Source organism: Schistocerca nitens, chromosome 7 (assembly GCF_023898315.1).
Source record: "Schistocerca nitens isolate TAMUIC-IGC-003100 chromosome 7, iqSchNite1.1, whole genome shotgun sequence".
Taxonomy (NCBI): domain Eukaryota; kingdom Metazoa; phylum Arthropoda; class Insecta; order Orthoptera; family Acrididae; genus Schistocerca; species Schistocerca nitens.
In genome coordinates this window covers 19,757,587-19,829,675 of record NC_064620.1, presented here as the reverse complement: position 1 = coordinate 19,829,675, position 72,089 = coordinate 19,757,587, and the positions used below count along the sequence as shown (strand labels likewise).

The 72,089-nt window shown below is 39.8% G+C and overlaps 1 protein-coding gene and 1 non-coding gene across 2 annotated transcripts; both read left to right on the top strand.

Moving 5' to 3' along the window:
- Positions 1 to 14,134: 14,134 nt before the first annotated feature.
- Positions 14,135 to 56,165, top strand: LOC126195455 (leucine-rich repeat-containing protein 9-like). Its single transcript, XM_049934082.1, has 3 exons — positions 14,135 to 14,251; positions 31,615 to 31,808; positions 55,872 to 56,165. The coding sequence occupies exons 1-3, from the start codon at positions 14,233 to 14,235 to the stop codon at positions 56,037 to 56,039; spliced, it is 381 nt and encodes a 126-aa protein (XP_049790039.1). The 5' UTR covers positions 14,135 to 14,232; the 3' UTR covers positions 56,040 to 56,165.
- Positions 56,166 to 58,552: 2,387 nt separating this feature from the next.
- Trnas-aga (transfer RNA serine (anticodon AGA)) lies at positions 58,553 to 58,627 on the top strand. The gene has a single exon. It is a non-coding gene; the product is annotated as a tRNA-Ser (tRNA).
- The last annotated feature ends 13,462 nt before the right edge of the window (positions 58,628 to 72,089 follow it).

Sequence of the window (72,089 nt, the reverse complement as noted above, 5' to 3'; positions counted from 1 at the left end):
ACGCAAGACTGAATACACCGCCAGAACATTGTATAATGTCTTTGGAATACTCGATATATTATATATATGGAAATGGTGTACAATCGATATCCAGATTATATTACCATAACTCCAATCGAATTTCCACAGTTAAGTTCAAATGACGAGATTTTGCAAAGTTTCCTCAATTATTTTGCGATTTGGCTTAAAAGTAAATAGCTTCGCATTTTCACCAAAATGAGTAAAATTTCCTGAAAATTTCACAATTTTGCACTTTGCGAAAAACAGGTGTCTGTAGTGATAGGTGAAATGACACCTTGATGGAGCCATGTGCTGGAATAGGAGAATGATTAGCAGCGATCAAAGCGAGGTTAGCAGGTGAAATTATGTTGCCTGCATGCATGACCGGGATAACGCTGATGTCGGCACTGGTGTTGACAAGAAAGCGAGTGCCCGATGACAAGTCAGCTGTGTAGAGGCATCGCGCCACTGAAGCGAGTGGTGCGGCATCAGACGATAGGCATCGTGAAGGAATGAGGTGGGATGTGGTGCCTAAACATGCCTGCCGGAATCGTTTTGGTAGGTACAAAGCACCAGACAGTCACGTGCGATGTCCCTGTAAGTAGCATGGTACCAGCACAATGGGTAGGCTGGGAGGCGAGGCGGTGTGGAGAGGGAGGGGGCCGCAGCTGGCTGTGTCAGAGCTGGTAGCCACTCAGACTGCTGCTCGGGCAAGGTCGGCTGCTGTCGGGAGGCTGCAGGCAGTACCTCCTGTGGGCCGCTAGGTGGCAGCTCCTGACTGGCAGCTCAGGTGCCGAGGTGAGCAGGCTGGCAGGGCACAGAACCAAAGGTACAGGCATGCCAACTGAGGGAGATGGAGATGATGTCCATGACAGGCAGTGTCAGTGACAAATGATATTGTAAGCCTGATCTGCCATGCGTAAACAAACGTCGAGTGGGTCGGCAACATGAGACAGTAGATGAAGTTGTAGATCCAAAGGCATTTTGACCATCCACAGTGTCCAAAGTGCCATGTCAGGTAATGCTTGATCATCAATTAATGCACGTAGGTGCTGCCAAAGCTGCGAAGATGTGCAGTCGTTGAGATGTTCATTGTGAATAATGTGGTGGATAGCCTCTGCCGGGGGTCGAGAAAGGTGCTCAATGAGCAGTGCTTTCACCATCGAATACTTGTGTGAGGTGGGTGGTGAGAGAAGCAGATCACTGATGAGCTCCAGATGAACATGGAGGTGACTCACCAGGCAGACAAAACGTGAGTCGTAGTACAAAATCCTGTGGCTGTTGAGTAGGTGATCCACTAATGTGAACCAAATCTTTGGGTTATCTTTTTGCAAATCAGGTAGGTTGGGAAACCTGCCTGGTAACACATATTGAGGCAGCACTGGTAGATGAAGATCTGTGCGAGCATGGCAAGATGCCTTCGACATCGGTAGTGCAGTAGCGGTGAATGGTGCATTGCCCGAGGTCTGTGTGTGTGTGTGTGTGTGGGGGGGGGGGGGGGGGGGGGCAGCTGCATGTAGCACACAGTGTGGAGTGTGCAGGTGCAAGAGACGGCATGGTGTGTCCAAACTGTATGCCTGACAAAGGACATAGTGCAGGTGTAACGGCTGGAGCTGTTGCCGTTGCAACAGCAAGCAGAAGGCGGTCGAGGCGGAGCCATGGGGGGGCTGACTCAGAAACCGGCATGGGCGGAATGGCCAGTGCCATTACAGAAATTGGCAGCAGAAGGTAATCATCATGGTGCAATCATGGTGCAGCAGTCACAGAAATTGCTGAGATGACGTGTGCCAGGGGGGGGGGGGGGGGGGCTGGGTGCAGCGACATTAGGCATGTAAGAATAACTATGGGTGTAGAAATCTTCAAATCACAGTTCTGAAACTTTGTAACTGCATAAATGGAGGGTAAACAATGTCTTTAACAGGGTGATCATCCACGATGTCATTAGGCATCGTGCACTGTCCATGTTATGGCACTTGATGTGCTGCTGTGCTAGATAGTGGACATGTTGAGTTGGTTCACTTTTAACCAAACCTGCATTAGGTACACTCAACCACTTGTGGTCAAAAGCACAGTTAATATGGCATGTTGCACTAGCTTTGAAACACACTAGTAGCTCCGTTGATCTGAAGACAATGTGGCACACGAAGTTTGTTAATGATTAATAGAAGCACAAAATAACACGCAATCACACGACGACGCTGTCGGGGTCACCACTGTGGTTATCATGTTATGCTGGTTGGTAATAACATACTTTAAATATTGTAAATGCATTTATTAGACACAAAGCAAGGAGAACAAAACAGTAGTATACAAGTTGTGTGCCAAGAGATACATAGAACAAGAACAGTTCAAAGCTGTCGGAGTCAAAAATAGGGCAGTCTGCACTAGAGACACCACAAAGCCATTTATATACCAGTGCATCAAATAAGAATTTTTGCTTTTTTTAATGGCATTAAGGCTTCCATTTTCATAAACATTGTTTGACAGCTTTCTTTTCAAGTAACTGGTTTTTTTCTTTCATATTCCGTCCAGTAAACATTAGTTTCCCTTAGTTTTAATGATTTTACAGACATCCCTAAACAGTTTGCTGAAGGTCATCAATCCCAGCCTGTTTGGATGCAGTCCATCCTCGGCCAGACATTCCTTGCTTTAACATTTATTTGAGTTTATAAATATAGCAACTAGTCTGTCACAACCTTCATCAATTCTGCAGTTGATTTGATTGATATAACTTTTTCATAATTTTATTGGTCATATTAATATCTTAGATAACATACTCACATGGAGATCATACCTGTCAATACAGGTTTCTCTCAGTGCTACCTCACTACTTTGTTTGTATATAACCAGATATTGTGGCTACAGCTCTCAGGTCCAGCAATGTGGTAAACCATTTTATTACATGACATTTTCAACTACTGCCTGCTCACCATTTTTATGTGTGCTTATATAGAGTTTAATTTTTGTTGTACTCTATTGTACTGCAGTGGCCTGAAATTATATGACAGTAGTGCAAAACATAATGTGATAAACAGATTAATGATTGTAAGTAACATAACATTTTTATTCTGTTTTCATTCTGATGACCATAACCATTAGTTGCTTTCAACCATGTATTCATTTTTCTGATATGTATGCAGTTACTTGGCAATGGTGACACAGCCAAACATTGTAGTATATAAAATAAAAATAAAATGGATATAAAAAACAGCCAATGCAAAAAATTAATTTCTTTAAAAATGTTTGTCATAGTTGTGGACACTGTTGCTGATAAAATATCTTCTTCAATGTCTTAGCCATGTAACTTTTATATTGCAGATATATTTAGAAGATGAAATTGTAAAAAAAATTGGACTTACTTTTCCTGTTTTCGTTCACTAATATCTTATGGCACTGTATTCTGGGGTAACTCTTCACAGGGGAGAGAAGTGATTGTTCCACAAAAGTACCGTACATAAGGATAATGTGTTGTATTCTCAGTAGATCATCTGGCAGACAGCTATTTAAATGGTTGGGCATATGAGGCAATGGCATCACAGTATCTTTATACCCTTATGAAGGTGCTCTTAAGCAATCAGTGACAATTTAAAAACAACAGTAACACTCATGAATACGATACTAGAAGGAGAAATGATTTAAACTCTACATCACTCAGCACAGAAAGAAATAAGGTATTGAATCATAAAAGTCTTTGATCACCTATGCAGTGGTATAAAGAATTTAATGGATAATAAAATGGACTTCAGACATAAACTGAAACGATATCTGCTTGGCATCTCCTTCTACTCCATAGAATATCTGAGTGGGGCTCCATATCAAAGTAAGATGTTACATTTATGACACAAGGAACATGCAAATAACTAACTGTATGTTCTGAGTCTCTCTTTCAGGTATGACAGGACTACCTCCTTATCTACCTTACTGAGCGTGGTAATCTTTCTATTTCTTTTAGCCACCCTTTGTAGTTTGGTAATAATTGTATCTAAAACTGCCTCATGATCCCTAGTCCTAGTTTCAGTATGGACATTCTCAAGAAGTCAGGTCAGTTTGCTGCTATTAGGCCTAATATATTTCCATCATGCACTGATTTTGGGACTATCTATTTTGTCGTTACTGTAAAATATCATGTACAGGATGTGTTACAAAACAAACAGTATCGATATTGCATTACCAAATACATTGAGTTAGTAGCATTCAGCTGCTCCTTTGGGAGCACATATGGCTGCATTCATTTTTTCTGCTGTTAAAACATACATACTCAACATTTTCTATGAGACTGATCAGCAGCTCTATAGCTCTTTGCCTGCTAGAAGAGTGTGCAGACATGTATGTTGTAAACTGCTCATCCACTACCACTGAGTTAAACAATTTTGATGAAACTTGTTACAGCAGAAGAACACAGTTCAAAATTGCTAATACTATATTGATGTTAATTGTTTATGATAGAGAGACCTGGAGATCAACCAGTGGTTTGATGCTTCTGTATTAACTTTTTATTGGTTGGCTTGTTTACGAAAGTCATTTGACATACATTTACCAATTTCCTTACTGTCACTGCAGATGTTGCAAGTTTCTTCCAGCCTAAGGTGCAGTGGTGTGGAATTGTGTGCCTGGAACACTGGCGATGCAGTGACTACTAACAGGAGAAAAGAAAACTCTCAGATTGATTATTTAATTTTTATGGTTGTTGTTAAAATGAATGATTTGTCTAATGCTGTTCAAAATCTGAAGGTAGTACTGGACTCTAATAAGAGCAAAAAATATGATTGTCATTGGAATACCGCATAGATACAACTTTATAAAAGACTCATGTGTAAATAGAAAATTTATTAAGGCCAACAAACAGTTTGAGGAGATCTGCAAAATGTATCAAAACACTCAGTTTCTACCTGTTGACTACCTGCAGAGAGACAGTTTTACAAAGCATGGAATGCACATAAATAGAAAGGGTAAGAGACTTCTCAGTTATAAAACTTTGGAAATGTTGACTGCAGCTAGCAAGAGAATAAATGATGTGTCTAAAATAGCAGAACCAACTGTAGGATGCCAGCCACAATCAATAACACAGCAGCCTTCACCAACTGCAGCAGCTACTGCCACTTCAGCAGAACCAACACCAGTGACAGCTAAATCAGCATCAACAAAAACAAAATTATTATCAGAAGCAGCAGCAACAACCAGAAAAGCAATGTCTTCATCATCCCAGTCAACAGCAGAACCACAACCGCCATTGGCAACAGCAGCAGAACCACAGTCACCAGTGGCAGCAGTATCCTCAGAATCATTATATCATTATCATCAGAAACACAGGCAACAAGAGAAGAATCAACACCAATAACAGAAAATGCAACTTAAACAATGGCAGACGTAATAGGAGCCAACCATCCCCTTAACAAAACAAGAATTTTACCACCATGCCATCTGAAAGGAGCAGTCAACCTTGGAAACCTCATCAAATGGTCATATACTGAGGAAGAGGAAAGCCGCAGTTCCATCCCATCTTAATGATTTTTTGCTGAAGGGCTACAGGAAAACCACAGTAAGATAAGTACAAGTGTGCCACGCGGGACTAGCCGAGCAGTCTCAGGCGCTGCAGTCATGGACTGTGCGGCTGGTCCCAGCGGAGGTCAAGTCCTCCCTCAGGGGCATGGGTGTGTGTGTTTGTCCTGAGGATAATTTAGGTTAAGTAGTGTGTAAGCTTAGGGACTGATGACCTTAGCAGTTAAGTCCCATAAGATTTCACACACATTTGAACATTTGAGTGCAAGTGTAATGTTCTTACATATTAATGTGTTTAAGAACAAACTTAATGAACTTCAGTATTGGCCGGAAACCTTAACCTGCACTGTGATTTCAATAAATGAACACTGGCTTAGCAATGAGGAACTAAAATTAAGTGTACCATTTAGATATGAATTGGCAACCAGGTACTGTAGAACAAGTATTAAACATGGTGGTGTATCTGTATATGTTGAAAATAGTGTGAACCTAATCTATGAAGTTATACATGTAAGTGGAATGTGCATAGAAGCAAAATTTGAAGCTGCAGCCATAATGTTGCCAAAACAGGAAATCATAATAGCTTCAGTATACCACCTACTCCAAACACAATGGAGACCTGTTTGTGGAGCTTCTGGAGAAACTGATACTCTTGCTATTCAAATACAAAGATTACAGAATACTAATATTTGGTGATAATCAATATAGACGTTATGTTTATGAATAGAAATGTTGATCACTTGCTAAATACATTACGATCCCTTAACTTCAGTTGCGTGAATGACAAACCCATAAGACAGGAATTGCCCGGATAACATAATATGTAATTTTCATCTAAACAAAACCGAATTCGACACGATCAAGCTAGGCATTTCAGATCATTAGGGACTATGGCCCAGACAAACTCTTAACAGTAAAGCAATTGAATTTAATAAAATGGGATAAAATAATAACCACTGCAGGTGCAAACGAATTTACCAACAAATTTTTAGAACTATTAACTGAAAATTTTGAATCATGTTGTCCCAAACGATGCAAGAAAATGTCAAAGGAAAATCATTACACCAAACCACAAAATCTAAAAAGCTGGTACACCCCTCATCTAAGTAGAATAAGAATCATAATACTACTCTATCATGAAAAGTCTAAGCACAATAATGCTGACAAGGAAATGTATATGAAAGTGAAACTAATTTACAGGTCTGAAATCAAGGCAGTTCAGTGAAAAGCAAATGATACATGTACACTGAACTCAGTAAATTAAAGCTGCTTGGGAAATTATTAAAACAGAAATAAACTCTGATAATAAAGTATATCAGATGCCAATCCTATCTGATAGCCTAAATGCACATTTTGTCAGTCCTCAGTCAGATAACAGCACAATGGAGGATGTGAGTAAGGCAGAGGCACTGCTGCCAGAAATGAACAGTAAGCAGACAGCTTTCACTAGACTCATGTAACTGAGAAGATGGTCAATGAATTCTAGAGCAGAGGATTACTACAGTCTCTCAAATTATGTTATTAAATATATCAAAAATCAAATTGTGATGACACTGACTAAAGTAATCAACAAAATTTTAAATGAAGGTAATTATCCAGAATGTTTAAAAATAGCTGTAGTTAAACCAGTACACAAGAAAGGAGATATAGCATCTCCAAATAACTATTGACTAATATTGCTTGTACCCATAATATCAAAAATAGTAGAATACTGCATGCATAAACAGATGAATCAATATTTTGAACATAATGAATCTTACCCTTCCACACATCACTATTAAAATTCTCTGTCTTTGCACAAATTTTGAAAGCCTCGAGAGGCGTAAGATATACAAAAGAAAAACCTCCTTATCTCGTTCTTGTTGTTGTTGTTGGCTCTGAGTCTTGCCTAGCATTCTTGCAGATGAAATTTTGATCTAATGTTCTGGGTTCCTAAAGATGAAATAACTGATGAAGATTTCCCTGTTGCTGTGAATTTCTTTTTATTTTATCCCATTTCTCTAAATCACACTGACTTCACAATTTTCACTTCTATCACGCCTCAAATTACATTATTGGTGACACAGCCAAAAACACATCTGATCCCATCAGAGGCATGCCCACTTCTACCTACATTCTGTGGTACTCACATTATTCCAAAGAGTTTACAAAGCAAAAGAGATTACAGACTTTCTTTAAAGAAGAAAAATCATCACCAAGATATAACATTATTTTATAAATGAATCCAGGATTAAATTTAATAATTGGCATTAGATTGTGCTGTCAATGATATGAATTTTAAATACACCAGAAATTTTAAATTCAAATATTTTTAAAAGAAGAAGAATTTTAACTGCACATAGTACTAACAAATTGATTTCTTTTTACATATTTTAGACTGAAACATAACACATTGTATACAAAATCATATGAAGTTCACTCAGTTAGACGCCTGATATAATGTTCACCTATACAACAATCGATAGTATAAACGGCATCGGTTATTTCTATACAAAAAAGGTAATGTTAGAAGAGGGTGACCCATTGTAATATCCCCCTCATAAAATTTGGAAACTGAATGTTTACAATATTCTGTGACAGACTATAAGGTGTAGTGCCTCGAAAATGCCACACAAATTCTAGAAACCCTCAGCTTTTCACTATCTCAAATACTGATATTTTACGTACGAGAGTGAGAGATGGAAATGTGTCTACTGCACCATGGTTTATGTGTGTGCAGGATGGGCATGTGTTATGAGAAGACTAAAGTTGTGATGGTCTATTGGCACTGACAATGGTGGCCGCGCACGCCTTGGAAGCCGTGTGTCCAGTACAAGGAGTAATCAAGGGCTACTCTGTGGCAGTGAAATAGTAGTGAGTGTTGGGAACAAATTAAATATGTTTTCTCTAGAGACTCATATACTGTGCTGTTTGACTTGCTAGGAGCAAGAACTGTTTTGACAAAAGAGACTGTAATGGTATATGTTAAGTACTAAGGTTTTATTGTGAAGAAGAAAATATAGCAAAGTTGTTATGAAAGTATTCTGAGAGTAAGAAATCATTTCAAAAGTAGAGAAGTTGTTCAGTATTATTTCTCTAACCAGCACAAAATCTTCATAGAAAAAACATTGTGAAGGTCAACGCAGCTGTCTGTCCTTAGAAGAAGATAGGCTGCACACAATACATAAATCATCCACGAGAGACATGTGAGTCTTGCATCCCATTACCACACAGTCTCCAGTTGTCAGGAAAATGTTAGAAAGGTTTGCCAAACGGTGTGCAAAATTATGCCCAGGATAGCAGATATACGTATAGAAGTATCTAATATGTAACATATTACAAAAAACACAAGAAAAGTATCTACTGTACAAATCATAATCTACACATATATCAGGATATGGCATTCAGATTTTCAGATTTGTGGAACGTACTGTCACAAGACAAATAATACAAGGTCAAAACTACAACATTACACCACTAAACCATAGAAATAATTACAGAGAAAATGTAAATTACTAGAATTTATAAATTTTAAGTTAAGATGTATACAATCAGATTTTCAAAATCTTCAAAAAAGAAGAGAAAAAAATTTCAGAGCCTAAGTGTATGATGAGCGAGCTGACTCGAAAAACTCACAATGACAGGTACAGACCAGAAGAATATACTCAACCATGAGCAGGAATCTGCCACATTACCCACAGTATTCAAGGATATGTTGACTCATAAAAGAACAAAATAATGGAAAAATATTAGGGCCTGAGTTTATGATGTGGGGACTGACCCATGAATCCAAACCACACTGGGTACAAACCAGCAAGAAAGTTTTGACACAACAAAATGAATAAAGTTCATAATCATATCAGTAAGTTCAATAATATGCAAAGAGTCATTGTGAGAAGCATCTAACTTCAATCAATGGTTGTATGTTCTCCTTGCGCACACACACACACACACACACACACACACACACACACACACACACACACACACAGAGCTGTATCCCAAAACGTTTGATCAAAAAATAGATGAAAATTTCCATATTCCTTCTGTCCAACTTCAGATATCTGTGCCACATTATCAATACTGTTATTATTGTCTAATTGTAGGTATAAATTGGGGATCCTGTACTTGTGTTTCATCACCCCAAAACTGTGGACTTTCATTGAAGTGGACCACCTTTTCCTCAACAGTTGCCCTTGCTATTAAATTGTCCATAGTTATCCCCATTGTTCCTATTCTACTGATGGTCAAAGTTTCTGTCTCTATTACCTTTTTGACCCTGATAGAAATTACGACTACCTCTGTTTCTGTAGTTATTACTATTGTGATTTCTATCATTACAGTTATTATGGTACACATTTCTTTCTACTGCCCTATCCATCCTGTCTACATATCGTAAAAACTGTTCTAGACAATCATCAGGTCCGTGTACTAAATCCCACCACAACCACTTTGGTAATATCCTTTTTAGTGCATCAGTCAATATCATTTCTTCAAATAGCCTGTCAAGGTGTGCTAATTTCTTAAGTTGATTTTTACAAAACTCTTTCAGTGTACTGTCCCTATTCCTATAATTTGGACCATTCAGAAATTCATTTTTAATTCTTCATTATTCAGCTTCTGACCAAAATTTATTTGAAACACTTTTTTTGAAACTTGGATGAGCCTGATTTAGATAAATGGTTTACCTGCTGTTGTACCATGTGATGCAGTGCTATATGCTTATGATGCAACACTCATCACATGTGATACCAACCTCGAAAATGTGAAACACAGCGTGCCAGTGGCAATGGAGATATGCACTACTTGGTTTGAGGCAAATGTACTGCAGAAGAATGATAGTAAAACTGAAGCTATTATATTCAATCTGAATGCTCCCAGTCATGATAACAAAACAGTAAAATTATTAGGATTTCATATCAATCAGAAGCTATAAAGACACAGAGAAGTTATGTGGAAAATTGGCACATGTCATCTACCTGCTGTACATGCTGAGGGGCAGTGACAATAAAGAACTTCTGTTATATGCATATTTTGCATTCTTCCAATCCCACCTGAGCTATGGAATACTTTCATGGGGGAAATTCCAAGGCTCAAAGATTAGTGTTTAAATGGCAAAAGAAAGCCATAAGATGCAAAGCAGGACTTAGCCTATATGTGTCATGTTGAGATTATTTTAAGAAGCTAAATATAATGACAGTGCCTGGCCTGTATATTTACAACTGCCTTGCCTTCGTTAAGGGCAGTATGTACGTCCTATACCCACAGTGTTAAATTTGCAATATTGATGACCCATTATCTCAGAACCTGTGACAGATAGAGATCTGAATTTTTTGGGATGTATAGTATCACTCCTTTTCTGATTACTGAACCAGAATCAAAATTTACATGGAAATAACTAGCTAGTTATGATTTTTAAAAAATGTTGTTCAATATTTTCTTTTAAAAGTCCTCTTTTTCTTCCGTAAGTAAAAAACCGTTAGAGATAGAGATGTTTTGGGAGGTTCAGTAGCTGTAGTATACTAAGTGGTAACATAGTGTAAAATTAGAGATACATATCTGTTATAGTTCCTGAGATAATGGGTCAGATAATTTTAAAAATGTCATTACTGGCAAATCAAGTTCAAACATTTTATTTGATATTAACTTACACATGGAGGCTTGCCAGCATCTAGAAACAGCCAGGCCCATAATCAGCATTATCTGGATCCTGTTCTTGACTATCGTGCAAACCTAGAAGCTTCATTCTTCTCCTGCCTCTTACTTCTTTAGTCATTTCCTCTGCTGCACGCTGGGCTTTCATGATCCTAAGTCGATCCATTTGCTGAAAGGCTTGCAGTGTGTTGGCAACTGGAGTGATACCAAGTTCCTCTAGTACCCCAACTCTTCCCTTTATACCGTCATTAAATGTTATCACAGCATCAGAAACACCCAAGCATAGAGTTTTCCTTCCTACAAAGACATTTTTTTGGTATGCAGGTCCACATTACATTATTGAAAGACTGATTCGGGTTTTGTGTTCGACCATGGAGACATTTGGAAAAAGGTCAGGATGAGCTAATTCGCTATATATTGGTTTAATAGCTTCCATCACTGCAGATGGTATGCTATTTTTGTGCCTAAACTGTTCCTCACTACCCGCTACCTGAGCTTTGCGGTACTTGCATCATGATTCAGCACCAGCACCAGGTCAATCATCAGTGGAAGATTTGTGGAAGAATGTAGCACACACTGCTTGTTTCATCCCTTGTAAGTCATGTGTATTGTTTCTTATTGCCATTCCATAATAATGCTGGAGATCATCAATGTTTTTGTCTGTAAGTCTTCCTTTACCATTTACAGTCTTTCCATCTGATAACTTCTCTTTTCCTTTTGTCTGCTTCAATTTTCGGAGACGTGTTCCCATCCGTTTTTGAACATGGCCCACACATTTAATCTTAACAATCTGCTTATTATAAGGTTGGCTTTCCACTACTGATTTGTAAGCTTCTGAATCACCATCCGCCAAGTACTCAGTGTAACACACACCTTTCTCCTGTTGCGAATGTCTGAACATAGAAACAACTGCAGTAGCCTCCATATTCCCACTAGTTCCCTCATAATTCTTAGCACAATTTGTTTTATGGCTTTCACTTGTTTCATCAACTGATTTTCACTGATGACAGTATTTAGTTAGCACTTCAATGTCTAAAAATTTACGTGTGTCAACACTAGTGACAGTTGCAACTGCATTTTTTGATGTGTGACCTCTCTTCTGCCATGTGCCATCAACTGCCACAGATAAGTCTGTTGTGTTATTTAATTCTACTGCTTCTTTAGCAGCAGCTTTCATAGAAGCAACTGCAACAGATTTGACACATTCACCAATTACTTCGGTGTACTTACTTGATCTGGTTGATGGGTTTGACAAGTTCAGCGTTGCACATAATACTTCAGCTGCAGTCAATCCTTTCCCAATGCACCTCATCCCATACAGGAATCTAACATTGCTCTCAAACAAGTCGTTCTTGCACTTTTCAGAAGTCCAAAATGATGTCGAGAGCCTGCAAACTTCGCACTGAATATCAAGTTTGTTAGCCAGTCCAGTCCTTGCAGATGAGTCCTCAGAGATGCTAATTTGCCCACCACAAACCTTACATGACACAGCATCTTGCAAAATTTGTCCTAACACACTCAAATCTAAAAGAACATAACCTAAACTATTTTGATCTTTGTCAATAAATAAATACTCATGGTCTCCAAGTTACCTCTTCTAAGCACTAGTAGGCGTGTTCTTATCACGGGTCTGTGAAAAATCTATTTCAGGATCAACACTGGATTCAGATATTGTGATATGCTGATTTCCATGGAAATGTCGTTTCTTAAAACAACCCTTTCTTTTCGTCATGTTGAAAAGAGGTATAAGAGCGTATAATAACACACCAAACCACTATGTTTTCAGTTCAAAACTTATGAAACATGACAACCACAAAGTAAATAAATAAAATGCATGTGATACACCGCCATTTCTGTTTACACAGTGCATCCAACCTCTTAACACGAACATTAACATGATTTCAAGGAATAAATAGCTGAAAACCACAGCATTCTAGATTGAATAGTTCAAGAGATAGAAATACTTAGGCAAGTCAGTGCAGAACGACTGGATAATTTTACACACGCACTATTAACTTTGAAATGATAAAAACTACACTTCCAATTGGAATTTTTTGACAAATAATGCATCACATTTTTCAGGAGAGATCAAATGTTAATAAGAGATAATAATCCTAAAATGTCAGTTTTTGACCAATTCCGCCATACATACTCCCCTTAAAGAGAATCTGAGTAAAATTTGACTTAAGGAGGACAGTTCATGATCACAACATAAGAAGTGGACATACAATTACTATGTCATATGCTACACTTGCAAAGACACATAACGGTTACAAATATCTTGGTCCTGTCTACGTCAACAAATTACCTGTAAATGTCTACATAATGCCCGTAAATAAATTTAAAATTAGTCTTTGAGGTGGATGAAACGTAAAGTAACTTACTCTGCTCAAGAGTTCGTTGAGTATGTGACAGATGACCCACTTTTCTTATGGGAATGAACAATAAATTAACTGCAAAGTATACATATGCCACACTATGCAACTATTTTATTACTGTTTCATGTACTTCATGTTAATTACCTGCTTGATTATTTATTTTCATTCACTAAACTATGTAGTTCATTCATCTTGTAAGTGAGCTGTTAAGAAACTTTTTGTTGTTATTGACATTTTCATAAATATGTATTGTATCCATATTGGATTATTACATAGTAGTTAATGACATTTATACAAGTTCATTTATTATTATTATTATTATTATCATTATTGTGTTAACACTGGTGGCACCAATTGCATGTAAATATGCTCAAAGGTGAAATAAAACATTTGTGTTAAAATTTAAGTCAACATATACAAGCAAGCAAGCACATATCTACATGTAGTGCTGTAAACATCAGTTTCTTGTGTAATGATTAATTTAGTCTTAATGTAATATAGCAATTTGTTATTCTGTTTGGCTTATGTGGAAGCACTGTTCTTTCCATGATACTAATTTTCAAAACAGGTCACTGAGATGGGTTTGACAGAAGACAGCGATATCTCTGAAGTGTATCCTCATTTAAAAACACTGTACCTTGACAACAATGGTATTTTCTCAATTACTCCTCTGGAGCTTGGACGGCTAAGGAAACTTACACGCCTGTATTTACAATGTAACATGATTGACAGCTTACAAGGTGAGAAAACAAACTCAGATGGCCACCTCATAAGATTGTCTTTCTGAGTTATTAATTGTGGATTATTACAGAGCTCTGGTTAGTAATACACAGTTTAAAAATTCCTCATTTAATCAGTTATGTGAATGGTTTTGTTTGTACATGCACTGAAAACTTATGATATTTTGTCAAACAATCAGTATGTGTCTTCATGTGCTTCTGACAGCCTGTTCCAGGCTTTCATTCTCCTGTAGCACCACAGCTTCAACTTTCATGCTACAACTCTGACGTGGGATGCACAATGCTGATGATAAAATGGAAGAATTAGTTCTTTTATAGTCTTAACAAATCAAGTCGCATCAAGAAATTCTTATCATTTTCAATTTACAATGTAATAGAAGTATATTAACTGGCAAGCAGGTTCTACTGCTGACTATGTCATAGATAAACATGGATGATATCGTTATATTTGTTTGTGGAACTCTCTCTCTCTTTTCTTTTCTTTTTTTCCCCTTACAAACAGTACTGTGTATCATAATAAAATACCATATTAATCATTTTTAGGTTTCCCAAAACCTTGAGAGATCACTAGGTTTGTTGCACCAGATATGAGTTAGCAGCCAACAGTAATTATTTAATAGAAGCAGATTGTGTCTACAAGTGAAAGAGCAGCTATAGGCATTATCAATTAAAGTCCCCTGTTGTGTTGTTCTGTCTGTGTGTGAATTCTAGTCTCAGGAACTGCTGTAGGGATGTTGATATGGTTTTTCACTAAAAGACAGATTGATTCACAAGGAAGGTTTGTGTGTTGCACTAGGTCACTCAGGCATGGATAGTGCTATCTCTGTGAAACCAGAGCAGGTCACTAGTAAATAGTAAAGAAATAAATACCATATCTGGCTGATTAATCATGAAACTAAACAGTTCCTCATTGCATTTCTTTCAATGAATTATGAACAAGTCTATCACATTTTTCTGTTCATTTGTCAACTTTAAATTTTTAAAACTCCAAACTGCTGCGCCTGCGAATAAATCTCCTTTGTGAACCATGCGAACAACAAGTGTCTTGACTTTGCTTCCATTCCAGTTGTGCTGGAGTCTTCTCAAGTAATTTCAAATTTGCTACAAAGGAAAACACCACACTTATTTTAACAAATTGTATTCCAACTTTCAGTATTAAACAGTTAGTAACAGGAAATGTTGTCTCTCCACTTAGTCTGACATCAGAAAACACATCTTCATTATGCAAATGAATCATATGACATCACTTAATACTTCCGGGCTGAGATGCCATGGTCCATACATAAGACTCTCTGACATTTCGCCTTCGACTGCGGAAGTCATCCTCCGAGGACAATTGGCAAACTGCGACGAGAGCATAAGTGAGCGCCATATATATAAGGCATTCAGAGGGTACCGCTGTCAATCATGTGACATCGGCTGTGCTATGATCTCTGATATTGCCAACTTTCTCAATTGAAATTAATCGATTGTCATGCTGTTACTGTAATGTTGACATCCACATCTCATCCAGCTTAATGCCTTCATCTTTTCTATTCATATTATTGCAGTCTTTGGCAATCTCAATGGCCTCTCTGTACTTTCACGCATAATAATGCAACGTCTTTGCTATGACGGTCATCTCACTAAACTTTATTTCACGATCACCTCCCTCAAACACATGTTCCGCTACAACCGATTTATCAATATATCCGAGGTGGCAGTTCCTTTTATGTTCACCCAGACGGGTGTTGACACTTCTTTTTGTTGTGCCTATATAGACTATATAGACCTTTCCACAACTGCATGGAATTTTATAGACACCTGGTGTAGCTAGAGGATGTCGTTTATCTTTTGCGGATCTCAAACATGCTTTTATTTTTGTGGTGGGTCTGAAAACAGTTTCCACATCGTACTTGCTTAAAATTTTTCCAATGCGATCAGTGACCTTTCTGATGAATGGTAAGAACACCTTACCCTTCAGTTGGTGTTGATCTTCATCCGTCCTGGTTGTCAGTCTACGGCGTAGTGCATGATCTATCTCTCTGTTGGGATACCCATTCTTCTTGAAGGTCGCTCTAAGGTGTTCAATCTCATCATCTTAGTGAGCTGGTTCACATATTTTGTGTACCCTGTCTGTTAATGTTTTAATCACCCCTATTTTATGTCTTGGGTGGTGGTTAGAATCTTTCTGCAGATAACGATCAGTGTGTGTGTCTTTTCTGAAAACCTTACGACCCAATGATCCGTCCTCTCATTTGATTACAGTCACATCTAAGAACTTCAGGTGACCAATGATTTCCTTTTCCATAGTGAATTGAATTCTTGGATTAATACTATTCAGATGTAACAGAAAGGAATCCAGTTCCTCTTCTCCTTGGGTCCATATTAGATTAGATTAGATTAATACTAGTTCCATGGATCATGAACACGATATTTTGTAATGATGTGGAACGAGTCAAATTTTCCAATACATGACATAATTAAGTTAATTTAACAACATAATTAAGTGAATATAACAACTTTTTTATTTTTTGTTTTTTATAATATTTTTTTAATTGTTTATTTTTTTTTTTTATAAGTTTTTTGTTTGGTTTTTTTCTTTTTTCTTAATTTATATCTAAAAATTCCTCTATGGAGTAGAAGGAGTTGTCATTCAGAAATTCTTTTAATTTCTTCTTAAATAATTGTTGGTTATCTGTCAGACTTTTGATACTATTTGGTAAGTGACCAAAGACTTTAGTGACAGTATAATTCACCCCTTTCTGTGCCAAAAGTTAGATTTAATCTTGAGTAGTGAAGATCATCCTTTCTCCTAGTATTGTAGTTATGCACACTGCTATTACTTTTGAATTGGGTTTGGTTGTTAATAACAAATTTCATAAGAGAGTATATATACTGAGAAGCTACTGTGACTATCCCTAGATCCTTAAATAAATGTCTGCAGGATGATCTTAGGTGGACTCCAGCTATTATTCTGACTACACACTTTTGTGCAATAAATACTTTATTCCTCAGTGATGAATTACCCCAAAATATGATGCCATATGCAAGCAATGAGTGAAAATAGGCGTAGTAAGCTAATTTACTAAGATGTTTATCACCAAAATTTGCAATGACCCTTATTGCATAAGTAGCTGAACTCAAGCGTTTCAGCAGATCATCAATGTGTTTCTTCCAATTTAATCTCTCATCAATGGACACACCTAAAAATTTTGAATATTCTACCTTAGCTATATGCTTCTGATTAAGGTCTATATTTATTAATGGTGTCATACCATTTACTGTACGGAACTGTATGTACTGTGTCTTATCAAAATTCAGTGAAAGTCCGTTTAAAAGGAACCACTTAGTAATTTTCTGAAAGACATTATTGACAATTTCATCAGTTAATTCTTGTTTGTCAGGTGTGATTACTATACTTGTATCATCAGCAAAGAGAACTAACTTTGCCTCTTCATGAATATACACTCCTGGAAATTTAAATAAGAACACCGTGAATTCATTGTCCCAGGAAGGGGAAACTTTATTGACACATTCCTGGGGTCAGATACATCACATGATCACACTGACAGAACCACAGGCACATAGACACAGGCAACAGAGCATGCACAATGTCGGCACTAGTACAGTGTATATCCACCTTTCGCAGCAATGCAGGCTGCTATTCTCCCATGGAGACGATCGTAGAGATGCTGGATGTAGTCCTGTGGAACGGCTTGCCATGCCATTTCCACCTGGCGCCTCAGTTGGACCAGCGTTCGTGCTGGATGTGCAGACCGCGTGAGACGACGCTTCATCCAGTCCCAAACATGCTCAATGGGGGACAGATCCGGAGATTTTGCTGGCCAGGGTAGTTGACTTACACCTTCTAGAGCACGTTGGGTGGCACGGGATACATGCGGACGTGCATTGTCCTGTTGGAACAGCAAGTTCCCTTGCCGGTCTAGGAATGGTAGAACAATGGGTTCGATGACGGTTTGGATGTACCGTGCACTATTCAGTGTCCCCTCGACGATCACCAGTGGTGTACGGCCAGTGTAGGAGATCGCTCCCCACACCATGATGCCGGGTGTTGGCCCTGTGTGCCTCGGTCATATGCAGTCCTGATTGTGGCGCTCACCTGCACGGCGCCAAACACGCATACGACCATCATTGGCACCAAGGCAGAAGCGACTCTCATCGCTGAAGACGACACATCTCCATTCGTCCCTCCATTCACGCCTGTCGCGACACCACTGGAGGCGGGCTGCACGATGTTGGGACGTGAGCGGAAGACGGCCTAACGGTGTGCGGGACCGTAGCCCAGCTTCATGGAGACAGTTGCGAATGGTCCTCGCCGATACCCCAGGAGCAACAGTGTCCCTAATTTGCTGGGAAGTGGCGGTGCGGTCCCCTACGGCACTGAGTAGGATCCTACGGTCTTGGCGTGCATCCGTGCGTCGCTGCGGTCCGGTCCCAGGTCGACAGGCACGTGCACCTTCCGCCGACCACTGGTGACAACATCGATGTACTGTGGAGACCTCACGCCCCACGTGTTGAGCAATTCGGCGGTACATCCACCCGGCCTCCCGCATGCCCACTATATGCCCTCGCTCAAAGTCCGTCAACTGCACATACGGTTCACGTCCACGCTGTCGCGGCATGCTACCAGTGTTAAAGACTGCGATGGAGCTCCATATGCCACGGCAAACTGGCTGACACTGACGGCGGCGGTGCACAAATGCTGCGCAGCTAGCGCCATTAGACGGCCAACACCGCGGTTCCTGGTGTGTCCGCTGTGCCGTGCGTGTGATCATTGCTTGTACAGCCCTCTCGCAGTGTCCGGAGCAAGTATGGTGGGTCTGACACACCGGTGTCAATGTGTTCTTTTTTCCATTTCCAGGAGTGTAGAATGGCAAGTCATTACTATATATTGAGAACAACAAAGGACCCAAGACCGACCCTTGTGGAACCCCATTCTTGATAGTTCCCCAGTTTGAGGAATGTGCTGATCTTTGCATATTATGAGAACTGCTTATTTCAACTTTCTGCCCTCTTCCAGTTAGGTACGAATTAAACCATTTGTGCACTGTCCCACTCATGCCACAATACTTGAGCTTGTCTAGCAGAGTTTCATGATTTACACAATCAAAAGCCTTTGAGAGATCACAAAAAATCCCAATGGGTGGTGTTCGGTTATTCAGATCATTCAAAATTTGATTGGTGAAAGCATATAAGGGATTTTCTGTTGAAAAACCTTTCTGGAAACCAAACTGACATTTTGTTAGTACTTCATTTTTACAGATATGTGAAGCTACTCTTTAATACATTACTTTCTCAAAAATTTTGGATAAAGCTGTTAGAAGAGAAATTGGAGGTAATTGTTGACATCAGATATATCCCGTTTTTTATGTAAAGGTATAACAATAGCATATTTCATTCTATCAGGGAAAATGCCCTGTTCCAGAGAGCTATTACACAGGTGGCTGAGAATCTTACTTATCTGTTGAGAACAAGCTTTTAGTATTTTGCTGGAAATGCCATCAATTCCATGTGAGTTTTTGCTTTTAAGCAAGTTTATTATTTTCCTAATTTCAGAGGGAGAAGTGGGTGAGATTTCAATTGTATCAAATTGCATAGGTATGGCCTCTTCCATTAACTGCCTAGCATCTTCTAAACACCTGGATCCTACTATATCCACAACATTTAGAAAATGATTATTAAAAATATTTTCAACTTCTGACTTTTTGTTCGTAAAGTTTTCATTCAATTTGATGGTAATACTCTCTTCCTGTGCTCTTGGTTGACCTGTTTCTCTTTTAATAATATTCCAAATTGTTTTAATTTTATTATCAGAGTTGCTGATTTCAGACATGATACACATACTTCTGGATTTTTTAATAACCTTTCTTAATATAGCACAGTAGTTTTTATAATGTTTGATAGTTTCTGGGTCACTACTCTTTCTTGCTGTCAGATACATTTCCCTTTTCCGGTTACAAGATATTTTATACCCTTAGTGAGCCATGGTTTGTTACATTTATTTATTTATTTATTCATCCGTGGAACAATAAATATTGTATGGATGTCGTCAGTTTACAACACATGAGCACACATGTACATTTACAGTGAAACAGGTTTCTCATATTTTGTGTAGTTTTTATAACTAGTCACACACACATTTATAATTACATAATATTTTGGTGATAATGTCATATGTTGCTAATAATCTACATCTATGTTAAATATTCTTTTACAGTATAACAACTTTTACTTACTAAAAAGGTTTTAAGCTTTTGTCTGAAAGTGAGGGGCTCATTTATTTCTTTAATTTCTTGTGGTAATTTGTTATACAGTTTTATCCCATTATAAAATATACTTTTTTGCGTCTTTGCCTTGTTCTTTCTGTCTAGATGGAGGTGGTGACAAGCTCTTGTTTCATGGTCATGTATTAGGCTGTTTGTGTTGTACATGTTGAGATTTTTCTTAATGAACATTATGTTCTGAAAGATATACTCACATGAAACAGTTAGAATGCCTAGCTTTCTAAATAATTCTAGAGAGTGGGCCCTGTTGTTGCTGTTTGTTATTATCCTTATGGCTCTTTTTTGTACTTTGAACACAGTTTGTATCTTACTGGAACTTGTTCCCCAAAACATGATCCCATAGCTGAGGACTGAGTGTAGATATCCGTAATATGTTATTTTAAGGCAGTTATTATTGCATACCGGTGCAAGGATTCTAAGAGCATAGCATGCTGTGGATAATTTCTTTACCAAAATGTTGACATGGTTTGTCCATTTCAGTTGGCTGTCTACATTCATCCCTAAGAATTTGGTACTTGTTACACATTCTAATTCATTATTATTAACTTTTATTCTAGTTAGTGGCATTGTGTTTTTTGTTCAATTGGAAGTTAATATAGTTAGTTTTCTTTACATTTATGGTTACTTTATTTTTTAATGACCAGTTGTGGACGTCATTGATGGTTTGTTACAACAAGATGGCACCAATAGGAAAGTGTAGTGACGCTTCTCTCTCGCTAAAAAGGCAAAAAATGAACAGTTCTTCATGTAGAGAATGTAAAAAGCGTGTGATGAATGGTATCCTAATGATACATACTGCTTGCGGTTGCACAAGTATGATTTTATCCATTCACCTGGTTGCCCCTGAATGCCATAGTTGCTTAATTTTTGTATCAGCATTTCATGGTCAATGGTGTCAAATGCCTTTGAAAGATCCAGAAACATTGCAGAGACAACCTTTTTCTCCTCTAAGGACTGTAAAATGTATTCTGTTAGACTGACAATTGCTGATTCTGTAGATTTACCCTTTCTGAAACCATGTTGTGAGGGTATGAGAATGTCATGTTTGTCCAAATAGTTAACTAATCTGGTATACATAAGCATTTCTAGGATTTTTGAGAAACCTGATATCAGTGAAACTGGTCTGTAGTTGTTGGGATCATCCTTACATCCTTTCTTGCACACTGGCACTACCTTCGTTGTCTTCAGTTTTTCTGGAAAAATTGCATCTCTGAAAGAACAGTTTGCTATGTTCAGCAGTGGTGTTATTATTTAGGCATTGAGGAGGAAGAAAAGAAAATATTGTATGCTGATGACATGACAATACTAAATAGTAACCAAAATATGGAACAGCTTGAGAGAAGAGCATACATATCTGCAAATGTCACAGCTCAATGGCTGTTGGAAAATGAACTGGTTATAAATCTAAAAAGGAGGAATTTATAATTGACAGCTGTGATTGGTGATCCAATGTGCTAGAATTGTGCAGTTTAATTTCTTTCCTAAACTGAAGATTTGTTTCAATACTGACCTCTCGTAGAACTTGACATCTTTGTGTCTTACCTATCCTAAAAAAGATGCTACTCCAACACCTGTAACCACTGGTATTTTACCATTCATGGCAGTGCCTCCCCCCCTCTTAAATTTCCTGCTATTACCCCAGCCAGTTTCCCCTTCCCTTTCCTGCTGAGATGTAGGTCGTGCCTGGTATAGTCCCACCTACTGACAGAATCAGCAGGAACCACACCAATATGAGCCCCCGCACCTGACCCAAGCACCCGTTCCTACTCCAAATTAACTCTGCCAACAGAAGAGTTCAAATGAGGCCAGTCATGGTGTCTCAGGACAGATACAAATTCAACATTAGTGTGTCTCGATGCCGACACAATCTTTACCAGGTCACACTCTATACTGTACCCAGGATCTCTGTCGATACTGTTCCCTGGCCCTCCCACAATAACCACGGTGTCTTCCTTGGTAAATCCTTTACAGAGTGAACCTAAATCCTCTGTCACGTGATCCAGACTAGCACTTGGTTTGAAAAAATTTGTGACCTGGTATTCTGGTCCTAATTCCTCCTGCAGAAGTTGGCCTACACCTCTGGCATGAGAACTGCCTAACAACAAAACTTTCTTCCTTTTTGATGACTTTCCTACATTCTTTTTCAATTTCCTATTGAAAGTTTGTTGTGTCCTGTCTACACCTACCTCTGCTGGCTGGTCTTTTTCTAGCTGTTTGCAGCACCTGTTGTTCAAAGTTCTCCATGGACAAGATAGCCCACAGCTGGACTAAGAGGACTTCCCAAAGCCACCCTGTCAATCTGTTCATAAAAAACATTATTATATTGAAAATAAGTTGTTGTAAGGCAATGTCTGAATAATGCCAAAATATCACTAGGAAAAATGTCCGCTATACATGTGATTGCTTCATTCACTGGAATCATAGTAAACAACGACACCACATCAAAACTGACCAGAATATCATTAGGGCCCACACTAACTCCCTTAATAATATTGATGAAGTGATATGAATTTTTTTAACATGACTGTCCGTTCCACTAACATGAGGTTTCAGCAGCGAGGCAATTTATTTCAATTGAGAAAGTTGGCAATATCAGAGATCATAGCACAGCCGATGTCACATGACTGACAGTGGTGCCCTCTGAATGGCTTATGTATATGGCACTCCCTCATGCTCTCGTCGCAGTTCGCTGATTTTCCTCGGAGGATGTCTTCCGCAGTCAAAGGCGAAATGTCAGGGGAGAGTCTTATGTATGGACCACGGCATCTCAGCCCGGAAGTGTTAAGTGATGACAACACCTGCTGTGAAAGCCTTTATTCTAGGATCAAATCATATGACAGTTCTGTGGACTTCTTTTGTTTACTGTGATGCTGTTAGCATTATGATGCCGAGCTCCTTACCTAATGCCTTGCCTTGCTACACCAAGCTGGGATGCCAAATCGCAGAATAAATGTAAATACTTGCAGTATTTGCAGTCCTGCTTTGAAAACGTTTGATGTCCATCTGTATCACTTCTAGACTAAAGATGTATAGCTTAACAGGGACTATTAGACAAGCTTAAGTAAAAATGTCTCTTTGGTTTCATTTTTGACAATACTTGATTACAACAGTCAAGATTAGATATGTTTTGTACAATATATTTGTTAAAAGTGCTTAACAATGTTTTATTCTGACAGTGTATTAATTCTGTAAACATTAGCACTTCCAGTTTACAGTAATGTATTGACCTATTTCAGTGATCTGACAAATGATGAGGATAGTAAGTATGATACTTCTGTGGCATAAATATAATAACTCTTTCACAAATAAGACAGGAAAATGAATTAAATGAGAAGGGAAGCACTGCCTTGAGGTGGCGAGGAGGGGAGGGGGGGGGGGGGGGGAATTCTGAAGCTTAAGATCTATAAATGTGAGAGACAAATAATTGGAAGTGATAGTCCTAGTGAGTCAGCTTCCAGACAAATGCAATTGCTTTCAAATGTAATTGAGACTTCAAATGGAATCACTGTAATTTTTGAAAATTTGTACTAGCTATCCCTCTGGCCATGATAATTAATGAAAGTGCAGTACCCAATGCTACATCACAACCTGAGAGGAGAATATACAAACCTTGCTATATGACTCAAATCAGAGTTAATATTCTGACACTAACTAGCAAGATAGAGAAATAGATAGACTGGATGAAAATCGAAGAAAATCACCATACTTGGACACAGAGAGATCAATTGGAAGAGACAAGGAACAAAAGAATTTAGAAGGTGTGATGAAGCAAGCTGGGATAATTTTAATTCCCCTCTTGTTTTGCCATCTGCCTCCTTAAATTCATTTTGTTACTTTAACTATTTACCATTAGTATATGTGAATATAATCTGCATTTTCATAAATGTGATAGGTTGGCCCTCAGTTTTAAAGAATATAACACCAGATCTAATTCTGTGCTTACTTTTATGTATGTAATTGATTTTCTAAATTATTTTGACTGTGCCTGGCGAAATCAGTAATGGTTTCTTTCCTTAAATTCTATTGTTGACACATAAACAAATATGAATCCTGTACTAATTGTAAACATTTGGAAGATGGAATGCTAGTAATCTTAAAGTATCTGTTTGGCTTTAGTTGGAAACATGTTAACAGAACCAGCCATTCATTAATTTCAAAGTAATTAACAGTTTTGTCAAAAGTATTGTTTGTGTAATGATATATGTTACTTTCACAATTTAACCAAATAATTCGGCATAACTCTTGTAGTGGTAGAAACTGTTAAAAAGGTCAATTTTTTTATGTATTCAGTTAATTTAATGAGTTAAGTTTTAATTATAATTTCTGTAAATTAAACTTTGAACAATGTGTAGTTTCAGTACCTATCATTGTGATTATATATAGGGGCCCAGTTTTTGAGCATGAGACAGTCAGTCCACGGCTGAGTTTCAGATGAGTAACCTGTGCTGGTTAGAAAAACATCAAGAATGCTTCATATTAACTGTGGAATAAGTGTTAAACAATTTGACTGTTTGTAAAAACAGTGACAGTGTTTGCTCCATATTTACCTGATTATTCTTCAAGAACTGTGAACTTTGTGGTTGGGTTTTTACTACTCGTGGATCTTCAATAGTAAACTATTGTAGCAGTACGTGGAGGTTTGCCTGCAAACTATTAATGAGGCTTATGGAAAGTTAAACAATAGTGCACTGGCCATATAAATGTGTATATGGGGGACTGTGAACAGTGACATTAAAGTACGGTGAACTGCAAATGTGCATCTGTTGGATACATCAGTTACAGTAGTCAGTGTCCAAATTACAAACCCCATTTTTCAGCCAGTGTAGCAATGCAGTACATCAATAATGAGGACAACAAATGCTAGGAATCTTAAAGTATCTATTTGGCTTTAGTCGGAAACATATTAGCAAAATCAGCCATTCATTAGTTCCAAAGTAATTAACAAAAAAATGGTTCAAATGGCTCTGAGTACTATGGGACTTAACTTCTAAGGTCATCAGTCCCCTAGAACTTAGAACTACTTAAACCTAACTAACCTAAGGACATCACACACATCCATGCCCGAGGCAGGATTCGAACCTGGGACCGTAGCGGTCACGCGGTTCCAGACTGTAGCGCCTTTAACCGCTTGGCCACACCGGCCGGCAAAGTAATTAACAGTTTTGTCAAAAGTATTGTTTGCGTAACGATATATGTTACTTTCACAATTTAACCAAATAATTCGGCATAACTCTTGTACTAGTAGAAACTGTTAAAAAGGTGGAATTTTTTATGTATTCAGTTAATTTAATGAGTTAAGTTTTAATTGTAATTTCTGTAAATTAAACTTCGAACAATGTGTAGTTTCAGTACCTATTATTGTGATGATATATAAGGGCCCAATTTTTGATCACAAGACAGTCAGTCCACGGCCAAGTTTCAGATGTGTGACCTCTGCTGGTTAGAACAACAACAACAATGCTTCAAATTAACTGTGTAATAAGTATGAAGCAATTTAGCTGTGTGCAAAAACAGTGACAGTGTCTGCTCCATACATATCTGATTATTCTTCAAGAACTGCGAACTTTGTGGTTAGGTTTTTACTGCTCATACATGTTCAATAGTAAACTATTGTAGCTGTATGTGGAGGTTTGCCGGCAAACTATTAATGAGGGCCGGCCGGTGTGGCCGTGCGGTTCTAGGCGCTTCAGTCTGATACCGCGTGGCCTCTCCGGTCGCAGGTTCGAATCCTGCCTCGGGCATGGATGTGTGTGATGTCCTTAGGTTAGTTAGGTTTAAGTAGTTCTAAGTTCTAGGGGACTGATGACCACAGATGTTAAGTCCCATAGTGCTCAGAGCCATTTGAACCATTATTAATGAGGCTTGTGGAAAATTAAACAATAGTGCACTGGCCATATAAATGTGTATATAGGGGGTTGTGAACAGTGACATTAAAGTACTGTGAACTGCAAATGTGCGTCTGTTGGATACATCATTTACAGTAGTCAGTGTTCAAATTACAAACCCCAATTTTCAGCCAGTGTAGCAACGCAGTACATTGACACCAAGTACGACAAACAAAGATATATATAAAGCAGGTGGAACTGCTACAAAGGGAACATCATCTGTTCTTGTCAGGAAGAGTCCAAGCAAAAAATGAAGTCAGTGTTATTATTGATCTTCAAATAAAAGATCATCTGGCAGATGTAAGATCTGTTTCTTATTGGATCTTCCTCACTGGGCTAAAATGAAATTCTTCCTAGAATATCAACATCATTCAGTGCTGGTGTGAAGAAGAAGAAGAACAAGAACAAGATAATGTTGAAGACAGCCTTGAGGAAAGAATAAGAGGGGAAGGAACAATTATCACAGATAATATGAATGCCCAAGTGGGGATTGTAAAAGATAGTATGAGAGGGTTCTGGGGTCACACAGATGAGGACCATGAAACCCTAAAAGTAATAGACTCATTGACTTCTGTATGAGGAACAACCTAGTAGTAAGGAACTCTTGCCATCAGAAACAAAAAAGTCATAAGATCAAAGGTATGGATGAGATGAAAAAAGAAAATCTGTTACAGACTGCATTTTGAATGAGAAAAAACTGCTAAATGGATTGGTGGATGTTAAGGTGATCTCTACTGTTTTCTTGGAAAGTGACCACTGACTCATCATTGGCTGCTTAAGGTTCTCTAAGATAAATATAGTAAGAATGCCACAGGAGTAATATTTTAGCCAGTCCACAAATAATGGCAGGCAGCAACCTTCAAGATCAGCACCATAAATGTTAAGGAAACAGTTGACATTAAATTTTGCTGACTTGCCTTCTGCATTTGTCATATTACATTTCTTTGTTGGAGTAGCCCCCACCTACAGCAGGTTTAAATTTACTTGCGTGGCACTCTCTTATCACATTTGTGCCTTGAAAATGATTGGAGTTTTCTCCTATTTAAATTCCATCATTTGTCGAAGATGTCAACTGCTTGCAATTGTGGAAGTTGTTTGAGCGTTTTATGTGCTTGGACAAACTCAAATTTCACTGACCTTGCTTATCTATAAACTTGACAAGTATGGCATTAATGGCAGTACCATGCAATGGTGTAAATCATATTTGTGGAACAGGAAATGATTACTTCAAATTGGGCAAATTATTATTTTGAATGGAAAACAGTACTCCATGATGTCCCACAAGGATTCATACTAGATCCAGTCTTATTTATGTTCTGTGAGTATGTTTCACCATTAACTATCAATGCACCATAAGTCTTATTTTACTTATTTTTGTAGGTGATACTTTGGTTTTACTTAAAAATCAGTATATACAGAAAAATGTCTGAATTGGTTATTAATGTTCTCTCAGCAGCTTACAAACTTAGTTGTAACTCTGTAGGGACATCAAGACAAAGAAGATTGCTGACCTACATGATGGAGCAGAGGTATGGAGCTTCTACATATGCCCCAAACAAATTCAGCACTGCCCATAAAGCTAACATGACAGGTCACTCTCTAAGCCACTAAACCACTGATTGCAAATGGCACCCCACTGGCTGCAGTGAACACAGCACCAGCTGATCCTCCATCTCCTCAGCTACAACACTGTTGGTATCATGTGCAATTACTGACAGTTTACCAGGCTGTATGATACTTTTGGGAAGATATAGATTGACCATCACCTCATCTGTTACACTGGTCACAAACCACTGGCAGATACCATATCACACCTATCAGTGATGCACAACCCAAGGCAGTTCCACCATCTTGCCCTGATTGCTCAATATTCAACTGATATCGAGCACCTGCATGGGGCAGATGACATTGTGGCCAACTACATTTCTTGAGTGCAGACGATCTCCTTCTTGTTGGATTACAACAGGTTAGCCGATGAACAAGAACGTGACCTGACAATTCAAGCTTTACTCACAAAATTGAATGGCAATCAATTACAGGGTCATGGTCCTTTCCAATGTGGCTCTACTTAAAATCCAATTGATCTACCCATGTCAATGTGGTGGGCAGTCTTTGATTTGCCTACACAATCTCATGCACCCAAATGTTCGACCGGTGACCTGGCTCACCACGAGTGCTTTGTTTGGCTGGGTGTCAGACACAACTGCTGTGTAAGGATGCAAACAAGTCTCAATTTTCAGTGAAGTAAGATGGACTGATATGCGCAGACACCCCTTGGCAGACCTTGCGGGATTGCTACCAGATTCAGAAGGATACAATAGGCAGAGCAAGTTTCGTGCTGATTAGAAGCTGTTCCTTTGACAGATTATCATGGTGGCATCAATGGCCAAGGCCTTCATAATGACATGAATATCACATTTTGGTTGCTCAGGTACCATCACCATACATTAAGGGTGCCATTTCAAATCAACACTCATCACTGCTCTATGTAACTCTGGTGGCATGTCCCGCCATTGCACCATGGCGTACCATGCACAGAGCAATGACCTGGTGGGACAGTGGCACCACGTGTTGAAGACAGCATTCAAATGCCCTGGTGATGCATGGACTTAGGCCATTCAGTGGGTGCTTCCCGGCACCTGTATGACCTTCAAGGATGAAGTATATGCTTCGATAACAGAGACCCTTTACCTCAAGATGCTCACACTGCCGTAAACAATCATTTTACCAACGCCTATACCAGTACCATCCAATCTCCCCATAATAGTGCAATGGGTCAAAACCCACATTCGCAGTTCATCAAATATGTGATGCTCCATGAAGACACATTACAGCTGACCTTACAGCCTCACTACGCTGACCCATTCCAAGTGTTAAAGTGTGGCAGCTATACTTTCAATATTGATATCAACGGCAACCCTATAATGGTCTCTGTTAACAGACTAAAACCCACATGGACTCTTGTTGCTGAGAAGGATGTGAACAAACTTCACTACAGCAAAAATCCAGATATCCCTCACATGAACACATCGTGATGTGCCAAACCGGAGATGCTCTTAGTTGACATCTGATACTCCCTGCCTTATACCGTCATGCTTAAACTAGTCGAAAACAGCCTCTGTGTAGAAGCAATGCCACAGCCACAGACACCATGAGCACAACAATTGCTACAAGCCTTGTTAGGACATTCTGCCTAAGTGGCAGTGCATTACACAGCATTGTCCTCATGACTCTCTTTGCCAAGTGAACTCAAAATCACTCCATTGGCTACCACTCTGAGCAGCTGGCTGACATCAGCTAGGCATTGCAACCATCCACCAACCACAGATGATTCAGCACTGTTGTGAACAGTGGAAGGACCAAGGCTGGCCCTCTCCACCTCCCACTGTGGTCAATCACATCACTTTCCACCTTGGTTTGCACCATACCAATGTGCAATATCCATACAACACCTGCTCCCCAGGTTGGTGGCGAAGGGGGGGGGGGGGGGGGCAGGGGAGGAGAGAGTCTACAGAGGAATATGACATATGTAGATCATTGAACAAATTATGTTCCAGAGTTGTAAAAACCAAAGGCAACATGAATAGGTGTGGAAAAGAGCAGACCACTTCCCCCATATGTAGTGTGAGCTATGCCCAAGCACTTGCACTGTTGAAGAGCTCATGACTGCTACACCAAATGTAGTAGCTTGTAGTCTAAAATTTCTGAGCCCTGTAATATTTCATCTTTAGTTGTACAAATGTTATCTTTAAAAGTATCATCCTTGTTTATTGTTATGTAAAGTATTTGATGCTTCTGACACAATTAAAGGAACTCTAGGAAAGGCGGACAACCATTTTCCTCCATTTCCATGTAGTACTTAATATTCTTGTGAATACTGTTCCAAGAACCATTTGTGGCCCTCTGATTTGGAGCCAAGTGAAAGGTTCAGATCAGAAGCTCAGACGACTCTGTCACGATCTTACATACTGATTTCCTTGAGCTCCACTACTGGATAGAGAAGTGTAGGATCTCCCTCCTCCAATGTGCACAAGAATCACCTGTTAGGATAAGTGAAGTACATATGGAATGTACAGGTGCATTTTGGAGGATACGGAAATGCCCTACAAGTCCAATAAGAAACAAGGAATTTCCAGAAACTGAGATTACTTGACTGTTTAAAAATTTAAAAGGTGACATATTTATAAAAAAATTACTAATTCGTGTGATTGGCCCATTGTTTGATGGCACTCTGAAACTCAGTGTTAGCATAAAACCTTTTCCCACGCATAAACAACTACAGTGAGGTAAAAAGATGAAAATCTAAAGTTACCATATCAGAGTTGCGAGTGGAATAGTTGATGTCTTAATTGAATGAATCCAAGAGCTGCTTTATGATGTTGACTGGGGAGGGGATGGGGGGGGGGGGGGCATGCATTGCATGCAACAAGCACGCTTCCTTTTTTAACATCCTTCTTTTGTTATGTATTGCCTCCCATATTTCTTTTTAAAGTCCACAATATTATGAATAATAACCATATAAACTAGTTTTAAAAATTTCTCTGAAGATATTTTCCAATAGAATAGGAGTTGCACAGAAACATCCTTAACTCATTCATTGGTACCACTGAATAGCTCACAAGACATGGAATATGCTCTGCAGGTTGTTGAACATATTTGTACTTATAAGCCTAAGTCTTTTCTGTGCTTATTTCAAACTCTTGAAATCTTTGTATCCATTGTTATTGATTGCAGTATTATAATTATGCTTCATATTATTTTGTTCTGAGAAGTATGAAATACTGGTAATGACTAGGACTTTAAAGATTACATGTGGTGTCTTATATTTTAATAAGATCTCTCAGTGATGTCCCAGATCACCTCCACCTATAATTATATGTCATTAATTTATATTGTATTTACATAAAATGTATGCTTTTGATTTCTTTCCACATTCCAGAGAATTCTCTCCATTTTTATGCATAAAATGTACTGAATATTAGAATTTCCCAGTGTACTATAAGATAAAGTTGTGTTTTACAAACCACAGTCAAAATGAATCACTCTGACTGTTCATGCAGGAGAAAGGGCTTATAAGCTCATTATCGTTTTTTTCAGAAATTATTATTGGTTTTATTACTCACATTAGAATCAGTTAATCTTTTTTCTCAAGTGGTTTGTTAACTTTTTAACAATTGTTTCCTTTTAACAGGTTTGGAAGGATTATCAGATTTGATTGCTTTAGTACTTGACTGGAATAGAATAACAAGTGTGGCTCGTGAACAAGTGGCTGCATTTTCCAATCTAAATGAACTTCATCTTGAAAGAAACAGAATAAGTAACTTAGGATTTCTAAAGCAACTAAAGCAATTACAGCGGCTATACTTGAGTTACAATAAAATACATGTAAGCATATCAGTTTTTGACAATATAATGTAATTGCATACATAAAAAATCTAACCATGAAGTTGGCAGCAGAACGCACACATAATAGAAGATTATAATTAGGCAAGCTTTTGGAGCCAGTGACTCCTTCAGGCAGAAGGGTTGAAGGGGAAGGAAGAGGGGTGAAGGAAAAGAACTGGAGAGGTGCAGGACAAGGGGTAGATTTTGGAAAAGTCATCAAGAACTGTGGGCCATGGGAGACTTACCAGACTTTTATTCTCATCCCGTTAAGTAAGTCTCCCCTGACCCATGGTTCTTGATGACTTCTCCAAAATCTACCCCTTGTCCTAGACCTCCCCAGTCCTTTTCCTCCACCCCTGTTCCTTCTCCGTCAACCCTTCTGCCTGAAGAAGGAGTCTGTGTTCTGCTGCCACTTGGTGAGTAAATTTTTTATCTAACCAATTAAAGTTTGTACTATATTCTATTGTTACATTTGCATTTTAAGCAATACTATTAATTAACATCTTCAGACCAAAAAGAAAATAATTGACTGGCATGTTGAAGTTAAGAGCCACTCAAAATACCTGTGTGTAACATGGAATGAGGTTGAGTGGGAGATGACTTCTTAGTGAATGTAGACTATTGCTCATGAATATCTGCTAAGAAGCAAGCCAGTCTCATTTATTGTGTTTAGCAATGGCTGTGATATATTTGTTATATGAGTGGTGGAAAAGGTTGAGTACTTTAAAATGGGACAAAAATCATCCTGTCTAGTACATAGCAAATTTCACAAAGGTATACTGCATATTAGCTTTTCAGTTTACTGGCACTGGCAAACATTCTGCTTTACAAGGAATTTCAGTCAAATTTGTGGCCAGAAGATGACGATGACAAACTGTACCTGGTGAAATGTGTAATAATTTGTGGCAGAAGGGTTGAAGGGGAAGGAAGAGGGGTGAAGGAAAAGAACTGGAGAGGTGCAGGACAATTGCTAAAAGGTTATAGCTACTGTATCTGCTTTTTCTCATTGAGTACCCAGAGGAAACTGTATAACATAGGTATTTTAAACAGAGTTTTCCCTAAAAGATCCTTCCTTAACTCTGACAATCAGGTTGTCTGATTACAATGGATGAAGTGAAGCAATAGCACAGCCTGGAAGACTGGAAGTATTTTATGTGTGCACACAGAGAAAACTTCACCCTGTATCTGAGTTATGCAAATTTCAGGAAGCCTTCTGGGACAAGTAATGGCAAGGAGGGGAAAAAGTTGTGTGATCTTCTATGAAAATTTAAATTATTCAAAAATTGGTTCTTTGGTTGAGATAATATTGTATCTTGGATCAGAACAGCTGTAATCAAAAGATGGGATACTACATTTTGTCATTTGCTCATGATATAACTATTACTGCCTTCCAGGAACATAATATCCTTGGCCACTAGGCTAAAATTGTGACTCAGTGACACACAGAAAATCCAGGTAGAGTTTATAACCTAGTCAGGTCATTTCTAATGAACAGAGGTAAAATTCCTATATGCATCTATTCAAATCATATAGTATTAAAAATGTACATTCTGTATAATAGTTAACAACAAGTATTAGAACTAATATTAACTATATGTGTTAATGTGATTGAATTTGGGTTCTTGCAGTTATAATTAAGTTAGTAAAAATCCAGGATGGAATATAATGAAATTATGAAAAGGATAGTTGCTACTCATCATATAGTGAAGATACTGAGTCACAGATAAGCACAACAAAAAGACTGTCACAAAATAAGCTCTCGGCCAACAATGCCTTTGTCAAAAATAGATCACACACACACACACACACACACACACACACACACACACACACACTGACAATAGTGTTGTTAGTCGAAAGCTTGTTTCGTGAAAGTCTTTTTGTTGTGCCTATCTGCAGCTCAGCATCTCTGCCATATGGTGAGTAGCAGTTATCCTTTTCTTAATTAAGAAAATAAAAACAAAGATGATGTAACTTACCAAACAAAAGTGCTGGCACGTCAATAGACACACAAACAAACACAAACATACACACAAAATTCTAGCTTTTGCAACCAACGGTTGCTTCGTCAGGAAAGAGGGACGGAGAGGGAAAGACGAAAGGATGTGGGTTTTAAGGGAGAGGGTAAGGAGTCATTCCAATCCCGGGAGCAAAAAGACTTACCTTAGGGGGAAAAAAGGACGGGTATACACTCGCACACACACACATATCCATCCACACATATACAGACACAAGCAGACATATTCAGAGGCAAAGAGTTTGGGCAGAGATGTCAGTCGAGGCGGAAGTGCAGAGGCAAAGATGTTGTTGAATGACAGGTGAGGTATGAGTGGCGGCAACTTGAAATTAGCGGAGATTGAGGCCTGGTGGGTAACGGGAAGAGAGGATATATTGAAGAGCAAGTTCCCATCTCCGGAGTTCGGATAGGTTGGTGTTGGTGGGAAGTATCCAGATAACCCGGACGGTGTAACACTGTGCCAAGATGTGCTGGCCGTGCACCACGGCATGTTTAGCCACAGGGTGATCCTCATTACCAACAAACACTGTCTGCCTGTGTCCATTCATGCAAATGGACAGTTTGTTGCTGGTCATTCACACATAGAATGCATCACTGTGTAGGCAGGTCAGTTGGTAAATCACGTGGGTGCTTTCACACGTGGCTCTGCCTTTGATCGTGTACACCTTCCGGGTTACAGGACTGGAGTAGGTGGTGGTGGGAGGGTGCATGGGACAGGTTTTACACCGGGGGCGGTTACAAGGATAGGAGCCAGAGGGTAGGGAAGGTGGTTTGGGGATTTCATAGGGATGAACTAACAGGTTACGAAGGTTAGGTGGACGGCGGAAAGACACTCTTGGTGGAGTGGGGAGGATTTCATGAAGGATGGATCTCATTTCAGGGCAGGATTTGAGGAAGTTGTATCCCTGCTGGAGAGCTACATTCAGAGTCTGGTCCAGTCCCGGAAAGTATCCTGTCACAAGTGGGGCACTTTTGTGGTTCTTCTGTGGGAGGTTCTGGGTTTGAGGGGATGAGAAAGTGGCTCTGGTTATTTGCTTCTGTACCAGGTCGGGAGGGTAGTTACGGGATGCGAAAGCTGTTGTCAGGTTGTTGGTGTAATGGTTCAGGCATTCCGGACTGGAGCAGATTTGTTTGCCACGAAGACCTAGGCTGTAGGGAAGGGACCGTTTGATGTGGAAAGGGTGGCAGCTGTCGTAATGGAGGTACTGTTGCTTGTTGGTGGGTTTGATGTGGACGGACGTGTGAAGCTGGCCATTGGACAGATGGAGGTCAATGTCAAGGAAAGTGGCGTGGGATTTGGAGTAGGACCAGGTGAATCTGATGGAACCAAAGGAGTTGAGGTTGGAGAGGAAATTCTGGAGTTCTTCTTCACTGTGAGTCCAGATCATGAAGATGTCATCAATAAATCTGTAGCAAACTTTGGGTTGGCTGGCCTGGGTAACCAAGAAGGCTTCCTCTAGGTGACCCATGAATAGGTTGGCGTACGAGGGGGCCATCCTGGTACCCATGGCTGTTCCCTTTAGTTGTTGGTATGTCTGGCCTTCAAAAGTGAAGAAGTTGTGGGTCAGGATGAAGCTGGCTAAGGTAATGAGGAAAGAGGTTTTAGGTAGGGTGGCAGGTGATCGGCGTGAAAGGAAATGCTCCATCGCAGCGAGGCCCTGGACGTGTGGAATATTTGTGTATAAGGAAGTGGCATCAATGTTTACAAGGATGGTTTCCGGGGGTAACAGATTGGGTAAGGATTCCAGGCGTTCGAAAAAGTGGTTGGTGTCATTGATGAAGGATGGGAGACTGCATGTAATGGGTTGAAGGTGTTGATCTACGTAGGCAGAGATACGTTCTGTGGGAGCTTGGTAACCAGCTACAATGGGGCGGCCGGGATGATTGGGTTTGTGAATTTTAGGAAGAAGATAGAAGGTAGGGGTGCAGGGTGTCGGTGGGGTCAGGAGGTTGATGGAGTCAGGTTAAAGGTTTTGCAGGGGGCCTAAGGTTCTGAGGATTCCTTGAAGCTCCGCCTGGACATCGGGAATGGGATTACCTTGGCAAACTTTGTATGTGGTGTTGTCTGAAAGCTGACGCAGTCCCTCAGCCACATACTCCCGATGATCAAGTACCACGGTTGTGGAACCCTTGTCCACCAGAAGAATGACGATGGAACGGTCAGCCTTCAGATCACAGATAGCCTGGGCTTCAGCAGTGGTGATGTTGGGAGTAATATTAAGGTTTTTTAAGAAGGATTGAGATGCAAGGCTGGAAGTCAGAAATTCCTGGAAGGTTTGGAGAGGGTGATTTTGAGGAAGAGGAGGTGGCTCCCGCTGCGACGGAGGACGGAACTGTTCCAGGCAGGGTTCAATTTGGATAGTGTCCTGGGGAGTTGGATCATTAGAAGTAGGATTAGGATCATTTTTCTTCATCTCAAAGTGATATTTCCAGCAGAGAGTACGAGAATAGGACAGTAAATCTTTGACGAGGGCTGTTTGGTTGAATCTTGGAGTGGGGCTGAAGGTGAGGCCTTTGGATAGGACAGAGGTTTTGGATTGGGAGAGAGGTTTGGAGGAAAGGTTAACTACTGAATTAGGGTGATGTGGTTCCAGATTGTGTTGATTGGAATTTTGAGGTTTTGGAGGGAGTGGAGCTGGAAGTGGGAGATTGAGTAGATGGGAGAGACTGGGTTTGTGTGCAATGAGAGAAGGTTGAGGTTTGCTGGAAAGGTTGTGAAGGGTGAGTGAGTTGCCTTTCCGGAGGTGGGAAACCAGGAGACTGGATAGTTTTTTGAGGTGGAGGGTGGCATGCTGTTCTAATTTGCGGTTGGCCTGTAGGAGGATGCTCTGAACAGCCGGTGTGGATGTGGGAGAGGAAAGATTAAGGACTTTTATCAAGGATAGGAGTTGACGGGTGTGTTCATTGGCTAAGTTGATGTGTAGGTGAAGGATTAGGTGGGTGAGGGCAATGGATTGTTCAGTTTGGAACTGGTATAGGGACTGATGGAAAGAAGGGTTGCAGCCAGAGATGGGAACTTTAAGTGTGAGGCCTTTGGGGGTAATGCCAAATGTTAGACAAGCCTGGGAAAATAGAATATGGGAGCGTAATCTGGCTAGGGTGAAGGCATGTTTGCGGAGGGAATGTAAATAAAACTTAATGGGGTCGTTGTGGGGGTGTTGTGAGGGTGACATTGTATTAGAAGATGGAAAGTGTAACATGAGGCTGAAATGAAAATGAAAATAAAAATATACGGGGAGAGATAAAGGTGAACTGGAAAGTAACTGGAGATCTGGTGTGAAAAAGGCGAAAAGGTGTTGGTTACAGCTGGGCTATGTTGGACTTGGGTTGGTAGACAACGATGTGCACAAAGGTTAGGTGGTTGTGTTGCCGCAAAAACTCGTTAAAGGACTGAGAAATTCGGGAAAATTTCGAAAAAACTGCGTATAATGTATTAAAAGGAGTGGTTTTGTGGTGGCAGATTATGAAAATGAGGCTAACAATTGTCTGAGGAAGAAATAATGACGTTAAAACCTGTGGGAAGCGGCTAAAAATTATCAGTGATGTGGGAAAAACGGAAATGGAAATAAAGCGAAAGTTATTATAAATAGCCAAAATGGTTGTTTAAAAGGTGAAAGGAAATGTTTGTGAACTAGAAACGGTGGTTTTTATAGCAGCGGTAGTGTTGATAGCGGCAAAAAAAATTTTTTGGTTATGTTTTGGAAGTGGGTTACGTATTATTGAGTATATATAAGGGGGATAAAATTGTATAGCAGATTATGGTAAAAAGGAGAAGGTGAATACAAAGTGAAACTACTGGCAAAAACACAAAGAGAAAATAAGACGACAGGAAAGATTTCGAAATGCAACAGTGACAATAACAAACGTAATTGTTGGGTTCAAATTAATGATATTAATATAATAGAGGGAAACATTCCACGTGGGAAAAATATATCTAAAAACAAAGATGATGTGACTTACCGAACGAAAGCGCTGGCAGGTCGATAGACACACAAACAAACACAAACATACACACAAAATTCAAGCTTTCGCAACAGACGGTTGCCTCATCAGGAAAGAGGGAAGGAGAGGGAAAGACGAAAGGATGTGGGTTTTAAGGGAGAGGGTAAGGAGTCACTCCAATCCCGGGAGCAGAAAGACTTACCTTAAGGGGAAAAAAGGATGAGTATACACTCGCACACACACACATATCCATCCACACATATACAGACACAAGCAGACATATTTAAAGACAAAGAGTTTGGGCAGAGATGTCAGTCGAGGTGGAAGTGCGGAGGCAAAGATGTTGTTGAATGACAGGTGAGGTATGAGTGGCGGCAACTTGAAATTAGCGGAGATTGAGGCCTGGTGGGTAACGGGAAGAGAGGATATATTGAAGAGCAAGTTCCCATCTCCGGAGTTCGGATAGGTTGGTGTTGGTGGGAAGTATCCAGATAACCCGGACGGTGTAACACTGTGCCAAGATGTGCTGGCCATTCACCAAGGCATGTTTAGCCACAGGGTGATCCTCATTACCAACAAACAACGTCTGCCTGTGTCCATTCATGCGAATGGACAGTTTGTAGCTGGTTATTCCAACATAGAATGCATCACAGTGTAGGCAGGTCAGTTGGTAAATCAAGTGGGTGCTTTGACACGTGGCTCTGCCTTTGATCGTGTACACCTTCCGGGTTACAGGACTGGAGTAGGTGGTGGTGGGAGGGTGCATGGGACAGGTTTTACACCGGGGGTGGTTACAAGGATAGGAGCCAGAGGGTAGGGAAGGTGGTTTGGGGATTTCATAGCGATGAACTAACAGGTTACGAAGGTTAGGTGGACAGCGGAAAGATACTCTTGGTGGAGAGGGGAGGATTTCATGAAGGATGGATCTCATTTCAGGGCAGGATCTGAGGAAGTTGTATCTCTGCTGGAGAGCAACATTCAGAGTCTGGTCCAGTCCCGGAAAGTATCCTGTCACAAGTGGGGCACTTTTGTGGTTCTTCTGTGGGAGGTTCTGGGTTTGAGGGGATGAGGAAGTGGCTCTGGTCATCCATCCCTCATGAAATCCTCCCCACTCCACCAAGAGTGTCTTTCTGCCATCCACCTAACCTTCGTAACCTGTTAGTTCATCCCTATGAAATCCCCAAACCACCTTCCCTACCCTCTGGCTCCTATCCTTATAACTGTCCCCAGTGTAAAACCTGTCGCATGCACCCTCCCACCACCACCTACTCCAGTCCTGTAACTCGGAACGTGTACACGATCAAAGGCAGAGCCACGTGTGAAAGCACCCACTTGATTTACCAACTGACCTGCCTACACAGTGATGCATTCTATGTGGGAATGACCAACAACAAATAGTCCATTCGCATGAATGGACACAGGCAGACAGTGTTTGTTGGTAATGAGGATCACCCTGTGGCTAAACATGACTTGGTGCACGGCCAGCACATCTTGGCACAGTGTTACACCGTCCGGGTTATCTGGATACTTCCCACCAACACCAACCTATCCGAACTCCGGAGATGGGAACTTGCTCTTCAATATATCCTCTCTTCCCGTTACCCACCAGGCCTCAATCTCCGCTAATTTCAAGTTGCCACCACTCATACCTCACCTTTCATTCAACAACATTTTTGCCTCTGCACTTCCGCCTCGACTGACATCTCTGCCCAAACTCTTTGTCTTTAAATATGTCTGCTTGTGTCTGTATATGTGTGGATGGATATGTGTGTGTGTGCGAGTGTATACCCGTCCTTTTTTCCCCCTAAGGTAAGTCTTTCTGCTCCCAGGATTGGAATGACTCCTTACCCTCTCCCTTAAAACCCACATCCTTTCGTCTTTCCCTCTCCTTGCCTCTTTCCTGATGAGGCAACAGTTTGTTGCGAAAGCTTGAATTTTGTGTGTATGTTTGTGTTTGTTTGTGTGTCTATCGACCTGCCAGCGCTTTCGTTTGGTAAGTCACATCATCTTTGTTTTTAGATATATTTTTCCCACGTGGAATGTTTCCCTCTATTATATTAATATCATTAATTTGAACCCAACAATTACGTTTGTTATTGTCACTGTTGCATTTCGAAATCTTTCCTGTCGTCTTATTTTCTCTTTGTGTTTTTGCCAGTAGTTTCACTTTGTATTCACCTTCTCCTTTTTACCATAATCTGCTATACAATTTTATCCCCCTTATATATACTCAATAATACGTAACCCACTTCCAAAACATAACCAAAAAATTTTTTTTGCCGCTTTCAACACTACCGCTGCTATAAAAACCACCGTTTCTAGTTCACAAACATTTCCTTTCACCTTTTAAACAACCATTTTGGCTATTTATAATAACTTTCGCTTTATTTCCATTTCCGTTTTTCCCACATCACTGATAATTTTTAGCCGCATCCCACTGGTATTAACGTCATTATTTCTTCGTCAGACAATTGTTAGCCTCATTTTCATAATCTGCCACCACAAAACCACTCCTTTTAATACATTATACACAGTTTTTTCGAAATTTTCCCGAATTTCTCAGTCCTGTAACGAGTTTTTGTGGCAACACAACCACCTAACCTTTGTGCACATCGTTGTCTACCAACCCAATTCCAACATAGCCCAGCTGTAACCAACACCTTTTCGCCTTTTTCACACCAGATCTCCAGTTACTTTCCAGTTCACCTTTATCTCTCCCCGTATATTTTTATTTCCATTTTCATTTCAGCCTCATGTTACACTTTCCACCTTCTAATACCATGTCACCCTCACAACACCCCCACAACGACCCCATTAAGTTTTATTTACATTCCCTCCGCAAACATACCTTCGCCCTAGCCAGGTTACGCTCCCATATTCTACACTCCTGGAAATGGAAAAAAGAACACATTGACACCGGTGTGTCAGACCCACCATACTTGCTCCGGACACTGCGAGAGGGCTGTACAAGCAATGATCACACGCACGGCACAGCGGACACACCAGGAACCGCGGTGTTGGCCGTCGAATGGCGCTAGCTGCGCAGCATTTGTGCACCGCCGCCGTCAGTGTCAGCCAGTTTGCCGTGGCATATGGAGCTCCATCGCAGTCTTTAACACTGGTAGCATGCCGCGACAGCGTGGACGGGAACCGTATGTGCAGTTGACGGACTTTGAGCGAGGGCGTATAGTGGGCATGCGGGAGGCCGGGTGGACGTACCGCCGAATTGCTCAACACGTGGGGCGTGAGGTCTCCACAGTACATCGATGTTGTCACCAGTGGTCGGCGGAAGGTGCACGTGCCCGTCGACCTGGGACCGGACCGCAGCGACGCACGGATGCACGCCAAGACCGTAGGATCCTACGCAGTGCCGTAGGGGACCGCACCGCCACTTCCCAGCAAATTAGGGACACTGTTGCTCCTGGGGTATCGGCGAGGACCATTCGCAACCGTCTCCATGAAGCTGGGCTACGGTCCCGCACACCGTTAGGACGTCTTCCGCTCACGCCCCAACATCGTGCAGCCCGCCTCCAGTGGTGTCGCGACAGGTGTGAATGGAGGGACGAATGGAGACGTGTCGTCTTCAGCGATGAGAGTCGCTTCTGCCTTGGTGCCAATGATGGTCGTATGCGTGTTTGGCGCCGTGCAGGTGAGCGCCACAATCAGGACTGCATACGACCGAGGCACACAGGGCCAACACCCGGCATCATGGTGTGGGGAGCGATCTCCTACACTGGCCGTACACCACTGGTGATCGTCGAGGGGACACTGAATAGTGCACGGTACATCCAAACCGTCATCGAACCCATCGTTCTACCATTCCTAGACCGGCAAGGGAACTTGCTGTTCCAACAGGACAATGCACGTCTGCATGTATCCCGTGCCACCCAACGTGCTCTAGAAGGTGTAAGTCAACTACCCTGGCCAGCAAAATCTCCGGATCTGTCCCCCATTGAGCATGTTTGGGACTGGATGAAGGGTCGTCTCACGCGGTCTGCACGTCCAGCACGAACGCTGGTCCAACTGAGGCGCCAGGTGGAAATGGCATGGCAAGCCGTTCCACAGGACTACATCCAGCATCTCTACGATCATCTCCATGGGAGAATAGCAGACTGCATTGCTGCGAAAGGTGGATATACACTGTACTAGTGCCAACATTGTGCATGCTCTGTTGCCTGTGTCTATGTGCCTGTGGTTCTGTCAGTGTGATCATGTGATGTATCTGACCCCATGAATGTGTCAATAAAGTTTCCCCTTCCTGGGACAATGAATTCATGGTGTTCTTATTTCAATTTCCAGGAGTGTATTTTCTCAGGCTTGTCTGACATTTGGCATTACCCCCAAAGGCCTCACACTTAAAGTTCCCATCTCTGGCTGCAACCCTTCTTTCCATCAGTCCCTATACCAGTTCCAAACTGAACAATCCATTGCCCTCACCCACCTAATCCTTCACCTACACATCAACTTAGCCAATGAACACACCCGTCAACTCCTATCCTTGATAAAAGTCCTTAATCTTTCCTCTCCCACATCCACACCAGCTGTTCAGAGCATCCTCCTACAGGCCAACCGCAAATTAGAACAGCATACCACCCTCCACCCCAAAAAACTATCCAATCTCCTGGTTTCCCACCTCTGGAAAGGCAACTCACTCACCCTTCACAACCTTTCCAGCAAACCTCAACCTTCTCTCATTGCACACAAACCCAGTCTCTCCCATCTACTCAATCTCCCACTTCCAGCTCCACTCCCTCCAAAACCTCAAAATTCCAATCAACACAATCTGGAACCACAACACCCTAATTCAGTAGTTAACCTTTCCTCCAAACCTCTCTCCGAATCCGAAACCTCTGTCCCATCCAAAGGCCTCACCTTCAGCCCCACTCCAAGATTCAACCAAACAGCCCTCGTCAAAGATTTACTGTCCTACTCTCGTACTCTCTGCTGGATATATCACTTTGCCACGAAGAAAAATGATCCTAATCCTACCCCTAATGATCCAACTCCCCAGGACACTATCCAAATTGAATCCTGCCTGGAACAGTTCCGTCCTCCGTCACAGCGGGAGCCACCTCCTCTTCCTCAAAATCACCCTCTCCAAACCTTCCAGGAATTTCTGACTTCCAGCCTTGCATCTCAATCCTTCTTAAAAAACCTTAATCCTACTCCCAACATCACCACTGCTGAAGCCCAGGCTATCTGTGATCTGAAGGCTGACCGATCCATCGTCATTCTTCTGGCGGACAAGGGTTCCACGACCGTGGTACTTGATCGTCGGGAGTATGTGGCTGAGGGACTGCGTCAGCTTTCAGACAACACCACATACAAAGTTTGCCAAGGTAATCCCATTCCCGATGTCCAGGCAGAGCTTCAAGGAATCCTCTGAACCTTAGGCCCCCTGCAAAACCTTTCACCTGACTCCATCAACCTCCTGACCCCACCGACACCCCGCACACCTACCTTCTACCTTCTTCCTAAAATTCACAAACCCAATCATCCCGGCCGCCCCATTGTAGCTGGTTACCAAGCCCCCACAGAACGTATCTCTGCCTACGTAGATCAACACCTTCAACCCATTACATGCAGTCTCCCATCCTTCATCAAAGACACCAACCACTTTCTCGAACGCCTGGAATCCTTAACCCAATCTGTTACCCCCGGAAACCATCCTTGTAACCATTGATGCCACTTCCTTATAAACAAATATTCTGCACGTCCACGGCCTCGCTGCGATGGAGCATTTCCTTTTACGCCGATCACCTGCCACCCTACCTAAAACCTCTTTCCTCATTACCTTAGCCAGCTTCATCCTGACCCACAACTTCTTCACTTTTGAAGGCCAGACATACCAACAACTAAAGGGAACAGCCATGGGTACCAGGATGGCCCCCTCGTACGCCAACCTATTCATGGGTCGCCTAGAGGAAGCCTTCTTGGTTACCCAGGCCAGCCAACCCAAAGTTTGCTACAGATTTATTGATGACATCTTCATGATCTGGACTCACAGTGAAGAAGAACTCCAGAATTTCCTCTCCAACCTCAACTCCTTTGGTTCCATCAGATTCACCTGGTCCTACTCCAAATCCCACGCCACTTTCCTTGACGTTGACCTCTATCTGTCCAATGGCCAGCTTCACACGTCCGTCCACATCAAACCCACCAACAAGCAACAGTACCTCCATTATGACAGCTGCCACCCATTCCACATCAAACGGTCCCTTCCCTACAGCCTAGGTCTTCGTGGCAAACAAATCTGCTCCAGTCCGGAATGCCTGAACCATTACACCAACAACCTGACAACAGCTTTCGCATCCCGTAACTACCCTCCCGACCTGGTACAGAAGCAAATAACCAGAGCCACTTTCTCATCCCCTCAAACCCAGAACCTCCCACAGAAGAACCACAAAAGTGCCCCACTTGTGTCAGGATACTTTCCGGCACTGGACCAGACTCTGAATGTGGCTCTCCAGCAGGGATACAACTTCCTCAAATCCTGCCCTGAAATGAGATCCATCCTTCATGAAATCCTCCCCACTCCACCAAGAGTGTCTTTCCGCAGTCCACCTAACCTTCGTAACCTGTTAGTTCATCCCTATGAAATCCCCAAACCACCTTCCCTACCCTCTGGCTCCTATCCTTGTAACCGCCCCCGGTGTAAAACCTGTCCCATGCACCCTCCCACCACCACCTACTCCAGTCCTGTAACCGGGAAGGTGTACACGATCAAAGGCAGAGCCACGTGTCAAAGCACCCACGTGATTTACCAACTGACCTGCCTACAATGTGATGCATTCTATGTGTGAATGACCAGCAACAAATAGTCCATTCGCATGAATGGACACAGGCAGACAGTGTTTGTTGGTAATGAGGATCACCGTGTGGCTAAACATGCCGTGGTGCACGGCCAGCACATCTTGGCACAGTGTTACACCGTCCGGGTTATCTGGATACTTCCCACCAACACCAACCTATCCGAACTCCGGAGATGGGAACTTGCTCTTCAATATATCCTCTCTTCCCGTTACCCACCAGGCATCAATCTCTGCTAATTTCAAATTGCCGCCACTCATACCTCACCTGTCATTCAACAACATCTTTGCCTCTGCACTTCCGCCTCAACTGACATCTCTGCCCAAACTCTTTGTCTTTAAATATGTCTGCTTGTGTCTGTATATGTGTGGATGGATATGTGTGTGTGTGCGAGTGTATACCCATCCTTTTTTCCCCTTAAGGTAAGTCTTTCCACTCCTGGGATTGGAATGACTCCTTACCCTCTCCCTTAAAACCCACATCCTTTCGTCTTTCCCTCTCCTTGCCTCTTTCCTGATGAGGCAACAGTTTGTTGCGAAAGCTTGAGTTTTGTGTGTATGTTTGTGTTTGTTTGTGTGTCTATCAACCTGCCAGCGCTTTCGTTTGGTAAGTCACATCATCTTTGTTTTTAGATATAGTTTAAAAAGTAGTATATATTACTTCAAGATGGGGCTGGAATATCACATGATAGGTTTGCTGTGGGAAGACTAGCTCTGAAATTCTTCAGTGTGTCATCAAAAAGACAAAAATCACGTATTTTTCACAAAAATTCAATATTCCACGAACAAAGCAAGGATAATTTGCATTAAATTTTGGGCACATGGCTGCACAAATACTGCTTCTTCACCTGATATTTAGCCACATATCTTCTGACCATCCTCAGACTGAGTTGTAAATCTTGCAGCTCACTCTGAGAATGACAGGACAATATGCAGCTGAAATATCAGTAGAAGAAGTAGTATTTGCGCGCTGCATGGTCAAAATTTAATAGGTTTTTCGTTACGTGGTGAGAAGTCGAAAATTCACAAGGATAATTTGGAACATTATTAGGCATGAAACAAATAATTTGTTGCAGCAAATAATGTTTAATTCCCAGATAACAATAACAGCTAAATAAATGACATGAAATCCAAATCATTGGCTACTAAATTTAAAAAATCCCTCTTCACAGTAACTGAGGAAAACAGGGACACAATGGTTCATTAGATGAAGATCCATTAGATTTTCTTAGACTAGCATTGTAAACACCACCTCAGACACTAGTTTTACCAGCTAATATGTTAAAAAGGTCACCAAAATCATAGGTCACTAAAAAGAAGTAAGTCTTCTGGATATGATGGTATTTCAATAAAAGTTCTAAAATATTGTGCTGAAATTTTCAGAATGCTAGCTTACAACAGAATACTGAACCATCTTTCTAAGAATAACTTTTTAACAACAGCTTAGTCTGGTTTCTGTAAATGCTCTTTGCATGGATTAATTCTTATCTTGACAACAGAAGACTGAGGGTCATGTCAGTAAATGATACAGCAAGAATAAAATTAAATCCAGAATGAGAAACATTAAATTATGGTGTGCTGGAAGGGTCACTGAAGTAGCTCCCAATTGTTGAAGGACTTACACCTGGCCATTGAGCTGTTTGCAATTAAATTATAGTACAATCATCTGGGACAACACAGCTAAGGCAAGAAAAGTACTTATTCTACAAAAGTACAAAATAAGTACATATTGCAAAAGCTTCTTAAGAAACTTAGAGAGACCTTCAGTCAGGTGCTAATACAAGTACTTCCTAATAGTGAATAATGAGCTCTTCAGTTCACAACCACAATACTAAAAGTAAAAATAATTTTCGTGTAGACTATGCATCCCTTTCTAGGGTTAAGGAAGGAGTCTTATACTCTGGTGCAAAAGCTTATTATAGTTTCCAGCAGAAATCAGGCAAGAAATTGAAAATATTACAAAACAAAGTAACATAGTATGTCATTAGCTACTCCTTTTACAATTTATCAAAATATTTGGACTTGAGAATGTAATTTAAGTTCAACTCTAACATTTGTATTAGACAGATTTTGACACTGACAGTAACTAGGCAGCTGATAGTTGTCAGTTTCAAGCTATGTATAAATGATTTAATTGCTATCAGAGGAAAATTAAATTGAAGAAAATGTTAAATTGTGAGGCAAAAATGTAACTTTAAAAATGCTCCTTCAGGAAAAAACTAATGAATTTCTAGAAAAGTTATAGTTTCAAAAGTCCTTGCAAATTATCGTTCGTTAGTAAACACGAAATTTCTTCCTCTTCCCTTTCCAGTCACCTTTCTTTTCTTTTTCAAAAAATTAGCACACAATATTCTTCTTTTTCTGCTGGTTTCAACACATTTTTATTAGGTCACTGACTTCCCTGTTTATCTGTTCACCACATATGTTTTAATTGATTTTAAACTAACTTCTCAATAAGCTAGAAACTCTAAATTTTAAACATGCTCAGAACTGGATGACAATGCAATACTAACTTAGTTTCTTGGCAGTCTGCTCAACAGAGGTGAGGGTGGGGGGTGAAAAATGATGGTCATGCATGCTGCTCTACATAACCAACATGTTGTGCAATGTTTTTCAGGAGTTACAAATGCAAACAGGCACAACTGAACACAGAAAGGGGGCAAAGGAGATAGATAATGAGAGGGGGCATGTTGGGATGGACAGAGACATTAGGAGCAGTAAATGGACAGAGAGAGGGAGGAGGAGGAGGAGATGAACAGAGAGGGCAGAGTAGGAGATGGACAGAGTGGGAGAGGAGGATATGGACAGAGAGTGGGGGAGAAGGAGACAGACAAAAAGAAGGGGAAGGGGAGATGGTCAGTGGGAGGAGGAAGAGGAGGTGACAGACAGAGAATGGGGGGACAAAGCAATGGACAGAGAGTGAGGGAGAAGGTGATGGATAAAGAGGAGAAGAGGGACATGGACAGAGAGAGAGAGAGAGGGGGGGGGGGGGGTGGGGTGGGGAGGAGGAGATGCTTGTGATATAGGTGAGGTACATTTACAAGGATGAAGCTGGGAGCATAAAGCTAGTAAATATATCTATTCAAAAAAGCAGATAAAATTCACTTGACGCCTTCCTGAGAGACAATCTCCACTCATTCCAAATTAATAATGTAAGTGTAGACCAGATGTGGCTTGAATTCAAAGAAATAGTATCAGCAGCAATTGAGAGATTTATACCAAATAAATTAACAAACGAGGGAGCTGATCCTCCTTGGTACACATAACAGGTTAGAACACTGTTGCAGAAACAATGAAACATGCCAAATTTAAACAGACACAAAATCCTCAAGATTGGCGATCTTTTACACTAGCTTGAAATTTAGCACAGACTTCAATGCAAGCTGCTTATAACTGTTTCCACAATGAAACTTTGTCTAGTAACCTGGCAGAAAATCCAAAGCGATTCTGGTCGTATGTGAAGTATGTTAGTGGCAAGAAACAACCAATGCCTTCTCTGCATGATAGTAATGGAGATACCATCGAAGACAGGGCTGCCGCCAAAGCAGAGTTACTAAACACAGCCTTCCGAAATGCCTTCACAAAAGAAGACGAAGTAAATATTCCAGAATTCGAATCGAGAACAGCTGCCAACATGAGCAACGTAGAAGTAAATATCCTCGAAGTAGTGAAGCAACTGAAATCACTTAATAAAAGCAAGTCTTCTGGTCCAGACTGTATACCAATTAGGTTCCTTTTGGAGTACGCTGATGCATTAGCTCCATACTTAACAATCATATACAACCGTTCATTTGACGAAAGATCCGTACCAGGTCACACCAATATTCAAGAAAGGAAGTAGGAGTAATTCACTAAATTACAGGCCCATATCATTAACGTCGATATGCAGCAGGATTTTAGAACATAATGAATTACCTTGAAGAAAACAGTCTATTGATGCACAGTCAGCATGGGTTTAGAAAACATTGTTCTTGTGAAACACAAGTAGCTCTTTATTCTTATGAAGTGCTGAGTGCTACTGACAAGGGATTTCCTATCGATTCTGGATTTCTGGAAGGCTTTTGACACTGTGCCACACAAGCAGCTTGTAGTGAAAATGCATGCTTATGGAATATTGTCTCAGCTATGTGACTTGTAACGGAACATATTAAAGGCTTTACTTTAATGAAGTATGCGATCCCTTCCAAATTCAACCAGTTTAATGAGTATTTATGATTATAGAAAAGTTATTGTGTATGTTAACAATGATTGCATAACATGTCTCCATAAACAGTCAACCCATTAAATTATACTGAATAACTGACCCACACAAAAGTTAATATCACTTGATCACTGATACAGCAAATGTCATCATGTAAAAACACTAAGTTCATCTTAAATAATTAATATGAAGTACGAAAAATAGTGGCCAACATAGGTATTTTGGATCTCCTTAAATAAAAATCACCCAGTGAAACCTATTTGTTCACTAGGAGCGTTTTCACTCAGTATTCACGTAATCAATCCTATTTTAGACAAAAACCAATGTAATTCTTAATAATTCATGTTACTTACTTATTTATGCAAATTAGAGAAGTCAATTGACAAACTTCTAAAAAACGACCTTTTTGTAACAAAGAATTATTCTGTCAAGTCAACAAATGTGTCTGTCATTTTAATAACATGTTAAATTATGTCACTCAATGCAAATTAATAACTTTTCTGCACAAATTATGATAACAGATGTACATGTGACTTATAAACTATATCTCTTTTTAGTAGTTCTTTGACAATGTTATAAATACAAGCAGCGAGAAGGGTCAAGAGGCAGTCGGAGGCAGTCGGAGGCAGTGGGGGCAGTCGGAATGTCACTTTGGTGAAGTGTGTTTCTGTGTTATTGTTTGGGATGGAAAAACAATGCAAAGAACATGTAAAGGAAGTACTACTTTGTGTTGTGTTATGGTCTTTGGTGGACAGTGGAATTAATATGGCCACCAAAGTAATAAATGTTTGATGTTTACATATGTGTTGGTTTTGCTCGTCCTTTATCATCAAAAGCACATGAAAAACACGGGACCTCATGCGTTTACCCTAGACAACCAGATTTAGAGCCAGCATCAGCATCGAGACACAGCAGCGATCCAGCAAGCAGCAGCGATTACTACAATGCATTTTAATGGCGCCAACCTAACATCAAGTGCTAACAAGCTCCGTAAATTGGAGTGAAATAGTGCGATTATAGCAATTAGCAATATCTACGACCAGGCGGACCATTTACAGACTGGATCTGTGATTTCCTGTCATAAAGGTCACAGTTCATTGTAATTGACAGAAAGTCATCGAGTAAAACAGAAGTGATTTCTGGCATTCCCCAACGGAGTGTCATAGGCCCTTTGCTGTTCCTTATCTATATAAATGATTTGGGAGACAATCTGAACAGCCGTCTTCAGTTGTTTGCAGATGACGCTGTCATTTATTGACTAATAAATTCATCAGAAGATCAAAACAAACTGCAGAATGATTTAGAAGAAATATCGGAATGGTGCGAAAAGTGGCACTTGACCTTAAATAACAAAAAGTGTGAGGTCATCCACATGAGTGCTAAAAGGAACACGTTAAACTTCGGTTACACAATAAATCAGTCTAATCTAAAAGCCGTAAATTCAACTAAATGCCTGGGTATTACAATTACGAACAGTTTAAATTGGAAGGAACACATAGAAAATGTTGTGGGGAAGGCTAACCAAAGACTGCGTTTTATTGGCAGGATACTTAGAAAATGTAACAGAGCTACTGAGGAGACTGCCTACACTATGATTGTCCATCCTCTTTTAGAATGCTGTTGCAAGGTGTGGGATCCTTACCAGATAGGACTGACTGAGTACATTGAAAAAGTTCAAAGAAAGGCAGCACATTTTGTATTAGCACAAAATATGGGAGAGAGTATCACAGAAATGATACAGGATTTGGGATGGACATCATTAAAAGAAAGGTGTTTTTCATTGCGACGGAATCTTCTCACGAAATTCCAATCACTTTCACACACACACACACACATATCCATCCGCACATACACAGACACAAATGTCTGCTTGTGTCTGTGTATGTGTGGATGGATATGTGTGTGTGTGTGTGTGTGTGTGTGAGTGTATACCTGTCCTTTTTTCCCCCAAGGTAAGTCTTTCCGCTCCCGGGATTGGAATGACTCCTTACCCTCTCCCTTAAAACCCACATCCTTTCATCTTTCCCTCTCCTTTTCTCTTTCCCGATGAAGCAACAGTTTGTTGTGAAAGCTTGAATTTCGTGTGTATGTTTGTGTTTGTTTGTGTGTCTGTCGACCTGCCAGCACTTTCGTTCGGTAAGTCACATCATCTTTGTTTTTAGATATATTTTTCCCACGTGGAATGTTTCCCTCTATTATATTCCTAGACAAAATATCCTGCTTTAGGACACTTACTTTTACTTCTAACTTAAGTCTAAGGAAAAATGTGATAGTCATTACTTCATAAATATATACATTACATAGTTCTCATAACATTACAATAATTAGCACTAAAACTGACTGTTGTATGAAAGGTGTTGATTAGTAAAAATTTAAAATCAGATGCACATTACATGACAAAACCTTACTCTAAGTCATAACTGTCTGAAACTGGTCACACTTCAAAGACTTTTGTTTCTTTCCCATTTGCAAAATAGCAAAACTCAAAATGCACAGTAGCATAGATTTACAAATCATGATGACAAAGAATAGTCACCTTTACATAACCTAATTAATACTTAAATCAAACTTAGGGGGATGGAAGTTGTACCAAATCATTGTCCCACTTCTCTTTTCAACTCAGCACTACTCTCATTCAACCAGAAAATTAAATACTCACAAAATGCTACCAAATAGTTGACCTGTCAGAATATTCACATCAGCCTAGCACCACAGTTATCAGTTAATTGGCAAAATTATTGTCCTTTATTCCAGTATTATCACCTCAAGCTCATAATTCATCAGAACACAAACAGAAGTTTTCAGATAACATATAGATCCAATGATGCAGCGTTATATGACTTGTACCTCACTAAAACTTTGCTCTTTCTGTTACACTCTCATTCCCAGCTGCAGTGTCATGAATTGCACAATATAAACAGTATCCAAGTTGCCTAGTTCACAATTAGATACTCAATCTTTTCTGTGGAAAAACTATCATCCTGCTTACCAAAATGATTATCAGAGGCATAGTCTCCTTCTCTATGCTTTAGATTTTGTACTTCTTCCACCTTTTTCTCTTTTTTAGCAGATTTTGAATCTACATTCTCATTTACTTTTTCCAGATTTTCCTCTACCACTACTGCACACTTTGTTTTTACCATCTCTTTCAAAATCATTTTTAAGCTGATTGATTTGGTTCTCAGGTTTAACCCTATTTTCAGCACACTGTTTCTCAAATACCTCCACCTTCCTACTACTACTGTCATCACAAAGTTTCTCTCTCTCTTCTATACATTTACTACTCAATGTTAATTTCTCATTAGTATTATGTACTACTTTCTTTGTACTATTTCCCAACCCCCTAATGTCTTTCTTCAAACTATTAATGTCTTCTTTCAGACTATTAATATCTTCTTTTGTACACCTACGACTCATAATTTGCCTTAAAACTGCTTCCAATTTTCCGTAATGACTACAGTCCTGCAAATCAGTCCCTGTTAAATCTTTCTGTTTATTTAAAAACTTATCCTCTACAGCTTTGTTTTCAGTCACACTGTCTTGTTTGTTAAGGCCACTCATTATGTCTCACTTAATATATAACAGCTTTTTCTATGAAATTACCTTATTCTTATTCACTCTTCTTCTGCTGCTCTGCTGCTGCTGTTGCCATTGCTGTTGTCATCTGGATCTGCAAGGCTGCAGCAAGTTGTAATTCTCTCAGCAAGGCGTCTTTTTTTTATCTCCAGTCTACTGTGTCCACCTGCGTACTCATAGGCTGCTCCTGTACTCAATGGCTGCTTCCATAGAACCCACTCACTGATTGTCTACTGTCATACAGTGTGGCCATGAACCCCATGCGTTGATTGGCTGTTGCGCCACTGCACTGTAAGCCACTGTCGAGTTCACAGCTCACAATTCCAGAGTCCTTGTTTATTGTGGTTATGTACAATATTCCTCTCCTGAGGCACCACATGTGACAATGTTCCCTGCTTTATCTCTTCGTTTAATGTCCTTGGTGTCAACGTAATGCGTTGCTACACGGGCTGAAAAATGGGTGTGGATGTACAGCTACTGTCTACTGTTAATGATGTAGCCAACAGATGCACAGTTGCGTTTCACAGTCTTTTGCATTCCCTGTCACAACCCCCCCCCCTCACCCCCCCCCCCCCCCAATATTACACAGTTATATGGCCAGTGCACTATTGTTTAACTTTCGATAAGCCTCATTAATAGGTTGCAGGTGAACATCCACATACTGCTAGAATAGTTTACTGTTGAACATCTACGAGCAGTAAAAACCTAACCACACAGTTCACAGTCTTTCAAATAAATTCAACAGACACTGTCATTACTTTAACACATGCCTAATGTGTAACACTTATTTCACTCTTGAGTTAATGCATTGTTGTCATTCTAACCAACACAGGTTCCTCGTCTGAAACTTTGCCATGGACAGACTGTTTAGTGACCAAAATTTGGGCCCTTATGTATCATCACAGTAATAGGTACTGAAACTACACATTGTTCAAAGTTTAATTTACCAAAATTACAATTAAAAATTAATTCATTAAATTAACTGAATACATCGAAAAATTCCGTCTTTTTAACAATTTCTTCTACTACAAGGTTTAGGCTGAATTATATGTTTAAATCATGAAATTAACATGTATCATTGTGTAAACAATACATTTGATGAAACTGTTAATTACTTTGGAATTAATGAAGGGCTGGTTTTGCTAACATGTTTTCTAATAGGGCCAAATATATCCTTTAAGAATAATAATAGTTGTTCCTCCAAATGTTTATAATTAGTGCAGAATTTATATTTGTTTATGAATCAACAATAGAATTTTAAGTTACAAAACAATTGTTGATTTCACCCCATAATAAAAGTATTAACTAGGAATAGTAAAAATAAATTAGGAAATCATTTACATACATAAAACTAAGCACAAAATTAGATCTGGTGTTATATTCTTTAAAACTGAGGGCCAACCTTTCTGTTTTATGAAAATGCAGATTATACTTGTGTATGTTAATGGTAATTAGTTCAAAAATGAATTTTAAGGAAGCAGATGGCAAAACAAGAGGGGAAGTAAAAAATATCCCTACTTGCTTCGTCACAATGTGAAATCCAACTCACACTTTTCTCACATGACATACTGAGAGCTTTGGATCAAAGCAACCAGGTAGATGCAATATTTCTTGATTTCTGAAAGGCATTCAGTTCAGTACCACACCTATACTTATTGTCAAAAGAATGACCTTATGTGATATCAAGAGAAATTTGTGACTGGAGTAAGCAGTTTTTGGTAGGGAGGACACAGCATGTTATCTGGGATAGAGAGTCATCATCAGATGTAGAAGTAACTTCAGATGTGCCCCAGGGAAGTGCATTGGGACCTTGCTGTTCATGTTGTATATTAATGACATTGCAGACAATATTAATAATAAAATCAAGCTTTTTGCAGGTGGTGAAATTATCTATAATGAAGCACTCTCTGAAATGAACTGCATAAATATTCAGTCAGATCTTGATAAGATCTCAATGTGGTTCAGGTATTGTCAGCTTGCAGTAAATGTTCAGAAACACAAAATTTTACACTTTACAAAATGAAAAGACATAGAATTCTATGACTATAATATCAGTGAGTCACTGTTCGTATCGGCCAACTCATACAAATAACTGGGTGTAGCACTTTATAGGGATATGAAATTGAATGATCACAAAGGTTTAGTCATTGATAAAGCGGGTGGTAGACTTTGGTTTATTGGTAGAATGCTGGGGAAGTGCAATCAGTTTACAGAGGAGATTGTTGATAAAGCACTCATGTGAACAGCTCTTGAATATTGCTCAAATGGATGGGACATTTACCATATAGGACTAACAGGGGACATTGGACATATAAAGGGAAGGGCAGCTTGAATGGTCACAGGGTTGTTTAATCCATGGGAGAATGTCGCAGAGATGCTGTCGGAATTGAACTGGTAGACTCTTGAAGATAGATGTAAACTATCCTGAGAAAGTCTGTTAACAGAGTTTCAAGAACTGACTTTAAATGATTACTCTAGGAATGTAATACAGCTCCCTATTTATCACTCACCTAGGGATCATGAGGACAAGATTAGAATAATTACTGCACACATAGAGGCATTCAAACAATTGTTCATCTTGCATCTCATTTGTGAATGGAAAAGGAAGAAACACTAATAATACAATTGGATGTACCCTCTGCCATGCACCTCATGCTAATTTGTAGAGTATAGATGTAGATGTAAGTGTAGATAAAAAGGTTTGCAGTCATGGGTATTAATCTTCTAATCCCCTGAGAAAAAAATCTCTTTGTGTTGAATCCTATCAGAAAGCACTAGAAAAATTAGATTTTAATCTAAGATATTAATTAATGCCATTACTGATCACGAAATGAGGTATTAGCATGTCAACTCTGAAACAGAACAGCAGTCACCATTGTATTCTTCCAAGAACTAGCTGGCCTAACAAGAGTTAAAAGAACACTCTTTGAAGTAAGGCCTACTTCTCTATCATTTTTGTGGATGAAGACAAGACACCAGTTTCTGGTTCTTATTCTGGAAACTGCCTGCTCAGACTCTTTTAAAGCATCAAGGACTATGAGAAATCCTGGTCTACCATGACAATGTTCCATTTTTTATGTATTTTATTTATTTAATTTAACACTTAACAAAAACAAATCTCTGTTGAGAAATCCTTTGTTCAGGCACTTCTTCATCTAACTCCACATTATTTTTCCTTGTGGTCATGTATGTGAATCTCCAGAAGCAGCTGTCTCATAGTAAGGGGTATTACTAAAAATCTCCAAAAAGATGATTGCTATGAAACCTTTGCCAGATAGTTTTAATAGCTGCAGTGTTGCATAGGACTACTGGGAGAGTACTTCAAAAGGGTGTGAGTTTCAAAATATAATAATGAGATAATAGTCTCAGAACAATCAGAATGTCCCTCATAATCCTACCAATTCTCTGCCATTACTCCCTTACCTAATTTATATAAACATAAAATGTTTATGGATGTTGTAAGAACTACTGGCTGTAGATTTCCAGCAGTGCATATGTACACTGTTTCTGTGTTTCAGGATTTTGATCAACTGAAGTATGTTGCTGCACTGAATCACTTGGAAGAACTTACACTTATTGCTAACCCCATCTGCCCCCATCATACAGCATATCATGATTTAACTGCAATTCTTCCACGTTTCTATATTTATATTCATAGTTGTGATTCAGATGAATTACCACTGTGAGTGTGGAAATTTGGTTTGTATTTCTGTGTCTGTCCAGTATCTTGATCCCATCCACTATTGTCAAAGCATGGAATATTTAATTGATATTCATAGAGGAAACTCCATCAATGTTAGCTATGAGTCACAGTTGTGCACAATATCTGGAAGGCAAGTCAGTGGAAAAGATCCTTGTGAGGAAATGGATTTGCATCAAAGACTAAAAGCAAAATGTATAAAGGCTTGCTCATTTACAGAAAAGGAATTTTAATTTTATATTCATGTATGTGGAAGTAACTCTTCTCCTGATCTTCAGCTTCATTCTTTAGAGCAAAGTAAATTTCAGAGGCATTACAGTTTAAACAACTGTGAGCATATAGTGTACATTGAGGGATGGATTCTATAATTAAAATGATTGTGTGTGTTTGTTGACATCGTATTATAACCAGATGCAATGGGAAGATGTGCATAGCAGTATGTATGGATTATGATACCAGTATGTATTTTTGTTTACAGTAAGAATTGTAACAGTTGATCATATTGTAAACATATATTTCCTTTATTTAATGCATATAATGCCCCATGTTCAAACATTTCTTGGATTCTTATATACATTCATTCATCTGATGTCTTGTGTCATTTTGTGAGGCCTGCACACAAGAAACATCATTATGCATGAACAAATATGAGAAACCAAGAAGCTGCTTTTCTTTCCATTTATTAATGAAAGTGTCTCAATAACTGTTGTGTTCATATACATTTGTAAAAGAGTAAATCCATTTTCACTTACAGTCACAATAAACATTTATGTAAAATTAATCACCTAACAAACCAGTGGTCCAGTTCTTTTTCACTTGCAAACAGTGGCAGATTGTATTGAAATTAAATTAACTTTAAACTTTTTTTCAGGCAAGGTCAAGCTTAAATTTCTTTATAGAAATAAAGCTAGATTAGATTTTAATATCAGCACCAACATCATAAAAAGTAGAGCACATGCACAAATTAAGAAGGATGAGACAATAAGATCACTTAGTTTTAATGATCCTGTTGTCGACACATCATTAAAACCTAATCTTCCCTACTTTAAAATATGACTGAGTCTACTATTGCCTAATTTGTCAAGCAGCGTAGCCATTGTGTTGAAAAGGCAGAATTGTTACCATAAAGAGGTTTATACACGAATACAACATACATGTTGATATCATGTAGTTTCACACCTGGTATTTCTACATGAAACTTTTCGTATATTGGCATAATATGAGGGAAAAATAATACTACAGTTTGCATACAAACAAGTTCTCCATCTTTGTAGTCTTTTCTTGAGAACTGTTAGATCAAATTGAAGTTTGGTGGCATAATACATGATAATTCTTTGTCTGTATGCAGCCATGAGACTGGGACAGTTGTTAAACATCAGTAAGGTTACAAAATACTTTTATAACTGGCAGCAACAAAACATCATATACATCTGAAGGAATTCCTTCATATTGAGAAACTGTCACCTTCTATGAGATCAGCAACTTATCTAGGATTAGAAAGAAAGTATATTACCATATTCTCTAGATATGTCCCCTGACCCACATTTCTGCACTCTAATGGCATGAGTGCATTACAAATCATAGAAGATATAATTTGATCAGGAGAAGCCTTCCCTCAAGTAAATTTGGATCTAGAATGAAATTTTCACTCTTCAGTGGAATGTGCACTGATGTGAAACTTCCTGGCAGATTAAAACTGTGTGCTGGACTGAGACTGGAAGTTAAGAACTTTTCCATTCATGGGCAAGTGCTCACCTATGCAAACCTGAGTCATGACCCATTCTCGCAGCCTTACTTCTGCCTGTACCTCATCTCCTAACTTCCAAACATTGCACAAGTTCTTGTGTGAACCTAGCAGAACTAGCACTCCTGGAAGAAAGGATAATGTTGAGATGTGGCTTTGCCACAGCCTGTGAGATGTTCCCAGATTTCATTCTGTGGTGGAGTGTACACTGATATGTAACTTCCTGGCAGATTAAAACTGTGTGCCAGACAACTTGGTATCTTTGCCTTTTGTGGGCAAGTGCTCTACTGACTGAACTACCTAAGCATGACTCATGACCTGTCCTCACAGCTTTACTGCTGCCAGTGCCTCATCTCCTACCTTCCAAACTTTACAGAAGCTCTCCTGCGAACCTTGCAGAACTAGCACTCCTGGAAGAAAGAATATTGCAGAGACATGGCTTAGCCACAGCCTGGGGGATGTTTCTAGAATGAAATTTTCACTCTACAGCGGAGTGTGCACTGATATGAAACTTCCTGGCAGATTAAAACTGTTTGCCGGACCGAGACTCGAACTCGGGACCTTTACCTTTCGCGGGCAAGTGCTCTACCAACTGAGCTACCCAAGCACGACTCACGCCCCATCCTCACAGCTTTAATTCTGCCAGTACCTCATCTCCTAGTTCTGCAAGGTTCGCGGGAGAGTTTCTGTGAAGTTTGGAAGGTAGGAGACAAGGTATTGGTAGAAGTAAGGCTGTGAGGACGGGGTGTGAGTCGTGCTTGGGTAGCTCAGTTGGTAGAGCACTTGCCCAAGAAAGGCAAAGGTCCCGAGTTCGAGTCTCGGTCCAGCACACAGTTTTAATCTGCCAGGAAGTTTCATATCAGTGCACACTCCACTGCAGAGTGAAAATCTCATTCAGAGTGAAAATCTCATTCTGGAAACATCCCCCAGGCTGTGGCTAAGCCATGTCTCCCCAATATCCTTTCTTCCACGAGTGCTAGTCGTGCAGGGTTCACACGAGAATTTCTGCAAAGTTTGGAAGGTAGGAGACTAGGTATTGATGAAAGTAAAGCTATGAGAATGGGTTGTGAGTCATGCTTGGGTAGCTCAGTCAGTAGAGTACTTGCCCATGATAGGTAAAGGTCCTGAGTTTGAGTCTCTGTCTGCCACATAGTTTTAATCTACCAGGAAGTTTCATATCAGCACACACTCTGCTGCAGAGTGAACATTTCATTCTGGAAACATCCTTCAGGCTGTGACTAAGCCAAGTTTCCACAGCATCTTTTCTTCCACCAGTGATTGTTTTGCAAGATTTGCAGGAGAGCACCTGAAGTTTTGTAATATAGGAGATGAGGTATTGATGGAAGTAAAGCTGTGAGGATGGGTTGTGAGTCATGCTTGGGTAGCTCAGATGGTAAAGCACTTGCCCATCAAAGGTAAAGGCCCTGAGTTTGAATCTTTGTTCGACACACACTTTTAATCTGCCTTGAAGTTTCAAATTCAAATCTGTTTGTTATTAAAGACTATCAGTCTAATCCAGAAATTGGCAACAGAACAGTGTTGGTTTAAGGGGCTCCGGAACGCCCTATACTTGCAATGTTAAAATCACGCTTATAAATTACATCTTTCCTCACAAAGTATTTGAGATAGGAAGTTGAACTTTTTACAGATTATTTATTGGAATATGGGCTATAACTTAACACAGGGATTTTACAAAATTTTAGTTCAGTTATTAAAGATGATTTTTTTCAATTGTAATGAAAATTCACAACATTTTTTTGCAATATTTTATTTATATATTCAAAAATATACAAGTTTTTGGAAAAAGGCTGTGTTAAATTATGCAGAAGGTACTGTGTAACATTTACTGAAAGTTTGAAACAAATATGTTTGGAAGATCCTTAGAAAACATGTAATTAGTATGAGAAAATAAAAGTTTTGGGAATCGAGCGACAAAGATTGGATTAACTTTTTAGTGCATTCCAGGTCCATAGGATGGATTATCTTCATCCTCTGCAAACTCCTCCTCCAGCTTCCTCTTGTTCCTCCTCCTGTTTACTCTTGCTTGTATTTCTAGACTCTTTACAGCCCTGTCTGCATCCCGAAGGCGTTCCTTGTCTAAAGCAAGCATCGCTCATACCATGTTAGAACCTATCTTCATTCCCATATTTCTAAATACCTTGCACCTTACAATGTTGCCATCATTGAAAGTCGCAACAGCATCATACACACCAAAGTGAAGTGTTTCTATTCCAACAAATACAGTCTTGGGGATTCTCGACCATATAACACTATTTACACTTTCATTGGGGTTTTGAGTTTTTCCATGAATACACTTTTTCAACAGTTCAGGTGCTGCTAAGTCTCTGAAAATAGGTTTTATCACCTCCATTATTGCATGAGGCAGACTATGCTTATGAGTGTACACTTCACCAGTTAGCAATCCTTTGTTATATTTACACCAACTGTCTTCTTCTTTGGGACACAAGCTATGTTGGGGATTTTCATCGGTTGAAGAAGTATGAAAAAAAAGAGCCCAAACAGCCTTCTTCATTTCATCGACACTTTGTGTATTTTGCCTAATAGCCATTCCATAATAGTTCTGTATTTTGTCAATTACACTGTCAGTTAACCTTCCCTTCCCATCCAACCCTTTACCATCACTGAGTTTTTGTTTTTTGTACGAAGCTTTCAGTCGCCGAAGTCTTGTTCCCATTCGCTTCTGTACGTGTCCAATACACTCAAATTTCTGCACTACATCATCATCACCATAGGGCTTCAGTCCTTGAACATGTTTGAAACTTTTAGAATCACCGTCACCAAGGTAATTAACATATCACACTTTATCACACGCCTCAGAACGCTGGAATATACTGGCAACACCAGCCACTTCCATTCCTCCACTACTGCCACTATAGTTAGCTTTGCAATTATTTTCATGTGTACCTTTATATTTTTGTGGGCATCTACAATACTTTGATATTACTGCTACATCTAAAACTTTCCCTGTATACATACTGGTGGCAGATACTACACCATGAAGAGATGTGTGTCCCCGCTTATGCCAGGTACCATCGAACGCTGCAGTCAAATCTCTGTTACCATTATTATAAACATGAAACAATCGACAATCACACCAGCGATATATATTGAACCATCACAGGTTAGCCACAACACATACTTTATCTCACATCACTAAAATGTACCTGATGAACACGGACGTTAATAATACCACCATTTGACAGCAGTTTAACAGCGCCACAGTGGGTCACGCCCATGTAGAACATGTAGAACACATTTCAAAAAAAAATTTAAAAATAGTTGTAGTCTTCGGAATTGAATAAATTATATATCTATTAAAAGGTAATAGTCTGCAGATTCAGAAAACGCAAAAAAGTAAGAATTGAACTTTTCATGATTTTGAGCCTTTCCGGAGCCCCTTAAAGAGCTTAAACAATATCAAGAAAGCAACACAAACTACTTTTAAGAATGGCATTTAATGAACATATTAAATCCTTAGATGGTATTTCAACAAGTAAACAGGAACTCTAGGTTTATGGAAAAGCATTTCTAGAGAGTTCAGAAATAAAAAAGCCCAATATAACAGAAATACCACAGGTGCTGTTATAATGTTGTAGAAGTTTATGTAATTCACTGATAGTCATAATCTTGGTAGCACTGGTTGCATAGTGCTTGAGATATATTCATAGAAAAGAAGGTGATATAAGAGTCTAATCATTAGATATGAATATTTAGCATTTTTCAGCATAAACAGCTTGCATCTTATAGCAAAAACTTAAGCTTATAGCAACTGTTCAAACTGATGATAACCAGGCTCAAAGCATTCATTACAGTGGTGTAAGAAATTTTCTCTCACATATTCTGAGAAGGAAAGTTGTTACTCATCATATAGTGGAGATGATGGGTTGCAGATAGGCACAACAAGAAGACTGTTGAACAAAGTTTTCAGCCAAATTGGCATTCATTAGAACAGACAACGCACCCAGACACAGACAGACACACACGCACGCATGCTTGCAAGCGTGCGCGTGCGCTCTCTCTCTCTCTCTCTCTCTCTCTCTCTCTCTCTCTCTCACACACACACACACACACACACACACTCACACACACAAGCCATCATAACTCTTACACACATGATCACAGTCCCTGCCTGCCAAGGAAAGTCTGGCCTGTGACTACTCTGATGAAAGGCTGTTTGGTCAAAAGCTTTCTCTGACAGTCTTTCTGTTGTGTGTATCTACAACCCAGCATCTCTGCTGTACGGTGAGTAGCAACTTTACTTTTCACATTATTGTCATTATTTTATCCTGTATTTTCCATTGTTTGATCTCTCTTAAACCTCTGTTTCTGATGCACAAATTGACTGAAAGTTAGGTCCCACCCACATGTTCCTCTTCAGTTTCTACAGGAATTTCATACATCAAAGATTTTATATAACTCTGTTGGCAAAAAACAACAGGAGAGAAATCCACTGACCACAAAGACCATGGGCCAATAATTCCTATTCAGTTTCATTGAAGAGGACACCTGTTGTTCAGGTGCTCATAGGCATTAATAGTGCATCATTGTGCTGAAACCGCATACCATTGCAGACACAAGAGATATAGACACCACAGCCATGAAAGCACATCATGAATAAACAATAGTTTATGTGGACTATTCAAATGCTGTGACAGCAAGTAAGTGCTACTAATTTGTGTTGTAGAACTCCAGCCCACCAGGTGACATGAGATAAGTGTAGTACATGCATTTTTGTCATTACAGACATTGGTATTGTAGCACCTGAAAACACCATTATAGTTGAAGAGGGCCATATGGGTGAGTGATACAAACTTAAGAAAGTTTGACACTACAGTGCTGCACTGGATAATCTGTCAAGAGAACTGAACTCTGAGTTCAAAACTCTGAAATTTGAGTATTTTTCTTTGTCATTAGAAGTTCATCTCTCACAGCCATAAGTCAAAACTGAAATACTGATTGTATGAGGACATGCTGAAAACTAATGCCGCCAAATTTTTATGTGAAAAATCATAAAGCTTTTTAAATAAAAGAAACATTATTATATTCTACATCTTTATTCTTCAAGTCTGTATTTTTGCACCCCTCTGCCACTAGCATCTCAAAATTGTGATATGTAATGTAAACTATGCTTGTTGCATGAGAAACAGTTTGCTGTAATTGAGTTTTAAATTCAAAGAATTCATTTATACATGTAGCAACCCCTCTCCTTTAGCCTGACAATGACAGACCACACACCAGCACTGGAACAATGCAACACCTTGGGTTCACCATCATCGATCATCCTCCATACAGTCCTGACTGAGCCCCATCCAATTTTCATCTGTTTCCAAAACTTAAAGAACACCTTAAACGATTTCACTTTGATAGTGAAAAAGTGGTGCAAGCAGGGGTGACATTGTGGCTCCAACAACAAAGTCAAGCATTCCACAGTGACAGTATCTACAAACTGGCCTCTCTTTGGGAGAAATATGTTCGTCTCCAGGGCGATTATGTTGAGAAATAAATATGTAGACATGAAGAATAAAGGTTAGAATGCTGATAACATTTGTTTTATTTAAAGAGCTTTAAGACTTTTCACATAAAACTTTTGGAAGTATTACTTTTCAGCATTCCATTGTAAATGAAATCTTGTGGTCAGCCTGTGACAAAGCTGTTTTGGCCTCGACCATCATACTTTTTTCTTTTATACTCCTGATTACAACAGTTAGGGTCTATAGACTTTTTTTTCTAGCTTTTATTCTTACTAAAAGTTTTGATGGTGGAATCTGTTACCTGAGCATATATTACATGAATTTACAAACTACTGATACTTAATTTCCTCTGTAAACCTGTTTATTCAGATTTAAAACCTGTTTATTGAGATTATGCAATTCACTGTCCTGAATATTTTGTATTAATTAGTTTCACTGGAAATGATGTATTTCAAAAGTTATTGTATTTCATAGTTTTTGATTTAAAAGGCATCCATAAAAATCTAGATTCAGAAAAGTAGATTGTCTCTGAACTGTTGACCAATTTTTGCTCATTTCAAAGACATGTTTATTTTAGGTCAAACTTCATTAATTCAGAGAGATATAATTAATTCAAGATTTCAACCAGCCCAGACTTCTAGCTCATATTGTGACCAAACCACTATAAATTTCTGGAATATGTTAATGTACTATTGATTGGCTAACTTTTCTGAACCCAATGACTCCAATAACAAGTATGTAATTGCCATAATTAACAACAGCATAATTTTTAATATCCAAACTTTCATAATCCTTATGGATGCCATATTTAAAAGTCAGACAATCCCATAGACTAAGCATAACTTGGTTCTGTATATTTTAATAGACACTTCTCATATCAGTAATTTGATAAAATCTGACAGTACTTATTGCATCTATTTAAACAGTAATATTTTACCCAGGAAAAACTCATATAATAATCAAATAACTGAAATCACATAATAATCTAGCACAAATCTATATAAGAATGAAAGTTCTGTTATAAAGCTTCTAGTTTTTCTTGGAGTTGAGACTTGTTCAGTTTGTAAATTGCTCCAGGATTTCAGAATTCTGTACACTGTGTGCTCTAGTGTTGTTTGAACTAGCTTTGGGGTTATTCAAGGATATGAGCAGTGACTATTAGACTCAGTTATAGTCTTAGCAAATAACATTTGTAAACATGCCACTGTCTCGTAACAAACTACACACACCAAAAAAAGTTTTGCATCACCTCAGTTCCAAGAGTTCTGGAATTTGTACAGAAAATTGGAAAACAGATCAACATAAACATCATTTCTGCCATTTTTATTGCTTATGAAAACCACACATTGCATGTTGTACCACCATTCAGCGAGATGTTCAGAGGTGGTGGTCCAGATTGCTGTACACGCCGGTACCTCTAATACCCAGTAGCATGTCCTCTTGCACTGATGCATGCCTGCATTCATCATGACATATTATTCACAAATTCATCAAGGTACTGTTGGTCCAGACTGTCCCACTCCTCAATGGCGATTCAGCGTAGATTCCTCAGATTGGTTGGTGTGTCACATCATCCATAAACAGCCCTTGATAATCTAACCCAGGCATGTTTGATAGAATTCATGTATGGAGAACATGCTGGCCACTCTAGTTGAGTGATGTCATTAAGGAAGTCATTCACAAGATGTGCATGATGGGGGCACACATTATTGTCCATGAACATGAATTCCTCACCAATATGCTGCCGATATGGTTGCACTATCATTCGGAGGATGGCATTCACGTATTGTACAGCTGTCATGGCACCTTCCATGACCACCACCACGTCAGCCCCACATTATGCCACCCCAAAACCTCAGGGGAACCTCCACTTTGCTGCACTCACTGGACAGTGTGTCTAAGGCGTTCAGCCTGACTGGCTTGCCTCCAAACACATCTCCGATGATTGTCTGGTTGAAGGCATGTGCGACACTCATTGGTGAAGATAACGTGATGCCAATCCTGAGCGGTCCATTTGGAATGTTGTTGGGCCGCTCTTTACCACACTTCATGGTGTCATGGTTGCAAAGATGGACCTCGTCTTGGACATCAGGAGTGAAGTTGCACATCATGCAGCCTATTGCACACAGTTTGAGTCGTAACACAATATCCTCTGGCTGCACGAAAAGCATTATTCAACATGGTGGCACTGCTGTCAGGGCTCCTCCGAGCCACAATCTGTAGGTAGCGGTGTTCCACTGCAGTATTAGTCCTTGGGTGGCCTGAGCGAGGCATGTCATTGACAATTCCTGTCTCTCTGTATCTCCTCCATGTCTGAACAACATTGCTTTGATTCACTCCGAGATGCCTGGACACTTCCCTTGTTGAGAGTCCTTCCTTGCATTAAGTAACAATGCAGATGTGATTGAAGTGCAGCATTGACCATGTAGGTATGGTTGAACTACAGACCACATGAGCCGTGTACCTCCTTCCTGGTGAATGACTGGAACTGATCGGCTGTTGGACACCCTCTGTGTAATAAGCACTGCTCATGCATGGTTGTTTACTTCTTCCAAAACTGACATTCAACAAAGTTTCAAAAGATAGAGAGGAACTGAAGATGGAGAGGGGGAGGTGGAGATGGACATAAAGAATAGAGTGAGGAGGAGATGTGCTACTGTTTACATAGTCTTATGTAAACAGATGTGCTACTGTGTACTGTGTTTTTGTAGTGTAACAAGCATCTGTGAGCGATGACCTGTATATATGGACATGGCCTTTTGCACAAGGTGCTTTATATTTTAAAATATTTTAGTTCTGAGAAACCTCCTATAATGTACTGATTTTTATCTGCTTGACAATTTGGCATGAGGTTCAACACAATTTCATCTGTACGAACATGTATTGAAGCAAATAAAGTGGATGAAGAAAGTTTGAACAGCTGGTTGCATTAACACATTGAACAGAAAAAAGATTTTTAAGACCTGAAGATGACAGTAAACTCTGCACTCAAACTATTTTGTATTCTGGGGAATTGCAACTGTTGAAATCCATGATGTTAGGAAGAACTCCACAAACAGCTGGTAAAATTGTTGTTTATTAAAACACAACCAATTTCACAGCCTACAGCTGCATCATCAGGTGCAACATGCTCAGTAAAGAGCAAAGTACAGTGTCAACACATTTTGTGGAAATTAAAATTAATAAAGGAATGTGTAAAATATACTCACAATATTAATATTCATGGGCACACCCATCACTCCTAGTCAAAATTTATTATTCTGTGAATATCATCAATCTATGGTGAGTGAAAGGTAAAGATGTGCTGCATACTTTAAGATTTGCCTGCATATAAAAAGAAAAAAAAAGGACAACATTTTATAGTGAGTAGACTCTAAAAGTTTTTTAAAAAGGGACTGGATTGGCGATAAAAAATTATCTTGCTTAAGCGATTAGTCATAGCACTATGCAAATTGCTATGTGGTAAGTACCAGGTGGCAGTGTCTTACAGGTGCGTCGGCAGCCTGCATGAACAACAAAGAGAGATGACCTGGCTGGCAGAACGGAAGCTATCCATGAGGACAGTGTGATGTCATATACTCATGACAAGGAGTGCTGGTTCGTTACCTTTACGAGTGAGTCATGGGTATGCAATGTCACACTGTCCACATGTGTAGCTTCTACATCTACATCTACATCCATACTCCGCAAGCCACCTGACGGTGTGTGGCGGAGGGTACCCTGAGTACCTCTATCGGTTCTCCCTTCTATTCAAGTCTCGTATTGTTTGTGGAAAGAAAGATTGTCGGTATGCTTCTGTGTGGGCTCTAATCTCTCTGATTTTGTTCCATCAGCCAAATAGTCTCTCTTTGAATTTTTGCAGGCCACTTTTGCCTTGCCCTGCACCAAGATGCCCTGCCATCACACCAGTAAGACACTGCCACCTTATAGTTTCCACATAGTAATTAGCATAGGGCCATGACTAATCATGTTAATAATGACTGTTTTTTATTGCCAATCTGGACACTTTTTCAAATACTTCTAGCATCCACTCACTATAAAATATTTCTCTTTTTCTTTTTCTTTCTAGATGCAGGCAAATTTTAAAGAATGGAACATGTCTTGCTTACCTCTCGTGCACCGTAGCATTGAAGAGTAAATTTTGACTTGCCTAAGATCTTTTGTCATTGTGGATATATTTGAGACATTCCTTTATTTGTTTTAACATATGCAAAATGTGGCAACACTGTACTTTCCTTTTAACCATGTAGGTTGCAACTGATGATGTGGCCTTAGGTTGTGAAACTGGTTGTGTTTTAATAAAGAATAATGTTAACAGCTGTTTGCAGAGTTCTTTCTAACATCAAAACTCTACTCTACCAAGAAACATGGAGGAATGGATTGTCACTCAAGAATTTATAAAAATTTGCTCAGTGATGAAGATAATAACACACAGAGTATACAAACAATGAATACGAGCAACTATAAAATAAGTAGGCAAATGAATTGCCACTCGTGAAAATACGCAAATATTCACTGGTAGACAGAAATAATGAAAATGACCTTTGGAAATACAGTAGAATGAGAACCACAGATAGTGAAATTTACTACTAACAAAAGCTCTAGGTACATGAAAAGTATTAAAAATTTTTGAGAAGTGTAGCTGAAATGTACTTGTATATTGTAGAATTATAGGTTACTATTTTAAATACAAATGTTCTACATTTAATCACAGTATTTCACAATGGAAGCAGAACTTTCATGTTTGCCAGGTCAGCTTATATTAAGTTGTTAATATTTAATTAACACTTTTTTAACTTTTCATTTTCAGGAATTCTTGCACTGAGTAGAAGAATTTCTTCATTAGAAATGCCTTCAGTTTGTTTTTAAATACTGGACCTAGAGAAAGTTTTATTTTATATGGAATCTTATTGTGTAATATGACAGCAAGGTGAATTATAGTTTTTTGGTATGATGATACCTGAGCCGTGCTGCGGCTCGCGTTGGTTGTGTTTGTAGGTTTCCGCCCTCCATTGGAGGCCAGACAGTATTGTTTAGTTGGCATGGTTGTGGTTGTTTGTCTCCTTCTCATGTTGATTGGTGCCACTCAGTTTCACAAGTGTTGCCTGTCCACTAGTGGAAGCAGCGGTAGTTATTGATATGTAGTAACTGTTGCCCAATCTTTGGGGTGACGTCATTGTTTTTCTGCGTCGTGTGAGTGGGCCAGTTTGGTTGGGGACTCAGGAGGAGCCATATCCGCGCAGTGCCAGAGCATGCCAGAACCACTGGCAGCACACTCGGACTGCCGGACGGAAGGGCTGTGGTCACGAGGGTGCGTGGCCTCTTTGTAAAGCATATCCAGCAAGCTTTAACATGAGTGCATTTCAAACCAAGTAGAGAAGCCTCCACCATTGTGATATCTTGCGGTTCTCCAGTGACTTGGGTTCGTGTTGCTGCTCTTAGTGTCACCAAGGCGAAGAGCAGCAAGTGGAGTGCTTGGGGAAGGTGGATCTGATTAGATTTCCTCGACTTCTTATTCCTATTTACTGTGTTCAACTTGTTATAATTTTTCTTGTCTGGTGGCCCCTAACACCCCAGTTAACCTGCCCTGCGAGTTAGTGTATGTAACGGCAGTGTATGTTTCCTCGCCTTGCTGCTGCTGTCTGGTAAGGCATGTAGTTTTGACAGCATTCTTGATTGTAGGCCAATTGGTGATCCTTCTACTCTGGTGGTAGAGGTTCCTTTCTCATTCCAGGCACTCTAAACATAGTATTCTGGGAACATAGTGCAGACCGCCTCTTCTGGCTCTGGTGTATTGTTCCATCATTGCATTTGGTTTATCGGACATCCTGTAGCTTCAGCAAGATTCTCATTAGTCATTCGTTAGACTGCCACTAGTCTGAGTTACCATCTTGTGAAGTGAATGCAAGTCTTGGCTGCCTATCTCATCATTTGTGAAAGTGTTTGTTGCTGGACCTTCTCAGAGGTCAGTTCCTGGAACACCGTATGTTTCCCCTTGGTTCTTGTAAGACATGTGTTGTAAAACGAGGTCTGATGGCCATTAGTTCAGTGTAATGCTTCCTCAGTCCACGCTCTGAGGATATAATCTGCCTCAGTACCCTTTAAGGAACTTATGTACTGGTCCTTGTGTGTTATTGTTTTATTATTTATTACAATACCTTGTAATGCCTACATTAAAGGTTATATATGTGTAATTAATAGTTCTGCTTCCTCAGTCCACGCTCTGCGGATATAATCTGCCTCAGTACCCTTTAAGGAACTTATGTACTGGTCCTTGTGTGTTATTGTTTTATTATTTATTACAATACCTTGTAATGCCTACATTAAAGGTTGTATATGTGTAATTAATAGTTCTGATCGCCTTCTGGAATAAATCTAGCAGTGTAGTGTTAAGTGGATGTTAAGGGTTGTGTTACAAAGTTTACCATCATCTTATTTCACCTGTTTGGTGATCATCTGCTTGTTTATTAATTAACCTTTGCTATTGTATTTGCTGTTTTACAGCAGGTTTCTAAAAATTTATATTATTGCCTTCCCTGGCGTGTAAGACCTTCAGATATGATTGTGGTCATTTGCCTTAAAATTCTAATGTGGTATTGGTATTTTAGATGTAAGCTTTAAAACCTTATTTACTACCATTCCTGGCATGTGATGCCTTCTGCTGTGTTTGTGGTGACTTACCTTTAATATTTCAGTACCTGTAAGTTGTAAAGTGCAGCGAGTTCTTAAACAATTCTTAATTTATTGCCAGTCTTGGTGTGTAAGGCCTTCTGCCCGGATCATAGTTGCTTGATTTTAAAATATTATCTGCTGTGTCTGTCTTTAATGGTGATTTGCTAAATTGTAACTCACTGAAAACACTATTATTTACACAATTGTTCATTCCTTCATTAATAACGTGCGGTATTTTTATTTATTGTTGAGTCTGGAATTACTGGTTTAAAGTACATTGTGTGTAACTGTAAAGGGCAACCAATAGTAACTGATTACGGCCCCATCCACAATCATAACCGAATCATACATATATGTTTAAAATTATATCTAAAAACAAAGAATCTGTAACTTACCAAACGAAAGCGTTGGTACGTTGATGGAGACAATAACAAACACAAACAAACACACAGATTCAAGCTTTCGCAACCCACGGTTGCTTCATCAGGAAAGAGGGAAGGAGAGGGAAAGACGAAAGGATGTGGGTTTTAAGGGAGAGGGTAAGGAGTCATTCCAATCCCAGGAGTGGAAAGACTTACCTTGGGGGGAAAAAGGGACAGGTATACACTCGCACACACACACATATCCATCCGCACATATATAGACACATATACAGACACAAGCAGACATATGTGTGTGTGTGCCTTGGGGGGAAAAAGGTACAGGTATACAATCACACACACACACACACACACACATATCCATTCACACATATACAGACACATATACAGTGTGTAAACTTTTAGATGGCAGACCTCTCCCTAGTCCTGAATCGGTAGAAGTCAGTAAACGTCGGGAGGCTTCGGTAGGCACGCAGTTTCGACTGCTGCCAACATTACATAGCTGACTGTGTTGTACAAGGTAGCCATTGTCATCTGCTTCGTTATCGTTTTGCGCTGTACTGTTCTGCGTGTTTTTATTGTGCAGATGTGCTAAACATTATCAAAATGAGTGAAGAGGCAGTTGCTGGCCCATCTAGAGAGTCACCAACAACCCCTACCGGTAGGCCTACGGTTAGAAGGAAACCAATATTACGTAGCAATGCTCGCAAAATACAGACAAACATACATACATTCATTTTTATATATGTAGATTTTAATGTACGTGACGATTTCAGTTTCGTTTATGAACAACATTTAAAGCTAGTTTTACTTCCAAGCCTTTCGTCTGCTTTTGTGTAAGCATGACGTGCAATTTGTAGTGCCAGCACTGCAACTGGTAGGTGTGCCTTGCCCCCCCCCCCCCAAACGGTTCCTCTCCCCCCCCCCCCCCCCCTGCCAGCCAATGCTTGCTTCCTCCTCTCCCCGCACTCCCCTCTCAACTCTACCGTCTTGCAGTTAACACACTGTACAGACACAAACAGACATATATGTCTGCTTGTGTCTGTATATGTGCGGATGGATATGTGTGTGTGTGTGAGTGTATACCTGTCCCTTTTTCCCCCCAAGGTAAGTCTTTCCGCTCCTGGGATTGGAATGACTCCTTACCCTCTCCCTTAAAACCCACATCCTTTCGTATTTCCCTCTCCTTCTCCTGATGAAGCTACCGTGGGTTGCGAAAGCTTGAAATCTGTGTGTGTGTTTGTGTTTATTATTGTCTCTATCAACGTACCAATGCTTTCGTTTGGTAAGTTACAGAATCTTTGTTTTCAGATATATTTTTCCCACGTGGAAATTATGTTTATAATTATATAGCTTAGTTCAGGATACTTAACCATAGAAAGCTCAAAGTCATTATTTACTGATAGTGCAAGACGTTTATTTAGGCCTACCTCACAGAGTATTGTCTGGTGCTTTAGAAAGGTGGCAGTACCACCATATGTGGAAAATTGCCTACAATAGTTGCTTGTTAGTGAGTATCTTGGAATAGTGGTTCTGACAAAGCACTCACCATAAGAATTTAGCAATGTTGGTTTGTTTTTGTTTGTGGCTTCTTGAAGGAAATTTTCAGTAGATGAGATAATTTTGAGTAGCTGACACTGTTCTGCTTATGCTGATGCTTCTGTTGGTTCTGGTCTAAACCGTTCTGTAGTTTGTGTTTGCATAGTTATTTTGAAACTTGGCGTGTTTACTTGAGATATGATTTTGTA

Bases quoted from the DNA above. Each gene is read 5' to 3' on its own strand.
- LOC126195455 (XM_049934082.1), top strand. The intron at 31,809-55,871 runs GTAAGCATATCA...TCTGTGTTTCAG, and splicing joins TGAGTTACAATAAAATACAT to GATTTTGATCAACTGAAGTA.